General features: G+C 45.9%; 4 protein-coding genes, 1 long non-coding RNA gene and 2 pseudogenes across 6 annotated transcripts in view; 1 reads left to right on the top strand and 6 right to left on the bottom strand.

Moving 5' to 3' along the window:
• Positions 1 to 1,384, bottom strand: part of LOC125531271 (glutamate receptor 2.8) — a 5,535-nt gene extending 4,151 nt beyond the window's left edge. Inside the window, exon 1 of one of the 2 annotated variants that reach the window (XM_087526295.1) lies at positions 1,020 to 1,384. In XM_087526295.1, coding sequence (XP_087382421.1) covers positions 1,020 to 1,278 — 259 coding nt within the window. In that variant the 5' untranslated portion in view covers positions 1,279 to 1,384. The remainder of the gene's footprint in view (positions 1 to 1,019) is intronic. The other variant, XM_087526296.1, reaches the window with a different exon arrangement.
• Positions 1 to 3,380, top strand: part of LOC147971718 (uncharacterized) — a 3,584-nt gene extending 204 nt beyond the window's left edge. The window contains exons 1-3 of the long non-coding RNA XR_015604801.1: positions 1 to 1,293; positions 1,480 to 1,631; positions 1,746 to 3,380. The exon at positions 1 to 1,293 is cut by the window's left edge and continues 204 nt beyond it. This is a non-coding gene — a long non-coding RNA (uncharacterized LOC147971718). The remainder of the gene's footprint in view (positions 1,294 to 1,479; positions 1,632 to 1,745) is intronic.
• A 1,264-nt stretch (positions 3,381 to 4,644) lies between these two features.
• LOC147971717 (low molecular mass early light-inducible protein HV90, chloroplastic pseudogene) lies at positions 4,645 to 5,368 on the bottom strand (annotated as a pseudogene).
• Positions 5,369 to 49,772: 44,404 nt separating this feature from the next.
• On the bottom strand, positions 49,773 to 50,555 carry LOC125556113 (low molecular mass early light-inducible protein HV90, chloroplastic pseudogene; annotated as a pseudogene).
• Positions 50,556 to 62,454: 11,899 nt separating this feature from the next.
• On the bottom strand, positions 62,455 to 63,455 carry LOC125556112 (low molecular mass early light-inducible protein HV90, chloroplastic-like). The gene is made up of 2 exons (XM_048718902.2): positions 63,173 to 63,455; positions 62,455 to 62,929 (listed from the first exon to the last, which is right to left on the bottom strand). Exons 1-2 carry the CDS (start codon positions 63,335 to 63,337, stop codon positions 62,576 to 62,578), a joined length of 519 nt encoding a protein of 172 aa, XP_048574859.1. The 5' UTR covers positions 63,338 to 63,455; the 3' UTR covers positions 62,455 to 62,575.
• A 2,324-nt stretch (positions 63,456 to 65,779) lies between these two features.
• LOC125509408 (low molecular mass early light-inducible protein HV90, chloroplastic) lies at positions 65,780 to 66,654 on the bottom strand. The gene is made up of 2 exons (XM_048674373.2): positions 66,366 to 66,654; positions 65,780 to 66,278 (listed from the first exon to the last, which is right to left on the bottom strand). Exons 1-2 carry the CDS (start codon positions 66,528 to 66,530, stop codon positions 65,925 to 65,927), a joined length of 519 nt encoding a protein of 172 aa, XP_048530330.2. The 5' UTR covers positions 66,531 to 66,654; the 3' UTR covers positions 65,780 to 65,924.
• Positions 66,655 to 69,221: 2,567 nt separating this feature from the next.
• On the bottom strand, positions 69,222 to 70,085 carry LOC125509407 (low molecular mass early light-inducible protein HV90, chloroplastic-like). The gene is made up of 2 exons (XM_048674372.2): positions 69,781 to 70,085; positions 69,222 to 69,699 (listed from the first exon to the last, which is right to left on the bottom strand). Exons 1-2 carry the CDS (start codon positions 69,949 to 69,951, stop codon positions 69,346 to 69,348), a joined length of 525 nt encoding a protein of 174 aa, XP_048530329.2. The 5' UTR covers positions 69,952 to 70,085; the 3' UTR covers positions 69,222 to 69,345.
• Positions 70,086 to 71,208: the final 1,123 nt, after the last annotated feature.

The raw sequence follows: 71,208 nt of genomic DNA, 5'->3' as shown, positions 1-71,208 counted from the left end.
TGCACATCGAGACAAACTTTAGTTGAACATCGCACATTGAATGAAATTCATAATATGCATAAATCCCAAATAATTACAGATAATCCATCTGCCGGAGCTGTGTGTTTTCAGAAATGTTGCCACTTACATGTATGAACAGTATCTAGAAGAGTGAAATAGGTGATTACCTACAAAAATAGTTGCCTGATTTCCAATTTGCATAATTTATCTCATATTATATTTGTGTTGCTTCCTCTTGATGGCTCTGAAATATTACTTCTTTGTGCACAGAGTGGAATGTAAATATATATTATGAAACATATGGTGCTTTATATTTCAGAATAGTACTGCAAGTGACAAGGATATATAGTTGTTTCGTCCAGACATTAGGATAGCTGCTATATCACTGCTTCCGTGGTTTGCGGGTATTCATAGTTTTCCTAGTTTCTGCATTTGTGTTACTGGCCCTCTTTTTCCTTGGTAGATATTACTGGAAGAACTGGCAACAGTGTGCTCATTAACACATCAAAAAAACTGGCACCTGTGGTCCTGATGCAATACCCCTGGTGAATAGAATGCAATAATTCCTGGACATTATCTTTGGAACAGTTTGATGTGATGTGGAAATCTAATTGGTCTTAATAGTAATGTTATGTGATGCTCAGTTGCTTCCTAATTGTACTTGTAGGTATGATTCAGTTGTCATTAAGTGGGTCATGTTTACTTGCTTCTCTCCACAACAAGTGAAACGACTAGGGGCCGGAATATGAATATTTTTAGTTTCTTGATTTCCATGGTTTTGTTGACCTTTCTTTTTTCTACTGTGTTTTAGTACATCAGGTTTCACGTCGCAATAATGCTTGTAGGCAGAGCTCTTCTTCATGTTGGTTCACCCATAATCTAAGATGCACAGTTGATGAACAGAGTGTGCAAATAGTCCATTATTTCAGCAGCATAGCAGAATGAGCTGATGCAGTGGCCTTTTTTTTTGGGTCCGAAACGGATGCAGTGGCCTATGACTAACAGTTGAGAACATGTACCTTGAGATGCAGCTTGGACATCATCACTCATGGAATCTCTGATGTGGAGGACAAGCTTGGTGCTATAGTTCCGATGAACATCATAGAAGTCCTCCATAGCCAGTGAAATGCTGGTCCGTGCCATTTTGCCAACAGTGGACCCCAAGTCAAGGATAACCCCAACATGGAGCTCCTGTGCTTCTTCGCTCGAAGTATTTTGGGCGACAGCAAGGTTGATGGGCAGCAAGAGGAGCAGGATGACTCTACATGCGAGCTCCATCTGCTGAGCCGTGAGGTTTGCAGACTCTCCTTACACTTGGTTATCAAGACATTTGAGGAGGCACTCAACATCTGTCTCAGTAGTTGACTACACTAACTAATGGTAGTTGATCTCATAAAAAAATGTAACTTAAGTTGAAATTTACTTGCCTCCTATTGAATGATGGAATGATCCCATTGACGCGTTGTTCCCTCATAGCAGGTCAGAGGCTTCCACTGGACGTCTTCTCTATTGGCTCTTGTGATGGTTGACTTGGATGTATTAGTGAAATGCTCTATGTGTGATGATTGACAGACTTTGAAATGGTCTTTGAAGTTATGATTGGCTCAGTGTGATATTCTTTACCCCAACAGGTATGTACTTTAGTTTGGTTCACTTCTCAGGAAAATGCACATGTCCAACTTGGGAGAAGAAGTCCTATGGACTGATGTCACTACTATGACTTTATTTCCTCTTACTGATACAAGAGGAAAGGAGCCAAGGAGTGCTGAAGTCAGATGGTTTCTCCCTTGCATACAGATAACTGGACCCTTGTCCATAACAAGGAAGTGAATTATTGCCCCTTCTAAAACAAGGTAACTCTTAAGTCAAATCTTCTCTTGGCGAAGGGTTTAGTTTTTTTTTCATTTGTGAACTACGTCTAGATGGCTTCAGACATATACAGTCCAAGGTTGAAAAAAAGAACCTTCCCTCCTCCCTCCCGTGTCGCGCCCGCATGACGACGGGGAGGGAACCCTAGATCGCGCTGCTGGTCTCCCCTCCCCTCCTCCCTCCTCCATCGCCGCCGCCAGGGGGCTCGGCCGGGCAAAGGCCGGCCGGCGCCGGCGGCGGCGGGGCATCCTCGTCCTCCCGCGTGGTGGGGTTGGCGCGGGTCAACACCCCGGGCCAGGCGCGGCGCTGACGCCGGGCACCACGGCGGTTCGTCTGCAGCGACCGCGCGACGGGCGACATGATGGCGGTGTGTGCCTGGGGCGGCGGCGGCGGTCGGCCGTCTTCTCCTCCGGTGGCAAGGGCTGTGGTCGGCACAGGTCGCGGGCGGCTGCCTCTCTTCTCCGGTGCGGGCTGGCGGAGGTGGCGGCACGGCAGCGGTATGCTCGACTCCTCCTCTACGGCCGTCGTGGCGCATGAATCGGTTGCTGGTGGCGGCTCCTCTTGTGCTTTGGTTTGGCTTGGCTGGCTGGTGGGTGGCAAGGGCGTCATGAGGGGGGAGGCAGGGGTGCCTCCCGGACTCCCCGTCGTCGGGATTTGGAGGTGCCAGATCGGGCGTCTCGGGTGGCTGTAGCACGGCTGGTCGTCGGCGTTTTCCCTGCCCAGATCTGACTGCCGGCCGCTCCTGCCAAAGGAGCTTGTTTCGGGCGAAAAGAGAGGTCTTTGCTGCCCCTTCACCGGTTGACGATGTCGGTGTGCGGCGGCGGCGGTCGAGGGGTGGTCTCGATGTCGGGGCAGCGGCCTCAGTGGTGGGAGGCACGATGCTCGTGTGCGGAGCTCGCGGCTTGGATGTTGGCCGGTTACCATGGTCGTGCTGGCGGCGTGGTAGCTTGGGTACGACGGTTGGTGGCGGTGGTTTTGCAGCGTGCTTGGGGCACTCCGGCTTGGAGGAGAAGAGGGCTTGCCGGGTGAAAACTCTTTCTGGCTTTGCTAGGTCGGCGGGGGCAGCGCCTACGGGCGTCCTATCCTTCTTGAAGGCGTCGCCGTGGCTCCTCTTCCTCCTCCGTGTTGCTCCGGGGGAAACCTTGATCGGGCGGTGGTGGTACTTAGGTGCCATGACCTTGTTGAAGGCTCCGCCTTGGAGCAATCGGTTCGTCGTGCACAGCTCCGACTCTTCGCTATGGTTCGTTCATGGTTGAGGCCTCCGGCGACTTCAAGCGGCGCTCTCTCTTCCTTCCTGTAGATGGCTTGGAGTTGTGTTGGGTGGTGTAGCTGTTCCCAACATTCTTGTATCTTGCCCTGTGTGTGTTGGTGTGGGGTTGTATGAGGTTGGATGTAACTGGATCAGTGCTTTATATATAAAGCAGGGCGAAAACCTTTTTCGGCAACTACCTCTAGACACATCTGTTTGAGGGACAAGTACTTCCGGACAGAGAGAGTAGATAATTGCTCATGCGTTGCAACATGATATAAATATTCTAGCATGTTAACCTGTGATTTACATGTTCATATTAATATGATTGTGTAAATAAATGTTTACTAAATCCTGTCCATGATTTATGTACCTAAATAAAATTTAAGATGTTATCTGGTAATCATTTATTTGGTGAAAACTTATTGGTTTACAAATAATAATTTGGCAAGTCAAAAAAAGGCCAAGACATTTAAGGCTGTTTTCAAGGAAAACTAATGAAAAAAACCAAAGGTGGGAGAAAAGAATCAAAGCAGAGAGAGGGAGGGAGGAATGTACTTAAAATTAAACGAAGGATGAAGTGGAAGACAGAACCTTACAATTCTTTTTGTGTGTAGGAGAGATTGGGATGGACACAATGTTTCGTAGCTCGTGTCAACAGTAAAAAAAAAGAAAACAATAATAAATAATAAAATTCTGATTTTTTTTGGCAAACATTGACAAATGTCTTGAGTGCTTGTAAAGTTTTATTATGGAATGACTCGTGGAAATCGTGACCGAAAAGTCTATGCTCCAAAAATGATCTTGTATCATGGAGTGCAAGAAAACAACATATAATATTAAGATTCAACACAGAAGCAAAATATAGGTCTCTTGCAAATGCAACAAAAGTAATTTTTGGAGCATTGTTACACTCCATTCCCCGCAAAAAAAAAGTGATTTGGGTTCAATCATTGTTACATTTTTTTTTGAAACTTCAATCATTGTTACAAGAGCTTGGTGTTTATCACCCACAAGTAGGTGTGATAATATTGATGCCAATTATCTGTCGACAAATCCTATGGTTCATACTAGAACCAAGTCTATTGTAGTAGACTATCACTTTGTCAAAGAAAGAGCAGAAAACAAGTTACTCAACATTCATTCTATACCCAAGGCGATCAAGTTGCAGATGGGCTTACAAAGCCCTTGATAGTCAAACAACGAGAAGTTTTTCGACGCAATCTCAACTTAGATATTTTTTTTAGGAGCAACGGCCGTCCACTGATAAATCAGCAGGCAACATCATACAAGGGGGATGTTTTATGTATTCCGTGCGTGTATAGTTTGTTAAGAGTTATTGTATATTCTGGTTCGGTTAGTGTAGGATTCGATCTATGTCTTGTATAGTTTTTGTATGGATCAAGTCTACCACAACCAAACTAACCATAATGTAAATCCTGACCATGCACCCCGTATGTACACGAACGAGTCCCTGCTAGCCGATACAGCAAACTCTTCCACCAATGTCTTGTACTATCACCATATTTATGAACAGTCTTTAGTCAGTAGTACTGCAAAGAATACAAGGGTGATCAGCTCTCATCATTTACATGCCCTACTAGTACTAGCTACATGTTGTGTTATCCGGTCGAGACAACAAAGCTAGTTTACACGTTTATAAAGGGCGCGCCGGTGATGATCTCGGTGGCGGCGAGCGCGACGAGACCGAGCGCATGGCGAAGCGACCGTTCCAAAGCTCCGCGTTGGCGTTCATGATGGCGCCGGCTCTGCCCTCGGCGCTCTCGCCCTGGAGCAGTGGCACCAGCGACGCCACGGTTAGCACCGCCACAGAGTAGGCGAACCACGCCTGCCCGGTGCCACTGCCGAGCTGCGAGAGGAGCCCGTCGCCGCGCCCTGCCTCCACCGCAAGCGCCGTCACGAAGCCTACCATGGCGAGGCGCCCGTTGATGCGCTCCGGGGCAGGGCCGCTGAACGCCAACGCGTCCCAGATCGAGGTGCTCGCCTTGGGTTTGTTTGGCGGTGATGCGCTTGGGCCCTCGGTCTGTGCTCTGACAACGAGGGCGTGTCGGCCCAGCGCTGGCAAAGACCGGGCGCCGAAGCGGCCAGCCGAGCCGCGTGGCAGGACGGCCGCACCGGCGAAGGAGCTCATGGTCACCATGGTTGCCATTAATCAGGTGGAAGGTGGACGAAGGAGAGAAGGGAAGAATCGGCAGACGATTGCTACTTGCTGTTTGTGTGTGTCGCCGAGTGTTTGCTGGTGTAATGTTTTGAGTGCGTGGGCACAATTTATAGGCCACGCTCCCCGCGAGCCAACCCCTGACGAGGTGGCCGCGGTGGCCGCGACGGTGCCCACGTCGCGAGCAGCTCCCGGCCGTGAAATGCATCTAGGACAAGCTTCTGTCGGCGCACAGCACTTTGATAGACACGTACGAGATGTAAATTTGGGAACCTCGCAGGCAGGAAAGCAGCATGTAAAGTTTCTCCTCGACGGTAATTGCTGTACTCACTTGAGTATCATGCCGCATGCATACATTGATCTGACGTAAGTGGTACTTGGTATTCATGAAACTATGAAGATTATTATTTTTCTTTACAATGGCTCAATAGTGGTACTAGGGCCATCAGGCCTGCACCACGCCTGACGGTATGTCGAGCAGGGCGAATTCACTGTCCGTAGCGAAGTCGCATGGGCCCAGAGTTCAACGGCGTGGTTGTGGCGCTCTGCCGTGAGGAACCTCCTTGGCAACAGTTTGCCTTGGTCGATGCCGAGGAGGAGGAGGCCGCCCGCTGCGGTGGGTTGCAGCTCACAACATGTCGCATTCCTACCATAATTATTGTTAAATACTTTAGTAGTAAAGTAATAGTTGGTGTTCAAGAAACATCTATCAACAAGGTATACCCACGACTCTTCACTAGTCCGAAGCCTTACTAGCTAGGTCTCTCGTACTCTCATTCTCAACCTCCAATCAAGCCTTCCTCTAGAGAGGGGAGAGTGACCCCTCCTGTTGAGTTTATTAAAGTGGGAGTGAATGAGTTCCTTGTCATGAGGTGCCTTATATAGCCTAAAGTAGGATCGAAGCCATTATCACAACAAGAGTCCCTTAGAGTCCGAGTCATCAAAGTCTTCTTTGTGCTGATCAATAAACTTAGTCTGAGGTACTTGTTTTTATGTCTTTGTCTTGTCGACGTTCTTGAAGCCTTGATAGGCATTTGATGAGCATTGGTGATGCTTATTGGTGATGTCCGGGGTAAGGTACTCATCGAGGAAAGGAGGGCAACAGCTTGCCACTTGCTAGTCCCCATGACATTCTTGGCGATCTTCCCTATCATCATAGACTCTTTGTGGGCGTCTTCATGGCTTTTGTGAACTCCATTTTAACTCCAAGAAATATTTCGCGGGAAATTTGGGCCCCTTCTGCAATTTATATAGCCATGTTCGATTATGGAAATACTTTGCATGAATCTGTGCCCCTCTGCACATTATATAGCCATATGTGCATGACTTCGGAAATATTTTATGCACCAAGAAATCGATGTGCTCCTCCGACATACAACATCTACATGAGACTTGATGTGAAGAACGTAATATATATGCAAACTTGTTCAACGTGTAACACAATTCTCTTGTATTCATAGCAGTTATACATTCTTCAAGGGCGCATCATAAAGATCATATTAATTTTTTAGAAATGAAGGAGGACCCCCGGCCTCTGCATCTGGACGATGCATGCAGCCATTTTATTAATTATTCACACAAAATCTTACAAAGTCATACAACAGTAAGACTGAAGCCACCGTCTAGGCAACAAAAGTGTCGCTACTCCTATCCAAGTGATGAAGGGATGATGATAGTCCTAGTACCAAACAGACCTCGCAGCCAAACCTAACATCTAAGACCTGAGGTCCCAACCAGGACGTCTGCCGGGTATGGGTTGAAGGAAATATGCCCTAGAGGCAATAATAAAGTTATTATTTATTTCCTTATATCATGATAAATGTTTATTATTCATGCTAGAATTGTATTAACCGAAAACTTAGTACATGTGTGAATACATAAACAAACAGGGTGTCACTAGTATGCCTCTACTTGACTAGCTCGTTGAATCAAAGATGGTTAAGTTTCCTAGCCATAGACATGAGTTGTCATTTGATTAATGGGATCACATCATTAGAGAATGATGTGATTGACTTGACCCATTCCGTTAGCTTAGCACGATGATCGTTTAGTTTGTTGCTACCGCTTTCTTCATGACTTATACACATTCCTCTGACTATGAGATTATGCAACTCTCGAATACCGGAGGAACACTTTGTGTGCTACCAAACGTCACAACGTAACTGTGTGATTATAAAAATGCTCTACAGGTGTCTCCGATGGTACTTGTTGAGTTGGAATAGATCGAGATTAGGATTTTTCACTCCGATTGTCGGAGAGGTATCTCTGAGCCCTCTCGGTAGTGCACATCACTATAAGCCTTGCAAGCAATGCAACTAATGAGTTAGTTGCGGGATGATGTATTACTGAACGAGTAAAGAGACTTGCCTGTAACGAGATTGAACTAGGTATTGAGATACCGATGATTGAATCTCGGGCAAGTAACATACCGATGACAAAGGGAACAACATATGTTGTTATGATGTTTGACCGATAAAGATCTTCGTAGAATATGTAGGAGCCAATATGAGCATCCAGGTTCCGCTATTGTTTATTGACCGGAGACGAGTCTCGGTCATGTCTACATAGTTCTCGAACCCGTAGGGTCCGCACGCTTAAAGTTCGGTGACAATCGATATTATGAGTTTACGTGTTTTGATGTACCGAAGGTTGTTCGGAGTCCCGGATGAGATCAGGGACATGACGAGGAGTCACGAAATGATCAAGCCGTAAAGATTGATATATTGGAAGGCTATATTCGGACATCGAAAAGGTTCCGAGTGATCCGGGTATTTTCCGGAGTACCAGGGGAGTTACGGGAATACGGGAATACATATGGGCCTTAGTGGGTTTTAAGGGAAAAAGAGAAGAAGCCACGAGGGCTAGCCGCGCGCCCTCCATGGGCCTACTCCGAATTGGCCTAGGGGAGGGGCTGCGCCCCCTCTTTCCTTCTCCTCCCCCTCTCCTTCCTTCCCCCTCCTAGTAGGACTAGGAAAGGAGGAATCCTACTCCTACTAGGAGGAGGATTCCTCCTCCCCTTTGGCACGCCTAGAGAGGCCGGCCGGCCTCCCCTCCCTCCTTTATATACGTGGGGAGGGGGCACCCTAGAGGACACACAAGTTGATCAGTTGATTTTTTAGCCGTGTGCGGTGCCCCCCTCCACCATAATCCACCTCGGTCATATCGTAGCGGTGCTTAGACGAAGCCCTGCGTCGGTAGCATCATCATCACCGTCATCACGCCGTCGTGCTGACGGAACTCTCCCTCAAAGCTCTGCTGGATCGGAGTTCGTGGGACGTCACCGAGCTGAATGTGTGCTGAACTCGGATGTGCCGTACGTTCGGTACTTGGATCGGTCGGATCATGAAGACGTACGACTACATCAACCACGTTCTCATAATGCTTCCGCTTACGGTCTATGAGGGTACGTGGACGGCACTCTCCCCTCTCGTTGCTATGCATCACCATGATCTTGCGTGTGCGTAGGAAGGGCCTGTTGTCCCGGTTCGTAAGGGCCTTTTGTCCCGGTTCTGGAACCGGGACCAAAGGGTCGGTACTAATGCCCTGTCCCTTTAGTCCCGGTTCAATCCAGAACCGGGACAGATGGGCCTCCACGTGGCCTGTGCGCGGAGCCCAGGCAGGAGACCCTTTGGTCCCAGTTGGTGGCACCAACCGGGACCAATAGGCATCCACGCGACAGCATTTCTGTGGCTGGGGTTTTTGTTTTTTTTTGAAAGGGGGGGTAGGGGGTTTTGGGGGGTTAATTTAGGTGTTTCATATATTGTGTTAGCTAGCTATAATTAATAGAGAGAAGTGTCCTCTCTTATGTCCGTGCTTGGTCGACGCTACGTACTATACATACGTATAGAGAGGACTAGACACGCTAGCTAGCTAGTAAGCAAACGAAGGAAACAGAAGATCGTCATGAACATATATGCATACAGAGAGAAGTGATATCGACCACCTCTCCTTCTCCGAGAGATTGGTCGAACAACAAGTTCTCGTATATCTATCCGACACTATCGGCTACATATATACAATAATTATCTCTTACAAATATAATCATACGGACTCAGGGTCCACATAGTATTCTCCGTCTTCAGCGATCACGTGGTCAAGAAAGAATGCCGCCAATTCCTCTTGAATTGCTCGCATGCGAGCTGGTGCTAGGAGTTCATCCCGCTTCCGAAACACCTAATTTAAAGAAGGGGGTCAATACATATATATATATATGAATGAATGAAACTCAACACAAATGATGGTAATAAAATAAAATTATGAATGTTGTTATTTACGTACTTCATATTGTTCGTCAGTGTAGCCCTGCTCACAGGTCGTGTGGCGGATGGACTCGCAAACGTAGTATCCACAGAAATCATTCCCTTGTTCCTGCCACAACCACTTTACAAGAAATAGAGGTCAATCAAACTGATAAGCAAGAATACCAAATGGTATTGATGAAGCTAGCGCTTGAATCACTAGTAGATGCGCGGAACATGCTACTATAGTACTTACTTTCGGGTGTCTAAATTGCAGCTCCTTCGGCAGTCCCGGAGCTTTTCTGGTGAATTTTCTCCAAACCCTGCCGGACAAAGAAAACAATTACTTGATATATCAGGAAATGAACAAAGTTGCTGATATGGTGGATAATGATCGATTTAACTTACTTCTCGAGTATTTGAGTCATGTCTGCATAGTCCTGGGGATCTTTTCGTCTTGAGTCTAAGACGGTTACTAGTCCCTGCTCAAGCTTAATCTCTAGGAGAATATAGTGGAAACTGCACACGCATGCATAACTCATCAATTACATTACTATAACCTTGACTAATATATAAGGGAAACCGAATACGCACAAGACAGTAACACTCACTTGAAGTTGTAAGGAAAGAGTATTATATCTTTGTTTTCATTTATTGCCAACGATTGTAGCAAGTTGGCCTCGGTAGCTGCGGCATGAAATTTAACCTGAGTTGCATCTATGAGATATGTGTTAATGAACCTAATATCACCGACTTGTCTTTTCTTCAATTCGGCGATCTTCAATCTGCATAATATAGTGAGGATGATTATAAATACATGCAATGAAAGAGCTGAGCTATATAGAGAGACTTAATGATAGAAGTAGTACTACTTACAGACAGTAGCAGGTGACCGTTGTTTTATCGAGGGCCAATTGATTGAAAAACTGAAAGAACTCCTCAAATGTAACAGGCAACATTTCAATTCCAATGAGGTCATGCTCCTTTTTAACTTTCACATACAAAGTACTCCTCCCCCAGAGTCTCTGCAGATTTTCAAGTACCAATTATGCAATCTTCGCATCATCGTTGATAGAGATCTTTCATCTTTGACGAGAGGCTTCCCGTACTCGTATCTTTGTATCTGCACCTCCATGAAATCATAATGTACATCGTCGGGCAGGTAATCGCCAAGATTGCTATAACCGGGCACCATCCTCGGATCATTAGCGACGTTGTCGCTAGGCACCTTGAGCGGGGGGCACGATTGCTTCGCTTGTTCACCGAGCTGGGCAATTTGTTTCCCAGCTCGTCGTTCTTTCAGCCTTTGATCACTGACAGTACTTCCCGACCGCCCCGCTTCGGCAAATTCCTTTCCAATAATGCGCTCATAGTTTCCTTTCGGCGGAGACTTGGGTGGTTTTGTCAGGGCAGCCAGAGTGCGCTTCGCTTTCACCGGATCTACCTTCTCCTCCGGAGGTGGATGTTTCTTTGCTTTCACCCCTTCAAAGTAGTTCCTCACTTCTTCTCGTGCGATCTCGGCATTCTCCTCCGGGGTCCTCTCGTATGGTAACTTCTATGGAGTCTTCAGAGAAGGACCAAATCTATATTTCCTCCCGCCTCTGGCTGTACTGCTAGACGCCGGCCGAGCAGACGGAGCGGTTGTCTTCTTTACTTGCTTACGAGGCGGAGGAGAATGACTACGACGCGCCGGAGTAGCCGGAGCGGCGGCAGGTCTCTTCCGTCCTTGCTGACGAGGCGGAGAAGGAGGAGGCTGGCTGCTCGGGCGCGTCGGCGCAGGCGGAGAAGGAGGCGGAGTGCCGCCACGCGCTGGAGAAGGAGCCGATCGAGTGCCCTGATCATCACTCGCCGGAGGAGAAGGCGGTGGAGGAGGTGGAGTGCCCTGACTCGCCGGAGGAGGAGGCGGTGGAGGAGGCGGAGTGCCCTGACTTGCCGGAGGAGGAGGAGGAGGAGGCGGAGGCGTCCAGTTCGGAAGGTTGATGAGCTCCTTCCACCATAGGCATGGAGTCTTCAGAGCAGACCCCAACCTAGTCTCCCCTTCACCGATAGGGTGGTCAAGCTGGAGGTCCTCAAATCCCTCCGTTATTTCATCCACCATCACCCTAGCATATCCTTCTGGATTCGGCCGGCAGTGAAAAGTTGCGCCGGGTTCAGTAGGATAAACAGAGCCAACAACCGCCTTGACCTTCAAATTCATCCATTGCGTCATAAGGTGGCAATTTTGAGACTCCGTGATAGCATCCATGGGATAGCTGGCAGGAGCCGTCAAGGCATGCTCCGGCTGAAGCAGCTCGGTGGAAGCCACACTGCTTCTCCGCTGAGATGGCGGGGTAGCTTCGGGGGAAGCTTCAGCAGTACGTTTGCTGCGATTTGCTTCTCGTTCCTCTATCGCTTGTACCCTTGCTTGCAGCGCCTGCATTTGGGTCTGCTGCACTTTTTTCCTCCTCTCATGGGATTTGTAACCGCTTGCGTCCGGAAACCCAACCTTTCACGGAATGGAGCCTGGCGTGCCTCGTGTCCGTCCAGGGTGCTCAGGATTCCCGAGGGCCATTGTGAGCTCGTCGTTCTCTCTGTCTAGAAAGAACGTCCCTTGCTGCGCTGCTTCGATATACTGCTGAAGCTTCCTGACTGGTATGTCCATTTGATCGTTCGTCCAAATGCACTTCCCTGTTACAGGGTCCAAGGTTCCGCCAGCCCCGAAGAACCAAGTACGGCAACGGTCTAGCCAGTTAATTGTCTCTGGTTCGATCCCTTTATCAACCAGATCATTCTCAGTCTTGGCCCACTTAGGCCGGGCTACAAGGTAGCCACCTGACCCCGTGCGATGGTGATGCTTCTTCTTCACAGCATTTTGCTTGTTTATCGCCGACATCTTCTTACTCTTTTCCGATGTCTTGTGGGCCACAAATGCGGGCCATTGATCTCTGATCTTCTCATATCTGCCCTTGAATTCTGGTGTCTCATTATTTTCGACAAACTTATTCAGCTCTTTCTTCCACCTCCTGAATAGTTCTGCCATCCTCTTAAGAGCAAAAGACTTGATTAATTGCTCTTTAAGTGGCTTCTCTGGATTATCCTCTGGCGATAGGGTGAAATTTGACTTCAGCTCAGTCCAAAGATCATTTTTCTGCATATCATTGACATAAGACACCTCAGGGTCTTCTGTAGCCGGCTTAAACCATTGCTGGATGCTGATCGGGATCTTGTCCCTAACCAAAACCCCGCACTGAGCAATAAATGCGCTCTTTGTCTGGAGGGGTTCAATCGGTTGGCCGTCAGGCGTGATTGCTATGATCTCAAACTTTTCATCCGAGCTCAACTTTTTCTTCGGGCCTCGTCTCTTTACCGAAGTTGTGCTCGATCCAGAGGGCTAGAAAAAAGAACAAATACTTAATTAATATGTGTACATACCAAAACAATGAATGCATCAATTAGCTAGTCAGCAGAAGCTTAACTAATATATATACCTGGCCGGACTCGGTTCGGTCACCGGAGACGTCATCATGGTCTCCTTCTTGCACCGGCATTGGGTCACCGGAGCCGTCCTCACGGTCTCCTTCTTGCACCGGCATTAGGTCACCGGAGCCATCATAATCATAGCCAGCTGCTTCCAGACCATCGGTGTCGTTGAGAAACAACGAGCAGATGGCATCACTTCCTCGTGCGATTATGTCCCCCAACAACTCTTCTTGTACTTCGTCTCAGGCGGTGTCCATAGTTTCTACAAATATTGACAACATGGCAATTATTATTCAAACATGACAGATGGATATATTAGTGGCAAAAATGTTGAACTAATATTAATTAGTGGCCTCGACGCTGCTTCTCTAGGGTTTGGAGTGGCCTCGACACTGCTTCTCTAGGGTTTGGGGTGGCCTCGACAACGCTTCAAGGATAAAAAAAGAAGAGGAAGAAGAAGAAAAAAAAGAGGAGAAGAAAGAATAGAGGAGTTCTTACTCCTCTATTCTTTCTTCTCCTCTTTTTTTCTTCTTCTTCCTCTTTTTTTATCGGGAACGAGCGTCGTCGAGGGTCACCGAGCGATAGAGGAAACCCTAAATAGCAAGTATCGTGGGTGTGAGATACATGTGGCCGTCGGTGTCGGACACTACATCCACGTCCCACAAGTGACGTGGGCGTCGAAGCTCGCGCCACTTGTGGGACGTGGATGTAGTGTCCGACACCGACGGCCACATGTATCTCACACCCACGATACTTGCTATTTAGGGTTTCCTCTACCGTTCGGCGACCCTGACCCTCGACGACCCTCGTTTCCAATAAAATAAAGAGGAAGAAGAAGAAAAAAAAGAGAAGAAGAGAAGAAGAAGAAAAAAAAGAGGAGAAGATATGGGCGTGAGATACATGTGACGTGGGCGTCGAAGCCCTAGAACCCTCGACCCTCGATCCCTCGACCCTATAGAACCCTCGAAGAAAAGAATAGCTAGAGGAGAAAATCGAAGAAAAAAAAGAAGAAAAAAAGAGGAGAAGAAGAAAGGAATAGTGGAGAAGAAGAGAAAATAGAGAAGAAGAAGAAAAAAAGAGGAGAAGATATGGGCGTGAGATACATGTGACGTGGGCGTCGAAGCCCTAGAACCCTCGACCCTCGATCCCTCGACCCTATAGAACCCTCGAAGAAAAGAATAGCTAGAGGAGAAAATCGAAGAAAAAAAAGAAGAAAAAAAGAGGAGAAGAAGAAAGGAATAGTGGAGAAGAAGAGAAAATAGAATATTCTATTTTCTCTTCTTCTCCACTATTCCTTTATTCTTCTCCTCTTCTTTTTCTTCTTTTTTCTTCTTCTTATTTATTTCTCCTTTTCTTCCTCTCCTCTTGTTCTTTCTTTCCTCTTCTTATTTTCTTCTTTCCTATCCTTCTTTTCCTTCCTTTCTTAATATCACTTAGCAAATGCACTAACCTAAAATGCAACAAACATAAAATGCAACAAACATAAAATGCACTAAATCGATCAACTAACCTAAAATCAGTGATAAAATGCACTAACCTAAAATCGATATCTACTAACAACTTAAAAAAATTAATACATATATGAAAAAATGCATATATGAAAAAAACATCATCATATCATCAACAGAAAAATAGTATTTTTTTTTCTAAAAATCTATCTTTTCAGCACATACATATACTCATACATCATCATATACTCATACATATACTCATACATATACATATAATCTGCAGGAAAAAAACATATATGTGTTTGCAAAAAAAGGGGGAAGAGGGGGGCGGTGCCGGCCCAGACCACAACGAGGCAGAGGCGACGGCGGCGTGGGGCAGCTGGGGCGCGACGAGGCAGAGGCGACGGCGAGGCAGAGGCGGGGCGGCGACGGCGTCGGGGCGCGACGCGGGAAGGCGACGGCGTCGGGGCGGCATGGAGAGACCGCGACGGGTCGGGGTGGCGCGCGGCGACGGCGTCGGGGCGACGCGGGGTGGCGACGGCGTCGGGACGGCGCGGGACGGCGTCGGAGGCAGGGCGACGACGGCGGCGGCGAGGCGCAGCTTGGCTGCGTCGTCGGGGCACGATCGAAGAACTGAACGAAATTTTTCACAAGTCTTGCTTATATAGACGGCGCATTGGTCACGGTTCGTGGCACCAACCGTGACCAATGCCCCCCTTTAGTCCCGGTTGGTGCCACCAACCGGGACCAAAGGCCTCTTTTCAGCAGCCCAAAGGGCGGGAAGCGGCGGCCTTTGGTCCTGGTTGGTGGCACCAACCGGGACTAAAGGGGGGCATTGGTCACAGTTGGTGCCACGAACCGTGACCAATGCCCACCCTTTAGTCCCGGTTGGTGGCACCAACCGGGACCAAAGGCCTTGTGCTGCCCCGCGCCCAAATGTTTAGTCCTACCTCGCTAGTTGAGAGGGAGCCGCACCTGTTTATAAGGTGCGGTGCGCCTTCCCTCTCGAGCTCCTCTCTAAAGCAGGCTTTCGGGCCTAACCGTGCAATGTGTGCCTGTGGGCCTACTGGGCCTCCTGTGGGCCTGAATGCTGGCCCATGGTAGGGTTTCTAGTCGTATTCAGGCCGTGGGTGCCCAGTAGGTGGCACTTTTTTTGTTTTTTTGTTTTTTCTACTTACAACAAAATACTTATTGTTGTTATATTTAATTTTTTCCCAGTTTTTTTGTTTTGTTTTCTGCATTATTTATTTTCTTTTGTTTTTTGCTTTATTTTTAAATTCTTTTTGCTTTTAGTTTTAGAAAAATTATAAACTTTCTGTTAGTGCCATTAGTTTTCAAATTTGAAAACACTTTTTTTGTTTTTTTGTTTTCTTTGTTGCTTTATTTATTTTATTTTGTTTCTACTTACAACAAAATACTTATTGTTGCTATTTTCATTTTTTTTCCAGTTTTTTTGTTTTGTTTTCTGTATTATTTATTTTCTTCTGTTTTTTGCTTTATTTTTTAATTCTTTTTGCTTTTAGGTCAGCAAAATTATAAACTTTCTATTGCTTTATTTATTTTATTTTGTTTCTACTTACAACAAAATACTTATTGTTGCTATTTTTTTCCAGTTGTTTTGTTTTGTTTTTTGCATTATTTATTTTCTTTTGTTTTTTGCTTTAATTTTTAATTCTGTTTGCTTTTAGGTTAGCAAAATTATAAACTTTCTGTTAGTGCCATTAGTTTTAGAAAAATTATAAACTTTCTGTTAGTGCCATTAGTTTTAGAAAAATTATAAACTTTCTGTTAGTGCCATTAGTTTTCAAATTTGAATAGTTAAAATTTGAATTCTTTGAAAATTGTTTGAGTCACAAGTTTGTGATTAACTTACTAAAAAAATGAGAATAGATGCGCTTATAGAGAAAATTCAACCTAAATTCCTAGTAAATTTCTATGAATTTCAGAGAAATTCACTATGAATTTAGGTTAAACTTTTCTCTATTAGGGCATCTATTTTCACTTTGAGAGGAGCTCAACAAGGCCGAGAGGGAAGGGCTTATAAACCGGTGTGATCCCCCTTCGGTTGGCGAGGTGGGACTAAACTCTGCCCGCAACGAGGACCAACCCTTTAGTCCCGGTTTGTGGCACAAACCGGGACTAATGGTCATGGGCCAGGGGCGAGGAGCAAAATTATAAACTTTCTGTTAGTGCCATTAGTTTTAGAAAGTTGAAAGTTGAAAGTTGGCATGGGCCAGGGACTAATGGTCATGGTATTACGAGGGCCGAACCATAAGACATGAAAGCATTTCAAATGAACTCTGAAAAAGTTGAAAGTTGGCATGGTATCATAATTTCACCCACATAGCATGTGCATGTACAAAACGGACAATGGTAGCATGTTCGTGTGTTACAAAGTTGGCATGGTATCATCATAATAGTTGCGGGAGAAAGTCTTCACTTTTTCTTCGCTTGTGTCATTTGCTTATTGCGCCGTAACCATGGATAATCTTCATTGTTTATAAGGATGCTTGGGTCAGCCTTAACATTGAAGGGAGGAATTTCATGAAACTTTTCATAATCTTCAGACATGTCTGTCTTGCCGTCCACTCCCAGGATGTCCCTTTTTCCTGAAAGAACTATGTGGCGCTTTGCTCATCGTATGATGTATTCGCTTCCTTATCTTTTCTTTTTCTCGGTTTGGTAGACATGTCCTTCACATAGATAACCTGTGCCACATCATTGGCTAGGACAAACGGTTCGTCAGTGTACCCAAGATTTTTCTGATCCACTGTTGTCATTCCGTACTGTGGGTCTACCTGTACCCCGCCGCCTAACAGATTGACCCATTTGCACTTAAACAAAGGGACCTTAAAATCAGGTCCGTAGTCAAGTTCCCATATGTCCACTATGTAACCATAATATTTGTCCTTTCCGCTCTCGGTTGCTGCATCAAAGCGGACACCGCTGTTTTGGTTGGTGCTCTTTTGATCTTGGGCGATCGTGTAAAATGTATTCCCATTTATCTCGTATCCTTTGTAAGTCAATACAGTCAAAGATGGTCCCCTGGACAACAAGTACAACTCATCACAAACAGTGTTGTCACCTTTGAGATGTGTTTCCAACCAACTGCTGAAAGTCCTGATGTGTTCACATGTAATCCAGTCGTCGCACTGCTCCGGGTGTTTGGAGCGCAGACTGTTCTTGTGTTCATCGACATACGGGGTCACCAAGGTAGAGTTCTGTAGAACTGTGTAGTTTGCTTGAGACCAAGAATATCCGTCCTTGCGTATTGTTGAGTCTCTTCCAAGAGTGCCTTTTCCAGTCAGTCTCCCCTCATACCGCGATTTAGGGAGACCTATCTTCTTAAGGCCAGGAATGAAGTCAACACAAAACCTGATAACATCCTCTGTTTGATGGCCCATGGAGATGCTTCCTTCTGGCCTAGCGCGGTTACGGACATATTTATTTAGGACTCCCATGAACCTCTCAAAGGGGAACATATATAGAAATACGGGCCCCAGGATGACAATCTCGTCGACTAGATGAACTAGGACGTGCATCATGATATTGAAGAAGGATGGTGGGAACACCAGCTCGAAACTGACAAGACATTGCGCCACATCACTCCTTAGCCTTGGTACGATTTCTGGATCGATCACCTTCTGAGAGATTGCATTGAGGAATGCACATAGCTTCACAATGGCTAATCGGACGTTTTCCGGTAGAAGCCCCCTCAATGCAACCGGAAGCAGTTGCGTCATAATCACGTGGCAGTCATGAGACTTTAGGTTCTGAAACTTTTTCTCTGGCATATTTATTATTCCCTTTATATTCGACGAGAAGCCAGTCGTGACCTTCATACTGAGCAGGCATTCAAAGAAGATTTCTTTCTCTTCTTTCGTAAGAGCGTAGCTGGCAGGACCTTTATACCGCTTCGGAGGCATGCCGTCTTTTTCGTGCAAATGTTGCAGGTCCTCCCGTGCCTCAAGTGTATCTTTTGTCTTCCCATACACGCCCAAGAAGCCTAGCAGGTTCACGCAAAGGTTCTTCGTCACGTGCATCACGTCGATTGAGGAGCGGACCTCTAGGTCTTTCCAGTAGGGTAGGTCCCAAAATATAGATTTCTTCTTCCACATGGGTGCGTGTCCCTCAGCGTCATTCGGAGCAGCTAGTCCACCGGGACCCTTTCCAAAGATTAAGTAGTGTAAATCATTGACCATAGCAAGCACGTGATCACCGGTGCGCATAGCGGGCTTCTTCCGGTGATCTGCCTCGCCTTTGAAATGCTTGCCTTTCTTTCGACATTGATGGTTGGTCGGAAGAAATCGACGATGGCCCAGGTACACATTCTTCCTGCATTTGTCCAAGTATATACTTTCAGTGTCATCTAAACAGTGCGTGCATGCGTGGTATCCTTTGTTTGTCTGTCCTGAAAGGTTACTGAGAGCGGGCCAATCATTGATGGTCACGAACAGCAACGCCTTAAGGTTAAATTCCTCCTGTCTGTGCTCATCCCACGTACGTACACCGTTTCCATTCCACAGCTGTAAAAGTTCTTCAACTAATGGCCTTAGGTACACATCAATTTCGTTGCCGGGTTGCTTAGGGCCTTGGATGAGAACTGGCATCATAATGAACTTCCGCTTCATGCACATCCAAGGAGGAAGGTTATACATACATAGAGTCACGGGCCAGGTGCTGTGATTGCTGCTCTGCTCCTCGAAAGGATTAATGCCATCCGCGCTTAAAGCAAACCATACATTCCTTGGGTCCTTTGCAAACTCATCCCAGTACTTCCTCTCAATTTTTCTCCACTGCGACCCGTCTGCGGGTGCTCTCAACTTCCCATCTTTCTTTCGGTTCTCACTGTGCCATCGCATCAACTTGGCATGCTCTTCGTTTCTGAACAGACGTTTCAAACGTGGTATTATAGGAGCATACCACATCACCTTCGCAGGAACCCTCTTCCTGGGGGGCTCGCCGTCAACATCACCAGGGTCATCTCGTCTGATCTTATACCGCAATGCACCGCATACCGGGCATGCGTTCAGATCCTTGTATGCACCGCGGTAGAGGATGCAGTCATTAGGGCATGCATGTATCTTCTCCACCTCCAATCCTAGAGGGCATACGACCTTCTTTGCTGCGTATGTACTATCGGGCAATTCGTTATCCTTTGGAAGCTTCTTCTTCAATATTTTCAGTAGCTTCTCAAATCCTTTGTCAGCCACAACATTCTCTGCCTTCCACTGCAGCAATTCCAGTATGGTACCGAGCTTTGTGTTGCCATCTTCACAATTGGGGTATAACCCTTTTTTGTGATCCTCTAACATGCGATCGAACTTCAACTTCTCCTTTTGACTTTCGCATTGCGTCCTTGCATCGACAATGACCCGGCGGAGATCATCATCATCGGGCACATCATCTGGTTCCTCTTGATCTTCAGCAGCTTCACCCGTTGCAGCATCATTGGGCAGATCGTCTGGTTCCTCTTGATCTTCACCAGCTCCCCCCGTTGCAGCATCACCGTATTCAGGGGGCACATAGTTGTCATCGTACTCTTCTTCTTCGCCATCTTCCATCATAACCCCTATTTCTCCGTGCCTCGTCCAAACATTATAGTGTGGCATGAAACCCTTGTAAAGCAGGTGGGAGTGAAGGATTTTCCGGTTAGAGTAAGACCTCGTATTCCCACATTCAGTGCATGGACAACACATAAAACCATTCTGCTTGTTTGCCTCAGCCGCATCGAGAAACTCATGCACGCCCTTAATGTACTCGCGGGTGTGTCTGTCACCGTACATCCATTGCCGGTTCATCTGCGTGCATTATATATAATTAAGTGTCCAAATTAATAGAAGTTCATCGTCACATTAAAACCAAAGTGCATACATAGTTCTCATCTAACAACATATAGCTCTCCAGAGCATCTAATTAATTAAACCATACATTGAAACTATGTAAAACATTTCAATGCGAAAACAAATGCAATCATAATCGCAACCAAGGTAACAATTGATCCAACGGCATAATGATACCAAGCCTCGGTATGAATGACATATTTTCTAATCTTTCTAATCTTCAAGCGCATTGCATCCATCTTGATCTTGTGATCATCGACGACATCCGCAACATGCAACTCCAATATCATCTTCTCCTCCTCAATTTTTTTATTTTTTCCTTCAACAAATTGTTTTCTTCTTCAACTAAATTTAACCTCTCGACAATAGGGTCGGTTGGCATTTCCGATTCACATACATCCTACATAAATAAAATCTATGTCACGTTGGTCGGCATAATTTTCATAAACAATAAATGAACCAATAGTTATAAAGATAATATATATACCACATCCAATCATAGACAGGACGAGGGCCGACGGGGGCGGATACCAAAAACATCGCACTATATAATATGCAATAATAAAAGTAAGAAAATAATACAAGTATCTATGTAAACATACAAGTAAGAATATTTTTCCTTTCAGAAAGAAGATAAGAACAAGAGGCTCACCGCGGTGGTGCCGGCGATGAGCTCGGCGCGGGTGATCGACGGCGGTGAAGACGGGGACGGGGCGTGACGGACCGCTAAACCTAGACAAATATTATGGAAAATGGAGCTTGGAGGTCGAGCTTGGAGAGGAGAAAGCTTAAGTAGTGTGGCTCGGGCATTCCATCGAACACCTTGTGTGCATAGGAGGTGAGCTAGAGCACCACCAAGCCCTCTCCCCCTCGGCCAGAGAAAAACAGAGCACTGGGGTGCTCTGCTCGCGAGCGAGGGGTATATATAGGCACCTCATTGGTCCCGGTTGGTGACTTGAGCCGGGACTAAAGGGGAGCCTTTGGTCCCGGTTCAAGCCACCAACCGGGACCAATGGTGGTGGGCCAGGAGCGAGGCCCATTCGTCCCGGTTCATCCCACCAACCGGGACCAAAAGGTCCAGATGAACCGGGACCAATGGCCCACGTGGCCCGGCCGGCCCTTGGGCTCATGAACCGGGACCAATGCCCACGTTGGTCCCGGTTCTGGACTGAACCGGGACTAATGGGCTGACCCGGCCTGGACCAAAGCCCTATTTTCTACTAGTGTATGCACGGGTAGAACACAAAGGAGTTGTGGGCGTGGGTATATACATATTGCTTGCTGTCACTAGTTGATTCTTGATTCGGCGGTATTGTTGGATGAAGCGGCCCAGACCGACATTACACGTACGCTCATGTGAGACTGGTTCTACCGACGTGCTTCGCACACACGTGGCTAGTGGGTGTCTGTTTCTCTAACTTTTGTTGAATCGGATTCAATGAACATGGTTATTTCTGAAGATCAAAAAGCAATCACTATACTGCGTTGTTGTTTTTGATGTGTAAGTAAGAATGGTTCTTGCTCAGCCCGTAGCAGCCACGTAAAACTTGCAACAACAAAGTAGAGGACGTCTAACTTGTTTTTGCAGGGCATGTTGTGATGTGATATGGTCAAGACGTGATGAGATATAAATTGTTGTATGAGATGATCATGTTTTGTTAAAGTTATCGGCAACTGGCAGGAGCCTTATGGTTGTCTCTTTATTGCATAAGATGCAAGCGCCGTACAATTGCTTTACTTTATCGCTATGCGATAGCAATAGTTGCAAAAGCAATAGTTGGTGAGACGACCATGTGACGACACGTTGATAGAGATCAAGATGATGGAGATCATGGTGTCATGCCGGTGATGATAGAGATCATGACGGTGTTTTGGAGATGGAGATCAAAGGCACAAGATGATCATGGCCATATAATGTCACATATTTTGATTGCATGTGATGTTTATCCTTTATGCATCTTATTTTGCTTAGTTCAGCGATAGCATTATAAGACGATCTCTCACTAAATTTCAAGGTATAAGTGCTCTCCCTGAGTATGCACCATTGCGACAGTTCGTCGTGCCGAGACACCACGTGATGATCGGGTGTGATAAGCTCTACGTTCACATACAACGGGTGCAAGCCAGTTTTGCACACGCGGAATACTCGGGTTAAACTTGACGAGCCTAGCATATGCAGATATGGCCTCGGAACACTGAGACTGAAAGGTCGAGCGTGAATCATATAGTAGATATGATCAACATAGTGATGTTCACCATTGAAAACTACTCCATCTCACGTGATGATCGGACATGGTTTAGTTGATATGGATCACGTGATCACTTAGATGATTAGAGGGATGTCTATCTAAGTGGGAGTTCTTAAGTAATATGATTAATTAAACTTTAATTTATCATGAACTTAGTCTTGATAGTATTCGCACAACTATGTTGTAGATCAATAGCTCGCGATGTAGCTCCCCATTTATTTTTTGATATGTTCCTAGAGAAAAAATAAGTTGAAAGATGATAGTAGCAATGATGCGGACTAGGTCCGTGATCTGAGGTTTATCCTCATTGCTGCACAGAAGAATTATGTCCTTGATGCACCGCTAGGTGACGAACCTATTCCAGGAGCAGATGCAGACGTTATGAACGTTTGTCAAAGCTCGGTATGATGACTACTTGATACTTTAGTGCACCATGCTTTATGGCTTAGAACCAGGACTTCAAAAATGTTTTGAAATGTCATGGAGCATATGAGATGTTCTAAGAGCTGAAATTGGTATTTCAGACTCATGCCCGAGTCGAGAGGTACGAGACCTCTGACAGTACTTTGCCTACAAGATGGAGGAGAATAGCTCAACTAGTGAGCATGTGCTCAGATTGTCTGGGTACTACAATTGCTTGAATCAAGTGGGAGTTAATCTTTCAGATAAGATAGTAATTGACAAAGTTCTCTAGTCATTATCACCAAGTTACTAGAACTTAGTGATGAACTATAATATGCAAGGGATAACGAAAGTAATTCCCAAGCTCTTCGTGATGCTGAAATCGGTGAAGGTAGAAATCAAGAAATAACATCAAGTGTTGATGATTAACAAGACCACTAGTTTTAAGAAAAAGGGCAAAGGGAAAGAAAGAGGGACTTCAAAGAAGAATAGCAAGAAAGTTGCTGCTCCCATGAAGAAGCTCACAGCTAGACCCAAGCCTGAAACTGAATGCTTCTACTGCAAAGGAAATGGTCACTGGAAGTGGAACTGCCCTAGATACTTGGCGGATAAGAAGGATCGCATAGTGAACAAAGGCATATTTGATATACATGTTATTGATGTGTACTTTACTAGTGTTTATAGCAAACCCCTTGGTATTTGATACTAGTTCAGTTTCTAAGAGTAGTAACTCGAAACGGGAGTTGCAAAATAAACAGAGACTAGTTAAGTGCGAGGTGATGATGTGTGTTGGAAGTGATTCCAAGGTTGATAAGATCACCATCGCACACTCCCTTTACCTTCGGGATTAGTGTTGAACCTAAAATAAATGTTATTTGGTGTTTGTGTAGAGCATAATATGATTGGATCATGTTTATTGCAATATGGTTATTCATTTAAGTCAAGGATAATTGTTATTCTGTTTACATGAATAAAACCTTCTGAGGTCATACACCCAAGGTGAATGGTTTATTGAATCTCGATCGTAGTAATACACATATTCATAATATTGAAGCCAAAAGATGCAAAGTTAATAATGATAGTGCAACTTATATGTGGCACTGCCATTTAGGTCATATTGGTGTAAAGCGCATGAAGAAACTCCATACTGATGGGCTTTTGGAATCACTTGATTATGAATCATATGATGCTTGCGAACCATGCCTCGTGGGCAAGATGACTAAAACTCCGTTCTCCGGAACAATGGAGCAAGCAACTGACTTATTAGGAATAATACATATTGATGTATGCAATCCGATGAGTGTTGAGGCTCGCGGCGGGTATCGTTATTTTCTGATCTTCACAGATGATTTGAGCAGATATGGGCATATCTACTTGATGAAACATAAGTCTGAAACATTTGAAAAGTTCAAAGAATTTTAGAGTGAAGTGGGAAATCATCGTAACAAGAAAATAAAGTTTCTGCGATCTGATCGTGGAGGAGAATATTTGAGTTACGAGTTTGGTCTTCATTTGAAACAATGCAGAATAGTTTCGCAACTCACGCCACCAGAAACACCACAACATAATGGTGTGTCCGAACGTCATAACCGTACTTTATTAGATATGGTGCGATCTATGATGTCTCTTACCGATTTACCACTATCATTTTGGGGTCATGCATTAGAGACAACTGCATTCATGTTAAATAGGGCACCATCTAAATCCTTTTAGACGACACCATATAAACTATGGTTTAACAAGAAACCAGAGCTGTCGTTTCTTAAAGTTTGGGGTTGCGATGCTTATGCGAAAAAGTTTCAAACTGATAAGCTCAAACCTAAATCGGAGAAGTGCGTCTTCATAGGATACCCAAAAAGAAAATGTTGGATACACCTTCTATCACATATCCAAAGAAAAGATCTTTGTTGCTAGGAATGGATCCTTTCTAGAGAAGGAGTTTCTCTCGAAAGAAGTGAGTGGGAGGAAAGTAGAACTTGATGAGGTAACTGTACCTGCTTCCTTATTGGAAAGTAGTTCATCACAGAAATCTGTTCCTGTGACTCCTACACCAATTAGTGAGGAAGCTAATGATGATGATCATGTAACTTCAGATCAAGTTACTACCGAACCTCGTAGGTCAACTAGAGTGAGATCCGCACCAGAGTGGTACGGTAATCCTGTTCTGGAGGTCATGTTACTTGACCATGATGAACCTACGAACTATGAGGAAGCGATGATGAGCCCAGATTCCGCGAAATGGCTTAAGGCCATGAAATCTGAGATGGGATCCATGTATGAGAATAAAGTATGGACTTTGATTGACTTGCTGGATGATCGATGAGTCATTAATAATAAATGGATCTTCAAGAGGAAGACGGGCGCCGATAGTAGTGTTACTATCTACAAAGCTCGAATTGTTGCAAAATGTTTTCGACAAGTTCAAGGTGTTGACTACGATGAGATTTTCTCAGTCATATCGATGCTTAAAAGTCTGTCCGAATCATGTTAGAAGTTGCAGCATTTGATGAAATCTGGCAAATGGATGTCAAAACTGTATTCCTTAATGGATTTCTTAAATAAGAGTTGTATATGATGCAACCAGAAGATTTTGTCGATCCTAAAGGTGCTGACAAAGTGAGCAAGCTCCAATGATCCATCTATGGACCGGTGCAAGCATCTTGGAGTTGGAATATATGCTTTGATAAAGTGATCAAAGCATATGGTTTTATACAGACTTCCAGTGAAGCCTGTATTTAGAAGAAAGTGAGTGGGAGCACTACAACATTTCTGATAAGTATATGTGAATGACATATTGTTGATCGAAAATAATGTAGAATTTTCTGGAAAGCATAAAGGAGTGTTTGAAAAGAGTTTTTCAAATAAAGACCTCGATGAAGCTGCTTACACATTGAGCATCAAGATCTATAGAGATAGATCAAGAGCTTGATAAGTTTTTTCAATGAGTACATACCTTGACAAGATTTTGAAGTAGTTCAAAATGGAACAGTCAAAGAAGGAGTTCTTGCCTATGTTGCAAGGTGTGAAGTTGAGTAAAGACTCAAAACCCGACCACAACAGAAAATAGAAAGAGAATGAAAAGTCATTCCCTATGCCTCAGTCATAGGTTCTATAAAGTATGCTATGCTATTTACCAGTCCTATTGTATACCTTAGCATGTTTCTGGCAAGGGAGTACAATAGTGATCTAGGAGTAGATCACTAGACAGCGGTCAAAATTATCCTTAGAGGGCTAAGGAAATATTTCTCAGTTATGGAGGTGATAAAAGAGTTTGCTGTAAAGAGTTACATCGATGCAAGCTTTTTACATCGATCTAGATGACTCTAAAGTCTCGATCTGGATACATATTGAAAGTGGGAGCAATTAGCTAGAGTAGCTCCGTGCAGAGCATTGTAGACATACAAATTTGCGAAATACATACAGATCTGAATGTTGCAGACCCGTAGACTAAACTTCTCTCACAAGCAAAACATGATCACTCTTTGGGTGTTAATCACATAGCGATGTGAACTAGATTATTGACTCTGGTAAACCCTTTGGGTATTAGTCACATGGAGATGTGAACTAATCACAGAAAGATGTGAACTAGATTATTGACTATAGTGCAAGTGGGAGACTGAAGGAAATATGCCCTAGAGACAATAATAAAGTTATTATTTATTTCCTTATATCATGATAAATGTTTATTATTCATGCTAGAATTGTATTAACTGGAAACTTAGTACATGTGTGAATACACAGACAAACAGAGTGTCACTAGTATGCCTCTACTTGACTAGCTCGTTGAATCAAAGATGGTTAAGTTTCCTAGACATAGACATGAGTTGTCATTTGATTAACGGGATCACATCAATAGCGAATAATGTGATTGACTTGACCCATTCCGTTAGCTTAGCACGATGATCGTTTAGTTTGTTGCTACTGCTTTCTTCATGACTTATACATGTTCCTCTGACTATGAGATTATTCAACTCCCGAATACCGGAGGAACACTTTGTGTGCTACCAAACGTCACAACGTAACTGGGTGATTATAAAGGTGCTCTACAGGTGTCTCCGATGGTACTTGTTGAGTTGGCATAGATCGAGATTAGGATTTGTCACTACGATTGTCGGAGAGGTATCTCTCGGCCCTCTTGGTAATGCACATCACTATAAGCCTTGCAAGAAATGCAACTAATGAGTTAGTTGCGGGATGATGTATTACAGAACGAGTAAATAGACTTGCCGGTAACGAGATTGAACTAGGTATTGAGATACCGACGATCGAATCTCAGGAAAGTAACAAACCGATGACAAAGGGAACAACGTATGTTGTTATGCGGGTTGACCGATAAAGATCTTCGTAGAATATGTAGGAGCCAATATGAGCATCCAGGTTCCGCGAATGTTTATTGACCGGAGACGAGTCTCGGTCATGTCTATATAGTTCTCGAACCCGTTGGGTCCGCATGCTTAATGTTCGGTGACGATCAGTATTATGAGTTTATGTGTTTTGATGTACCGAAGGTTGTTCAGAGTCCCGGATGATATCAGGGACATCACGAGGAGTCTCGAAATGATCGAGCCGTAAAGATCGATATATTGGAAGGCTATATTCGGACATTGGGAAGGTTGCGAGTGATCCGACTATTTTTCGGAGTACCGGGGGAGTTACGGGAATATGGGAGTACATATGGGTCTTAGTGGGCTTTAAGGAAAAAGAGGAGAAGCCACGAGGGCTAGCCGCCCGCCCCCTCTTTCCTTCTCCTCCCCCTCTCCTTCCTTCCCCCTCCTAGTAGGACTAGGAAAGGAGGAATCCTACTCCTACTAGGAGGAGGATCCCTCCTCCCCTTTGGCGCGCCTAGAGAGGCCGGCCGGCCTCCTCTCCCTCCTTTATATACATGGGGAGGGGGGCACCCTAGAGGACACACAAGTTGATTAGTTGATCTTTTAGCCGTGTGCGGTGCCCCCCTCCATCATAATCCACCTCGGTTATATCATAGCGGTGCTTAGGCGAAGCCCTGCGTCGGTAGCATCATCATCATCGTCATCACGCCTTCGTGCTGACGGAACTCTCCCTTGAAGCTCTGCTAGATTGGAGTTCGTGGGACGTCACCGAGCTGAACGTGTGCTGAACTCGGAGGTGCCGTACTTTTGGTACTTGGATCGGTCGGATCATGAAGACGTACGACTATATCAACCGCGTTCTCATAACGCTTCCGCTTACGGTCTACGAGGGTACGTGGACGACACTCTCCCCTCTCGTTGCTATGCATCACCATGATCTTGCGTGTGCGTAGGAATTTTTTTGAAATTACTACGTTCCCCAACATGGGTCACCTACCAGTCCGGCGCACTCCTCAACCAGGACGCCTGCCGGGTTTGAGGCCGCCGCAGCCACCTGCCACCAATCCATCTTTAGAGCTGTACCGCTGCATCTACCTTGCCCGGTCTAGCTGCCATCGACACCACCACGACGCCAGACCGCTTCACCCTCTTGCACGAGTCCATCTCCGCGCATCGGACGTAGAGACCCGCCGCCATCAATGAGTGAGATGCTGCACCGCTCCACCAAAGAATTCGTCCTCTGGTCCTGCATCCAACCGCTGCTCAAAAAATGATGCCCCCATGAGGGAAAACAACGCCAAAAGCACCGCCATCATCCAATCCGGAAACTCCGGGTCTAGGTTTTCATCCAGAGCAGCGCAAGCAAGTCAATAGAAGCTGCAGAGGCGATGTCTTCAACAAGATAACGACGTGAAAATGCCGCCATCGCCCGCCATGACTCGAGTCATAGAACAGTTTTCACTGGCAGCCTCGTCTCCCCACTCGATGCCGGGACTGGATGCGAGAATCCACAACCATCTAGCCGACCACCTCCGGCGAAGAATATGGCCACCACCTCCACGCCCAGGCTAGGCCGGAGCCCTCGACATCCTCGTGTCACAGGCCTAGTCTAGAGGCCGCTCGCCGCGCCTGAACAAAGGATGCACACGACGGCTCGAGGAACCACCATCCAGATCTGAATGGGATCCAGATCGGGCACCCTAGCCGCCGACGTGATCTCTTCATCGCTGCCGCCAGCACGACCACCCTGGCCGCCACCGGCCTGCGCCACCGCCCTTAAATCGGTCGGAGTGGGTTGCCGCCACCCAGATCCGATCGCCGGCCAAGGAAGATTGTCGCCGCCACCGCTGCAGCCCACAAGCTTAGCCTGCGATGCCCTCGGCGGCGGCAGCGAGAGGGTCGTTCGCTAGGGGGGGGGAAGGAGGCCCGGCGGGGAGGCCCCGGTGCAGCGCGGCGTCGCCCGCACGGGGGGAGGAGGTCACGGGGGGGGAGGGGTCACGGAGCAGAGAACTAATCTAAAGATCATACTAATGGTGTGCAGAAGATAACTATCAAAAGTGAAGGTGTGAGCATGAGATCAATCTGTTCCTCCTCCCCTTCTTCTCGCTACATTCTTCTTTTTTTGCATGCACATTTGATTGTGTATTCTTCTTTTTCCAAACACACTTGATTGTGTTGAGTGTGCTTGTAACGCCCTGAGACCGTTGCACCAGGTGTCTTCTAGTTCTTCGCTGTTGTTGCCTTGCCATTCGCTTGCATGTTGCCTCTTGCCATGTCATCATCCACATTGCATCTGCATGTTTTTGAAACTTGCATCCGTCCCGGTCTCCCCGTTCCTTCCGTTGTCCGTTCTGAGCCAAGACACACTTGCACGCGCCCAGGGCACGTCTGAAATATTATTTTATAAGTGGCCAAAAAATGTTCTCAGAATGGGTTGAAAGTTGACTTGCGGTGTTGTTATGTTGTCAGTAGACCGTCTGTCAAGTTTTATCGCATTCGGTGCTCATTTGATAGCCCAACCGTTAAACATATAGCGGCACTATAGCCGGTCACATGTCGGACGTTTTCAATCTCCGGAAATCTTGCCGGGCTGCATTTCCGTCTGTCTCTTCTCAACCTGAGACCTCTCCTACACAGCCCACAAACCCCACCTAGTTCCCCCCTCTGTCTGGAACCGCACGATCTTGATCGGAGGCTCCGAAACGCTATAGAAACCCCCCTAGACCCAAACCCTAGAAAAACATGTTTTATATAGACCCCCTAGTCCATTTTCAGACTAATCCTAGTCTAAAACCTACCCCTAGCCTCCCCTAACCCTCAGCCGCCGCCACCTCCGCCCTCTGCCTCGTTTTTCGCGCCCGACCGCATCGCCTCCGCCACTTGGCGCCGCCTGTGCGGCTAGCGCCGCCGCAGCCGCCGCCCTCCACCAACAGGAGGCCGCCACGCGTCCCAGCCCCGCTCCCTCCACTGTCGCGGCCCGCCGGGCCCAGGCGCGGCCCGCTCAGGCCCACGCGGCCGCCGGAACGCCACCGTCCGTTCCTCGCGCAAGCCCGCGCCTCCTCCCGCTTGACCCCGAGCTGGATCGGGGGAGAGCCGCCATCGCCCCTCCCGCCGGCGACCTCGGGCCCTCCCGTCGTTGCGCACCGTGCCGGAGCGCCGCCTCCTGTTGACCTCGACCCGCCACCTTTGCGCCGCCGCCCGCCGGACCCTGCCTACCCCATCATCGCCCCCCGTGCTCGTCGCACCGCCCGCCGCAGGAGCTCGCCGGTGTCGGCCGCCGTGAGGGCCACGCCTCCCGTGCTCGTCGTCTCCACCTCGATCTGGCCTGGAACCAGCCCCGACGAACCCCCTCATCCCGGATCCGGGCTGTCCCCACCGCATCGGCCTACCTCCAACGCCCTTTGCTCGGCCCCGCCGCCACCTGCTCGCCGGAGCGCCGGAGTCGCCGGCGCCTTGCTCGATCAGGAGGTCCCCGATCCGCACCTGCCCGTTGACCGTGCGTGGGCCCCGCGTCCGGCCCATCTACAGCAAGGCCCAGTTCGCCCCGGCCCAGTGGCCACGCTGGTGAGCGCTGTAAGTGCATCTAGTGCCACCCCTAGTTGGTTTTGGAGTATTGACGACAAACCTAGTTGAGGGACTAATGTGTTTGTGAGAATTGCAGGAAAACACAGGTAGAAGTCCCTCATTGATTCGGTTTTACTACCAGAGATGACCCCTAAAAATGTACGAAGACATTGAAGACAATGGTGGTTTATGAAGATATTCATATTGAAGACAATGACATGAGAAGACTCCCTATGAAGCTTTTGGAACTCGAAGACCTAGATCCTTCGTAGTTTTATTTCATTCATGTTGTGTCATAGGAACCACCGTACTGTTAAGTGGGGTCGAAGAGAACCAGTCAGAATGACTGAAGTGATGCCTAATTCAAATCCTATGTCTTCGAGCGAAGCCTATGAGAGAGAATCTTGTCCAGAGTCAGACAAGTCAGCTTTACTTGTAGCCCAAGTAAAGTTGCCGTGTGAGTTCGAAATCCGACCGTTGGTACACGTGTCAATTCCTTAGTGACCCAGGGTCATTTCGGACAGATCAGGTCGGGTTGCCAAGTGGCTATAAATAGTCCACCCCCCCACAACCTTAAATGGTTGGCTGCTCAGATTTCAGCGCACGGCTTTTGTCGTTTGAGAGCAACCCACCTCGAAGCCTTTGAAAGAAAAATTCCCAGTGAGGAGAAAAGCCCTAACCACCCAGAGCTAGAGTAAATTGGGCATCACTTAAGTCTTCGTGTCTGTGTGATTTGAAGACTTATTACACTTGAGGACTGTGCATCCTCCAGACGGTTAGGCGTCGCGTTCTGAGCATCCAAGAGAAATTGTGGATTGCCAGTGAACGAAGTCTGTGAAGGTTTGGGAGTCTACCTTGAAGACTTACCAGAGTGATTGAGCGAGGTCTGTGTGACCTTAGCTCAAGGAGAAAACGGTGAGGACTGGGTGTCTTGGACTAAGTGTCCTTGACTGGGTGTCCGGGACTGTGTGTCCTTCGGTTTAAATACCTAGCCGCTCCAACCAGACGTACAGTTGTCACAGCAACTGGAACTGGTCCAACAAATCATTGTCTTCAACGTGTCACTGGTTTCATCTTCACTTCCCTTCATTTACAGTTATTCATTGTGAAGCCATTGCATGCTTGCTTTATCTTTTGTCTTCACAACATGAATGTATGATCTGTTCGGCTTCATAACTTCTTCCTACCTGATCCTTATTACACTGAAGCTGTTTGTCATTGCGCTTTCACTCTATTGAATACATGACCATGGCTGCCCTAGTGTAATCTAACTTCCGCTGCATAGTAATAGGCATAATCTTCACTGTTTGTCTTCATAACTCTCACGTATTGAAGACTTTCATAAAAATCGCCTATTCACCCCCCCTCTAGTCGATATAACGCACTTTCAATTGGTATCAGAGCAAGGTGCTCCCTTGTTCTGTGTGATTCGGTTTAACCACCTGGAGTTTTAGCTATGTCGACTGCAGGGATAATCAAAGTCTCCGCTTCTTGTCCCGTCTTCGATGGAACTGAATATCCCTACTGGAAGAATAAGATGCGCATGCATCTTGAAGCCATTGACGTCGACCTATGGTATGTCGTCGAAAACGGCGTTCCCAAGGCTGGAGAAGGTGTCACTGCTGCTGATGTCAAGAAGTTCGTTCAACTGGACTCTACTGCCAAGAATATCATCTGTGGTCATCTGACCAAAGGACAATATGGCCATGTGAGTGCCTTGAAGACATCCAAATTGGTCTGGGATTGGCTCTCCAAAGTGAATGAAGGCATATCAACCCAGAGAGATCAAAGAATCAGTGTCCTTCGCAATCTCTTCAACCGCTTCAAACGAAATGACAATGAGAATGTCCAGCACACCTTTGATCGACTCACTGACATCACAAATGAGCTTCAAGCCCTCGGCGCTACTGAGATCACCAAACATGAAATCGTCAAGACGCTGCTGAGATCACTTGATAGTTCGTTTGACATTCTGGCCCTGATGATTCAAGAACGTCCTGATTTCAAGACACTTGATCCGTCTGACATACTTGAGAGGCTCAACACACATGAGTTTCAGCTTTCTGAGAAAAGAGATATCTACGGTCCAAACTATGGGCGAACTCGTGCCTTGAAGGCAAAAGCTGTCTCCTCATCTGAAGAAGAATCTGACTGCAGTTCTGATGATCCTGAAGACATTGGAAGAGAACTTGCAATGCTAGTGAAGAAGTTCCAAAAATTCACTAAGAAGAAAGGCTTCAGGAAATCCTCACGATCAAGCTCAAGGAATGATGAAGCTTCTGCTCATGACTACAAGAAGAAAACATGTCACAAGTGCAAGAAAACTGGACACTTCATCTCTGAGTGTCCACAGTGGGAAAATGAGAACAGAAGGAAGAAGAAGAGCAAGGAATATGATTCTGACGACAAGAAGAAGAAGAAATACTCAAAGTCTTCTTCCAAAACTTCATCAAAGTCTTCATCACACAAGAAGAGCTCATCTGGCAAGGCACGTGCGTTTGTTGGAAAGGAGATGGATTCAGAGGAGGAGTCCGCATCTGAGGAGGCAGAGGTGGAGTCTGAGGAGGAGTCTGATTCTGGCATTGCGAGTCTGGCTACAGCATACGTCGCCAAGTCCATCTTCAATACTGAAGACAATGACTGCATCACCGACACCGACGCAAATGACAAGAATGACTCCACTCCTACCTACTGCTTCATGGCACGCGGTGCCAAGGTAAACACACGCACCACTCGCTATGAAACATCCAGTGACGATGACTCTGAATGTGATTCAAAACCTAGCTACAAAACACTTGCTAAAATTGCAACTGAACAACAGAAAGCTATGGAACATATTCAAAAACTGTTAGACAGAAGCGATGATCTGTTGGGTGCTGAAATGACTCGATCTGAATCCTTAATTGAAGACATAAAAAACCTTCACGTTAAGTATCAGGAACTTGAAGATCGTCATGATACTCTCTCAACAACTCATGAAAAGCTTTCCTATGATTATCTTCAAAGGAAGCAAGAACTTGAGAAATTGAGGGTGGCTCATGAAGATCTTCAAAAGGAAAACGAGTCACTTCGCGCTGAACAGATCAGTCCCGCTCAGGAAGGATTTGAACCACCATGTCTTAAATGCATTGAGCGTGATAATGCTGCTTCTGTTGCTGAATGTTCCACTGCTACTACTGTTTCAATATCTTCAACTGTTGACGTGGTAACTAACCCCTCTGCTGAGGATACCACTGCTATTGCTGATGAGAATGCTAGGTTGAAGACATTGCTTGAAACAGGGATGTACAAAAGTCTGAAAGGGCATCAGACATTATGTGATGTCCTTAAGAAGCAGATTCTGAACCGAAACCCTAGGAAAGAGGGTGTTGGGTTCATGAGGAAAATTAATGCAGATGGGTCTTACTGGAAAACTGAGCAGTACCCCAAAACCACATGGGTTGCTGCAAAGGAATCCTCAACAGATCCATCCAATCTGTCTGGCTTCACTTGTGCTAACCCAATTATCATTGATGAATCCTTTGATGCAAACTATAAACTGTTTAAGAATCAGAATGATAAAGTGTTTGCCAGGTACATTGGTACTAACTGCAGGAATGGACCGCCTATGAAGAAGATCTGGGTTCCGAAAACATGTCTGGAAAATCTTCCTGTGAATGTCTTCATGACACCTCACTTGAAGAAGACAAATCTCAGACCAAAGGCTTCATATGGTCCGAATGCTTCATACAAACAGGGGACTCACCTGAGTCGCACTAACGCAAATGTTTTGCAGGGGAACCATACTCAGGCATATGAATATGAGAGTGGTTCATCGAACCGTCATGTTCATATGACCAAAAATTATTCTGCTTATTCCTATGAGTATTATTGTCCACCTGCTAGACTGTTTGCTAAGGTTTCAAAGCCAAAATTCTCAGATGCTGCACTTAGACTTATAGCTTCTAAGCCACCCTTGAAGATGTGGGTGGTTAAGAAAGCTTAACTCTCCTTTGCAGGGAAAGGTCTCCAGCACAAAAACAAAATCTTCTGATGCTATTGCTGGGGACCATAAAAATCTTGTGGGGCGCAAGATAAAATGCCCAAATGGCATCATTATGTACTTCGTTCCTGAATCGCATGCTACTCTCCCCATTAGTCCTAATCTGGATCTAAGTTTTCATAACCCATTGGTTCGTCAAATGTTTATGCTTCACAACACTCTTCGTGAAGCCTATCCCCCTAACTGCACTGTAGGGTACGATACCAGCGACTTCAAAGTCTTCAGAATGGATTATTGACAGCGGGTGTACAAATCACATGACTGGCAGAAGAAGCCTTCTTATGGACTCAACTTTACGTCCATCCAACAAGAGCCACATTACATTCGCTGACACTGGTAAAAGTAAGGTATTGGGTCTAGGTAGAGTTGCAATCTCAAAGGATCAACACATGGATAAGGTCATGCTTGTTGAATCCCTTGGCTTCAACTTAATGTCTGTCTCAATGCTTTGCGATTTGAATATGATTGTAATGTTTGGCAAATATCGCTGCTTGGTGCTAATGGAATCTGACAAATCTCTAGTGTTTGAAGGGTATAGGAAAGGTGATTTGTATGTGGTAGATTTCTCAGCAGGACCACAACTTGCAGTATGTCTTCTTGCAAAAGCTTCAGAATGCTGGCTTTGGCATCGAAGGCTTGGGCATGCTGGCATGAGGAACCTCCACACCCTTGCGAAGAAAAAGCACGTCATAGGCATCGAGGGCGTCAAGTTTAAGAAAGATCACTTATGCGGTGCTTGTGAAGCAGGGAAGATGACAAGGGCAAAACACCCTTCGAAGACAATCATGACTACTACACAACCCTTCGAACTGCTTCACATGGATCTTTTCGGTCCCACTCACTACTCAACTTTTACTACTTCTGGATGCCTCTATGGCTTCGTAATTGTTGATGATTATTCTAGATATACTTGGGTGCACATAATCCTTTACAAGACTGAAGTGCAGGATGTCTTCAGACGCTTCGCAAATCGAGCTATGAACAATTTTGGCGCCAAGATAAAGCACATCAGAAGTGACAATGGCACCGAATTCAAGAATACTGGCCTTGATACATATCTGGACACCTTGGGCATCACACATGAATTCTCAGCTCCATACACGCCACAGCAGAATGGCGTCGTCGAACGCAAGAACAGAACACTCATTGAGATGGCCAGAACAATGCTAGATGAATACAAGACTCCAAGAAAATTCTGGACTAAAGCCATTGATACTGCATGCCATACAATCAATCGTGTTTATCTTCACAAGCTCCTGAACAAGACATCCTATGAACTCCTAACTGGCAAGAAGCCAAATGTCAGTTATTTCAGAGTATTTGGCGCAAAATGCTGGATCAAGGACCCACACCACACCTCAAAGTTTGCTCCAAAGGCACATGAAGGCTTCATGCTTGGATATGGAAAGGATTCGCACTCCTACAGAGTCTTCAATCTCTTCCACTACAAAGTGGTTGAAACAGTGGATGTGCGATTTGATGAAACCAATGGATCACAAAGAGAGCAATTGCCAAATGTGCTAGATGAAGTTCCATCAAATGAATCAATCAAGCTTATGGGAACTGGAGAAATTGTACCTTCTGAAGCTCAACCTAAAGAAGAACTTATCATCTCAGCACCTGATCCACATGAAGACAATGCTCAGCCTGAAGATATACCTTCAAATGACCACATAGATCAGCAAGAGCAAAGTCTTCGCCCCACACACCCTCGTGTTGCAAATGAAGTACAAATTGACAAAATACTGGATAGCATCAATGCACCTGGTCCACTCACTCGTTCAAGGGCAACTCAGGTAACGAACTTCTGTGGGCATTTCGCATTTGTCTCAATATCAGAACCCAAGAAAGTTGAAGAAGCCTTCATGGAACCTGAATGGATTCAAGCTATGCAAGAAGAGCTTCAACAGTTTGAGCTGAATAATGTATGGGAACTGGTTAAGCGTCCTGATCCACGGAAGCACAACATAATAGGCACCAAATGGATATACCGCAACAAGCAAGATGAGCATGGTCAAGTTGTCAGAAACAAAGCTCGTCTAGTTGCTCAAGGATATACTCAAGTGGAGGGCATTGACTTCGATGAAACATTTGCTCCTGTGGCTAGGCTTGAAGCCATACGCATACTACTGGCCTATGCAAATCATCATAACATACTTCTCTATCAGATGGATGTGAAAAGTGCCTTTCTCAATGGCAAGATTGAAGAAGAAGTGTATGTTGCACAACCACCTGGCTTTGAAAATCCAAAACATCCTTATATGGTATACAAGCTCAACAAGGCACTGTATGGCCTCAAACAAGCCCCTAGGGCCTGGTATGATACACTCAAGTACTTTCTGAAAAGCAAAGGCTTCATACCTGGTTCCCTGGATCCCACTCTTTTCACGAAGACATATGATGGTGAACTGTTTGTGTGCCAAATATATGTGGATGACATTATCTTCGGCTGCACCAATCAGAAGTATAGTGAAGAGTTTGGATACATGATGCAAGAGCAATATCAGATGTCCATGATGGGGGAGCTGAAGTTCTTTCTCGGTCTTCAAATACGGCAACAACGCAACGGCATCTTCATATCTCAAGAGAAATATCTTAAAGAGTGCCTGAAGAAGTTCGGTATGCAAGACTGCAAAGGCTTCACAACACCAATGCCAGCCAAGCATCATCTGGGTCCCGACGACAATGGTAAAGAGTTCGATCAAAAGGTATACCGCTCCATGATTGGGTCTTTGCTTTATTTATGTGCATCTAGGCCAGATATCATGCTTAGTGTTTGCATGTGTGCTCGATTTCAAGCGACACCAAAGGAGTCGCATCACTTAGCTGTGAAGTGAATTCTTCGATATTTGGCTCACACCCCAACTCTAGGATTATGGTATCCAAAGGGCTCAGAGTTTGATCTGGTTGGATTTTCAGATGCTAATTATGCTGGTGACAAAGTTGATCGCAAATCTACATCAGGCACATGTCATTTTCTGGGACGATCACTTGTATGTTGGTCTTCAAAGAAGCAGAACTGTGTATCTCTCTCCACTGCTGAATCTGAATACATTGCTGCTGGATCTTGCTGCGCTCAGCTTCTGTGGATGAAGCAAACACTCAAGGATTATGGCATTCATCTGAAGCAAGTGCCACTTTACTGCGACAACGAAAGCGCCATCAAGATTGCCAACAACCCAGTTCAGCACTCGAAGACAAAGCACATTGAAATTCGTCATCACTTTCTCAGAGATCATGCTGTGAAGGAAGACATTGATATCATACACGTCAACACTGAAGAGCAATTGGCAGATATCTTCACAAAGCCCTTGGATGAGAAGAGATTTTGCAAGTTACGGTGTGAGCTAAATATCTTGGAATCCTCAAATGTCCTGTGATCAGGCACACATCCTAACACTTATGCATATTGATGACTTAGATGTGCAACACACGAAGTAGCGTATATCTTCAATCAATGAAGACATACATTCTAAGTGTGAATACATTAATGTGGAATTTGACTTCGGAGCGCCACGATAATTGTGCACCTTGTCTGGGTCTAATACTTCCTATACGGTGGGTAACGCCACCACCAAACGTTCCATTTTGAAGTGTTTCTCTCATGGCGTCACCTCTCAATGTCTTCACAATTGGTTTGGCTTCATTCTCTGTATGTCTTCATGATTATCTTCACTGCGTTGTTTATATGGATATATATGTACTGATGTTCTGTCCTCTACAGCATTCACTTATAGCTATGTCTTCTTGGTTGAATCTTTTGAACTAAGTGAATGTGATTGGACCCTAACCTCTCTATGCTTTCTATCTCAAACTCTATCTCTCCAAGTCATATGCATTCTGTTGAAACTGTCGAATGTCTTCACTGTGTCCTTGTCAGCCGAAGACATTGAGACAACCATAAAAGTCAGTTTTAATGCTCATTCCTCCACATAAGATCCGGAGAAGCAGAAACGACCGCCCGATAATTTAGGCGTGCGTGGGACGTGGAACAAATCCCGATAATCTAACTGGCCACGCGTGCCTCAAATGCGAACCGCCAGGGGTACCTGCGTAATAGCGCAGTGCCGCCTCTATCCCTATAAATATACGATTCACTGCGGTCAGTATCTCCTTCTTCCACCCTCGCACGAACCCTAGCGCCACCGCTAGCACTCGACGACACCGGCGACGAAGCGCTTCACTGCCGCAACCTCTCCGACGCCGTTTTCACGCCGACAGCGGACATCACTTTCTCCGCCGTCGCCGTAGGTGTCTTCCGTCGCCAAGTTAGGGCACGGAGGATCGAACTGCTCGGCCTCAACTCTCACTTCGTCTAGCAGTTCCAAGTGTGGTAAATAAAACCTCTTTTTACAGCTTCTTTTGATCCTACAGTTCAGTCACTTTCTGCCATAAGAAGTTTCTCTTCACACCAGTCATCTCATAACATGCCTAGTATATTCACTTGTGCTTCATAAAGTAGTTAGATTCCTCACTTGTACTGATCTATTGGTTCGTACAAATCTGGAACCAACTTCTTATCTATAAGTGAATGTCTTCGCATAATAAGGTCAATGTCTTCTAAACCAATTTATCTTCAAAATCTTCTGAGAATGCATATGACCTCTTCCCCTTCCCTCGCACCTTAATGCTGTCACAGGTACATGTCCGTGGGAGAATCCTTTGGTTCTCATAGTCTGCATTCATTTGCAGAGTACTTGCAGCATCACATCAACTCGCCTGAAGCCAGTTCTTGCAAAAGGAATCCTTTGAAGCCTTTGAACATCTTGAAGCCTTCCAAGTTATTCATGGCTTCAGAAACAGTAACAAGGAAGGGAGGCAGACAGCGACGTGGTGAAACGTCCAAAGATCTGCCTGATGAATTGGCAGAAATGTACAAAACTGATCCTGAAGAAAGCTATGGTCAACGCAAGACACGAATCCAATGGATTCGAAGATATTGGGCAGAGCAATGGTTCCACTACCGCTTCGTCACTCAGGAATATGCGGAGAAGTGCGCCATCAAGAGACCTTGGGGAGATGTATTATACAAAAATCTCGTACCTAGGTCCAGAGACGAAGCCATTGCTCAAGGCTTCTATCCATGCATGGTGAGAGGACCACAGCCAGCTGATGCACATCCGTCATCACTTCTCTGGTGCCGCGATGATAATCTCTTCAAGCGCAACTTTCAGTTTGCACAACAGTCAGCGAAGATAAACAAGAAGAAATTTGGGCTTGACTTCAACCCTGGTCCCTCCTCACCAAGGGCAGATGGCACACGCAACGCCGATCCCAATATCATCGGGCCGTATGCCAATCTTGTAGGCCTCATCACTCACATCCTAGTCCAAGGGACTGCTGTGAATGACCCTCCAGCAGATACTGAGTCAGATGACGCCCCTGCTGCTCCGAAGCCAAAGCAGAAGAAGCCAAAAGCTCCAAAAGCTTCAAAGCCAGCCGCTTCTCCCAAGATCGCAAGAGTGAAGCCTTTAGCAACTGCACCTCCTGAAGCCAGTGTGCAGTCAGAAGGCTTATCACGAGTGTCCAAGCCCCAAAAGGCCAAGAAGCCTCAACCACACACAGGCAAAGAGCTCACAGCTGTTGACATTCTGCGTTGCGAAGCCATTGATCTCTCAAGCGATGAAGATCTTGGAGATGATGCTCTTGAGCAGCTCATCAAGAGCAAGGAGGAGGCTGAAATCTTCAACAATCTGCCTCTGTTTGATGTCGCCATCATCCACAACTTCATCGATGAATGGTTTGACACACCAGACATAAGCTTCAATGATCTGCAGCTACCCATAGGCCTCAGCGTTGCCTTTCAAGGTGCAATCGCTTCAGAACTTGCAATAGCCCAGCGAATTGTAGAACTGAAGCAGAAAATTGATCATGAAAAGGCTCAGTTCAAGAAGCACGTGGCCAAGCTCAGTGTGCAAGAAGTGAAAAACTTCAAGATCATGTTGCACGAGCTGAAAGAAAACTTCCTGAAGACGCGTGCCGAAGCTCAAGGCTCACGAGAACGCATGAAGACTTTGGCTGAACGTTGCGTGCAAGCCTACAATGAGGCAGAAAAGCGCAAGGCACTTGGACGTCCCGGCATTGACCCCAGGATGGCCGCGAAGAAGAAAAAGGAGGCGGCTGTGCCCGAACCTGAAGCGCCAAGGTCAGAACCTGATGCTCCGATTGTCTTCCCCGCTGCAACCTTCTGAACCTCGAAGCCAAAGAGTCAATCAACCGCCTCACAGCACAAGAAGACACGGACTGCAGAGGCTAAAGCTAAGAAGAGAAAACATTCTGAAGCCTCTCCTTCTGAACCCATCATCAAGAAGCGCAAGACAAAGAAATCTCGGGCTGCTCCCACAGAGCCCCTGATAGTTGAACCACTCTGCGTCCGCTATCCTGAAGCAGATCGTCAGTTGACAATGCATGAGCCTGCTTACATAGAGGCTCCGCACGCTGAAGACATTCCAGCAGCCAACCCCAATGCTGCTGAAGACATTGATCCCCAAGACAATGTGCAAGGTGATGCAGCCCTTCCTCAGCTTGAGACAAGCGAACAGATCAGTATTGGTCGTCCATTGACGCCAATCACACAAAATGCGTCATGGGCAGATAGCCCACATGAGGAAGATGAGCCCCATCCCACTGCAACTCCACCGGCGCCTTCCCTCCATAGGCTTCGCAGAGGGCCAAGGGCTCAGGCTGTTGAAGACATTCCGGCTGCATCAGCCGAAGAGCAAGCAGAAATACCACAAGCTCCAACTCCCCCGCACCAACAAGAAGCAGTTCTCAAGGAGAACGTGCCTGAAGCTGAAAATGTTGAGGCTGCCACAAACAACGCCGAAGCAAATGTGGAGCCCTCTCCAACAACAGCTTCAGAAGACACCGAAGCTACTGCTCCTGAACATTCTGTGCCTGAGTCTGCTGCCGGACCACAATTCCACTATCATATTGCGCACAGGCCCCAGGTCCAGAAGCCGATCCCACGACTACCAAGGTTCCCAGGTCCTGCATCAGCTCCTGGTTCCTTCAACATCAACGGCTTCAGGGCAGATAACACGTTTTTCGACCGCTCCAAGAACCCTTATTCAAGGGAACGGATTGTATCAGATAGGTTCTGGAGCCATCAACAACGCAGCTATTATTCATGCATCCTCTACAACCAAGGCCGCATCTTTCCTCACAAGCGCCTTGAGGTTGAAGCTGTTGAAGGTCTGCCTGGTCTAGAAGAAGCATTGGATTGCTTCAAGCAAGTGGGTTTGCTGCCATTCATCACTGACGAAGAGCACTGGAACGAAGAGCTTCTGCTCCAGTTCTATGCCACTTTGCATATCAAAGGCTATAACAGAGATCCGAAGACATGGATCCTGGAGTGGATGACAGGCAATATCCATCATGAAGCCAATGCTTTCGACCTAATTGAGCTTACCGGCCTTCCCACTCCTGGAGAATTCTTTGAAGAAGGGTGCCAACTCCATGCTGAAGCCATTGAGAGCATATTTCAGCGTCCTGAGCCAGATATGAGTCAGATGCTCTCAATGATGAAGCCATTTCCTCCAAATGCACCCTATCCAACTAGGTTCTTCGTTGAAGACTTAGAGTACCTGCCCAGAACAATATATCACATCATAAGGCGGACTCTCTGGCCAGTCAAGGGACACTCTCGATATGCAACGATTGATGGTGCAATGAAGACTCTCATCTTCTGCATTCTTCATGGCAAATGCTTCAATGCACAGGATCTCTTCATCCGTTAATTTGCAGCATCTGCTTCAGAACTGTTTGGATTAAAGTTTTATGCTCCTTGGGTTATGAGGCTGATCAAGCTTCACTCTGCAATCTCCTATCAACCCTCAGCCCGCAATCATAGGATATTTTTGCCAGATGTGGACACATTTTCTGAAGCAATATATCCCGAGCCGGCCAAGCAACCACTAAGTCTTCAGAATGCAGAACACCAGAGCTTCACTCAAAATATTGAAGGTGTTGAAGCTCTCTCTCGCGTGTATCCAATGGCTGGCACCACACGTGCCCCTGCCTCAACTGAAGCCACCAACAGCACAGCTGCAAAGAGACCCAAGAAGCGCACTCGTGCACTCAATGACAGAGAGCTTCTTGTGGCTCTTCACCAAAAACAAGATAGGCATCACGACTGGCTCAAGAGGCAGATGAGAAGCATCATGCAAGACGTCAATCGCGTCAGAAATATGGCAACAAAGAATGCATTTGTCACACACGAGACCTGTCGCCGCACTTGGAAGGGCCTCACCATGATGTGCCCCGAAGCTGAACTGCATGAGGATGGCTTCACAGAGCACTTCAAATTTGACTCCACGCCTCCGAGAAGAGCGGTGATGCGCAGCACACCATCACTTGAAGAGTCAGAGTTCTCTTCTTCTGCTGCCACCGTGTCTGCCCGGATTATTGAAGAAGAAGACGACGCGACATCATCTCCACCTGCTTCAACGCGCGTCGAATCTGCACCAAGCTCGTCTGCACCACCGCCAAACAACTCCACCGACCCTGCTGCGCCTGGGAACGCGTAGAAACCTCTATGTCTTCAAACCTTTTTGGTCATCACTGACAAAAGGGGGAGAAGCATATGATGGTTATAGTCTTCAAGCGGGTCACTTTGGGCGGGTGCCTTCATATCTTGCTATATTTTGCTTCGTGCTTACAACTCCCGTTTTTGCTACATTTGCTTCCTTGAGTTGTAACACTTAGCCTTGATGGCCGTCTGCTACCTGCTTGTCACTCCGTTATGCGAAGATAAATTCTGCATGTGCGACAATAAATTCCGCACTCATCTCATTCTGCAGACGTCCATTTTCCATTATGCATGTCATTATCTTCATATACTTTCACATGCATAGTGGATTGTCATAAGTTGAAGTGGATCTCCACAAGTACAACCTGCCATGTGCATTTGCATTCAAGAAGCAAATTACTTATATGCACATCTTCAGGGGGAGCCCTTGCAACTTATGAAGACAATTCTTTTACAATTTCGCAAATTATGTTTCCCGTTGAAAACTTCAACTAGTTTATCATCAATCACCAAAAAGGGGGAGATTGTAAGTGCATCTAGTGCCACCCCTAGTTGGTTTTGGAGTATTGACGACAAACCTAGTTGAGGGACTAATGTGTTTGTGAGAATTGCAGGAAAACACAGGTAGAAGTCCCTCATTGATTCGGTTTTACTACCAGAGATGACCCCTAAAAATGTACGAAGACATTGAAGACAATGGTGGTTTATGAAGATATTCATATTGAAGACAATGACATGAGAAGACTCCCTATGAAGCTTTTGGAACTCGAAGACCTAGATCCTTCGTAGTTTTATTTCATTCATGTTGTGTCATAGGAACCACCGTACTGTTAAGTGGGGTCGAAGAGAACCAGTCAGAATGACTGAAGTGATGCCTAATTCAAATCCTATGTCTTCGAGCGAAGCCTATGAGAGAGAATCTTGTCCAGAGTCAGACAAGTCAGCTTTACTTGTAGCCCAAGTAAAGTTGCCGTGTGAGTTCGAAATCCGACCGTTGGTACACGTGTCAATTCCTTAGTGACCCAGGGTCATTTCGGATAGATCAGGTTGGGTTGCCAAGTGGCTATAAATAGTCCACCCCCCCACAACCTTAAATGGTTGGCTGCTCAGATTTCAGCGCACGGCTTTTGTCGTTTGAGAGCAACCTACCTCGAAGCCTTTGAAAGAAAAATTCCCAGTGAGGAGAAAAGCCCTAACCACCCAGAGCCAGAGTAAATTGGGCATCACTTAAGTCTTCGTGTCTGTGTGATTTGAAGACTTATTACACTTGAGGACTGTGCATCCTCCAGACGGTTAGGCGTCGCGTTCTGAGCATCCAAGAGAAATTGTGGATTGCCAGTGAACGAAGTCTGTGAAGGTTTGGGAGTCTACCTTGAAGACTTACCAGAGTGATTGAGCGAGGTCTGTGTGACCTTAGCTCAAGGAGAAAACGATGAGGACTGGGTGTCTTGGACTAAGTGTCCTTGACTGGGTGTCCGGGACTGTGTGTCCTTCGGTTTAAATACCTAGCCGCTCCAACCAGACGTACAGTTGTCACAGCAACTGGAACTGGTCCAACAAATCATTGTCTTCAACGTGTCACTGGTTTCATCTTCACTTACCTTCATTTACAGTTATTCATTGTGAAGCCATTGCATGCTTGCTTTATCTTTTGTCTTCACAACATGAATGTATGATCTGTTCGGCTTCATAACTTCTTCCTACCTGATCCTTATTACACTGAAGCTGTTTGTCATTGCGCTTTCACTCTATTGAATACATGACCATGGCTGCCCTAGTGTAATCTAACTTCCGCTGCATAGTAATAGGCATAATCTTCACTGTTTGTCTTCATAACTCTCACGTATTGAAGACTTTCATAAAAATCGCCTATTCACCCCCCCTCTAGTCGATATAACGCACTTTCAAGCGCCCGCTTGCAAACCCTCGCCCCTGGGCGCTGTGTAATATGCTGCGCCCATTGTTCCGGCCCATGTTGTTTTTTCCCTGAACGAAATTGTCTAATTATCCAGTGCACTGCAGTTTTGCAGAAAAGCCCTCCAACATCATGCATGCATTTAATAACTCACCAACCATGCATCATATTAAAATAAGTTATATATGTAAAATGCTTAGAATTTTGTGTAGATTAATAATTTCCAACTTTCATCCATGTTCAAATTGCTGTTTGTGTTTATTTTGCTTAATTGCCATGCTAAAATGCTTTATTTCATAACTAAATAACCATAGCTCGGATTTAAATAAACTTCATATGTAAATGGAGTAGAAAAATGCCTAGTTTAACATGGTGGCATCACTTTGCATGTTTAATAATTCTAAAATATGGTTTAGGTCAGAACAGTACCGAATTCATAATATGCATATGAGGTTTTTCCGGACTTGTTGCTTGTTGTTCCGACCTCATTTAAACTTGCCTAGTTAGGTAGTTTTATTGTGCTTCATCTCTTGCCATGTTTAATAACATTTTACCTTGTTGGGTACATAAACGGGAGAGAACTAAATAAGTCATGTGGCGTTTCGTCGATATGCAACTCGTTGCATATTGAGCTCCACTTAACTTGTAGTTTTGCTTGTGCACTTTGCCATGCCATGCCTCATTAAACCGGACATGCATCATACTTGGTTGTGCATCATGCCATGTTGATGGTTGTTTATTATGTTGCTTGCTTCTTTCCGGGTTGCTTATGTCGTTAGCTTCGGTTTCGTTCTGGAGTTGTGAGGGTTCGTTCGACTACGTCCGTTTGTCTTCTTCATGGACTCGTTCTCCTTCCTTGCGGGATCTCAGGCAAGATGACCATACCCTCGAAATCACTTCTATCTTTGCTTGCTAGTTGTTCGTTCTATCACTATGTCACGCTACCTACCACTTGTTATATCATGCCTCCCATATTGCCATGACAAGCCTCTAACCCACCTTCCTAGCAAACCGTTGTTTGGCTATGTTACCGCTTTTGCTCAGCCCCTCTTATAGCGTTGCTAGTTGCAGGTGAAGTTGAAGTTTTGTTCCATGTTGGAACATAGATATGTTGGGATATCACAATATCTCTTATATTTTAATTAATGCATCTATATACTTGGTAAAGGGTGGAAGGCTCGGCCTTATGCCTGGTGTTTTGTTCCACTCTTGCCGCCCTAGTTTCTGTCATACCGGTGTTATGTTCCTTGATTTTGCGTTCCTTACGCGGTTGGGTGTTATGGGAACCCCTTGACAGTTCGCTTTGAATAAAACTCCTCCAGGAAGGCCCAACCTTGGTTTTACATTTGCCTAACAACCTATTACCCTTCCCTTGGGTTCGCCAACCCGAGGGTCATCTTTATTTTAACCCCCCGGGACAGTGCTTCTCTAAGTGTTGGTCCGAACAAGAGCCCCTTGCAGCGCCACCTTGGGGAAACTTGAGGTTTGGTTTTAGTTGTACGGATTGCTCATCCGGTGTTGCCTTGGGAACGAGATATGTGCAGCTCCTATCGGGATTGTCGGCACATCGGGCGGCTTTGCTGGTCTTGTTTTACCATTGTCGAAATGTTTTGTAACTGGGATTCTGAGACTGATCGGGTCTTTCCGGGAGAAGGAATATCCTTCGTTGACCGTGAGAGCTTGTGATGGGCTAAGTTGGGACACCCCTGCAGGGTATAAACTTTCGAGAGCCGTGCCCGCGGTTATTTGGCAGATGGGAATTTGTTAATGTCCGGTTGTAGATAACTTGACACTTGACTTATTTAAAACGCATCAACCGCGTGTGTAGCCGTGATGGTCTCTTTTCGGCGGAGTCCGGCAAGTGAACACGGTTTTGTGTTATGCTTGAAAGTAAGTAGTTTCAGGATCATTTCTTGATCACTTCTAGCTTCTCGACCCTTGCGTTGATTCTCTTCTCGCTCTTATTTGCGTATGTTAGCCACCATATATGCTTAGTGCTTGCTGCAGATCTACCTCACTACCCTTTCCTACCCTTAAGCTTAAATAGTCTTGATCTCGCGGGTGTGAGATTGCTGAGTCCTCGTGACTCACAAATACTTCCAAATAGTTGCAGGTGCCGATGATACCAGTGCAGGTGACGCAACCGAGCTCAAGTGGGAGATCGATGAAGATCTTGATCGTTGTTATGTGTTTTTTCCGGATGATCAGTAGTGGTGCCCAGTTGGGACGATCGGGAATCTAGCATTTGGGGTTGTCTTCTTTTAATTTGGTTCCGTAGTCGGACCTTGATTGTATTCTGAATGATGTATGTTTAACTTGTTATTTGTGTGAAGTGGTGATTGTAAGCCAACTCTTTATCCCATTCTTATTCAGTACATGGGATTGTGTGGAGATTACCCCACTTGCGACTAAAACACCATGCGGTTATACCTCTAAGTCGTGCCTCGACACGTCGGAGATATAGCCGCATCGTGGGCGTTACAGTGCTGCTCTTTGTCAACCTCATTATTTCCCCGCAAGTAAATTTGGTAAGTGTAGATTTCATCATTTTATTTTCCCAATTATTGCATCAGAGGTTTTCTTCATGGTGTACATTTTTTTCTTCATTTTTTTGTGAGGGCTGCAAAAGATTTGTTTTTCCCAAGGCGTTTGCAATTCACTCTCGGTCACTGATCACTTATGCATTATCATATAAATTAACTAGGCAGGACCAATGAATAGGGTGCACATCATTATAGATCATACTAAGTAAAATGCATTCTAACCTCATATTTGTTATTTGATGTAGAGTCTCACCAGCACATGCACGAATCACTAATTCTATGACCTTAATGTTATCATTGCATTTATCACCATTATTGTAAGTTTTTATGTTAGATCAATACTATACTAACCTTAATCATTGAGATGCTCTTCGGATTCACAATTTTCGCATTGCAATGGGTATGAACTATGAAGCATATATCATGGATGAATCATTGTTCACAACCATTCTTTTCTCTTCTCATCACTAATAACCAATCTTGGTAGACTCATGTCTCTCTTGTCGTCTGTTAGAAATTTTGTCTGCTTAAGAATAGTCATCTCGAAAGACATGGTTAGAAGAATTTTTATTTTTATTTCAAATAAAAGCAATAAGATAAGTAGAAACCATGTGCCTGTATCGCACACGATGAACCGAGCTGAAATGTGTGTGAAGCCCCCATTATCACACCCGATTAGATATGCAGAACAGTGTGCTTGACGTCGCCCATGATTTGCACAAGGACGCTCGCACAGAGACGCTCGGCTGATGGCGGATCTGACCGCGGTTGTTGCTCCTGGCCTTGGAGGCACGCATTGTTCCCCTCCTGGGTGGCGTGCGGCAACGAGCAACGTTGGGTAGAGCTGGCTCGCGCGTCTAGGTTGGTGCTGGGGTGGCGGTTCCTTGCTACATAGGCGGGGCTCCTCTGGTAGCGGAGGATGTCTGTCGGCGAGCAGGTTCAGAAGGCCGACTTGTCCGCGCTGGTTTATGCTTCCGCGTTGTGCTCTCCCGACTCGTGGTTCGGTCGTGGTGTCGGTCTGGGTTGAGCTCGCTTGCACGGCTGTGCCATTGGCGGATCGGCATTGATCGCCATGGGCATGGCGGCGTGCAAACTCACCTAGGCCATGGCCAGAGGTCTAGGGTCGAGACTTGCTTGATGGTGGCCGTCGACAGCCATCGGGTTGTGTGCCCCCGTCCAGCGGGACCGGTTGCTTCATTGTTTTATCTTGGAACTTTTTCTATGCTCAACAAACATTATCACATGTTCCAACCCACAATTTGGCAATTTTCAGGATTGCTATACTTATATCATTTAGTGCATTTCTAGACATTTAGTGAATATAATTCGAATTTGAATTGTGACTGCATGAAAAAAATGGCAAAATTGGATTGAAAAATACTATCGGTATTCTTTAGTATGTGCGTAGGCTTTATTTAAGGTAAGAAAATGAATTCAAACATCTGGGTGCCAAGACTCAACCCCGGACATGAAGCTTATCGATTTTTAATTTATAGAAAAAGCGAAACAGAATCTAAAAAACATGAAACCTGACAGGGTATCATCATATGGCATAAATATTCAAGGTAAAACTTTGATAAGGTTTTGCGAAAGTTATGACATATACTGCATGGAAATCGGACCAGCTTGGAGAAAGAATTTATGTTTCGAGAGGGAATGGCCAAATTTGAAGGTGAAGTGTCGGTTGATTCATCATTTGACCTTAAAATAAATCTAAGTGCACGCCATCACAATTTGACCTTCTTCGAGGTTTGTTTGCTATACTTAAGTCATAGAGTGAATTTCCAGGCATTTAGTAAATATGTTTTAAATTAAACTGCTTGTACATGAAGCTTGTTGATCTATAGTCTATTGGTGGTCTTTAGTCTATGTGCCAATTTTTTCATACAAAGAAGTTTCGAAAGAGAAACAAAGCAGCTCCGATAGTATGAACTCTCTTTAATTAGTATAAGCACTACAAAGAATTTGAAAGATGATCGGCTCTCATCATTTACATGTCCTACTAGTACTAGCTACATATGTTGTGTTATCGGGTCGAGACAACAAAGCTAGTTTACACGTTGATAAAAGGCGCGCCGGTGATGATCTCGGTGGCCGCGAGCGCGACGAGTCCGAGCATGGCGAAGCGGCCGTTCCAGAGCTCCGCGTTGGCGTTCATGATGGCGCCGGCTCTGCCCTCGGCGCTCTCGCCCTGGAGTAGTGGCACCAGCGACGCCACGGTTAGCACTGCCACGGAGTAGGCGAACCACGCCTGCCCGGTGCCACTGCCGAGCTGCGAGAGGAGCCCATCGCCACGTCCTGCCTCCACCGCAAGCGCCGTCACGAAGCCTACCATGGCAAGGCGCCCGTTGATACGCTCTGGCGCAGGGCCGCTGAACGCCAGCGCGTCCCAGATCGAGGTGCTCGTCTTGGGTTTGTTTGGCGGTGGTGTGCTCGGGCCCTCGGTTTGTGCCCTGACGACGAGGGCGCGTCGGCCCAGCGCTGGCAGAGACCGGGCGCCGAAGCGACCAGCCGAGCCCCGCGGCAGGACGGCGGCACCGGCGAAGGAACTCATGGTCACCATGGTTGCCATTAATTAGCCGTGGATGGAAGGCGCAGAAGGAAGCTACAGATGCTGCAACAGGCAAAGATGGTTGCTAGTACAGTTCTGATTGTTGTTGTGTCGCTGAGTGTTTGATGATGTATTGTTCCGAGAGAGTGGGCACAATTTATAGGCCGTGCTCCGCGACGGCCAACCCGCGACGAGCTGCGCGCGGTGGCCACGGCGATGCCCACGTCGCGAACTGCTCCCGGCCATGAATTACCTTCTCTACGTGGAGCGAGGCAGCGACTACGCGGACGTGGAGGCCACCGTGCGGAGGGCTCCAGGAAACGCCAAACAGACAGACAAGTTGCGAAGGAGGACTCCAGAATGGACAAGAAGCTTGTATCGACGCTCAGCACTATGTGATGTGATTCGGGTTTTGTTTCTAGCTCAAGCTAACAAAAGCACTAGAGAGATCTCCGTGGCGGCCGCAGGAAGGCAGCATGTACACTTTATTCTTTTTTAGTGTGGGTATGTAAACTTTATTCTTGCCGGTAAAGTGGTAACTATTTTTTCTTTTTATGAAAGGGATCTCCCGACTTGTTAACAAGACGACCACATAGTGATAGTGCTTTCAAAAAAAAACAAGACGACCACATAGGACACGTTTGGTTGGTCGCATTAGCCTCAGCCAGGTCCGTGCAGGAAGAAAAAGACCCGTTTGGTTACCCACATTCACTATTGGGCCTGCATAGCACGAAGAATAATGCACCTTTGGGCCTGCATTCCTGGGAACGCTCAAATCGGCCGTTTTTCTTTAGCCAGGCCCGAGCGATGCAACCCTAGGCACGCGGGCGTGAGCAGTTGCACGCATGGGTACGGTCCCGAGACGTCGCGTTGTTTCGAGATGCGTCGTCATAAATTACCCTCACCTCCCCCTCCTCACCACTCTCTCCCCTCTTCCCCACTCACACCAGCGGCGGCAACGGCGGCGACCACCTGAGCTCTACTGCGAATCGATCGAAGACGGCGGCAGCAACCACCGGAACGACTTTAGACCTCCACCGGAGCGTATCAGCCATGGCGGTAAGACCTCGTCGTCTCTGTATATTCACTGCTTTCAACTCGGGCTAGATTTGATTAGAGCACGCCATTGAAGAGGTAGGGGGGATTGAACACATCGGGGGAGGGGGGAGGATTCGATTAGAGCACATCAATCGATTCTGCATCTACGACTCATAGGTTATTTTTCGATTACATCGGGGGTGGGGATTGGATTATCTAGCCGCGGTGACCCTGGAGTCGCGTCGAGCGGCGGGGGAGCGTAATCATCTTCTTTTCTTCCTCATCGTCTTCGTCAAGAACGATGGGTCTTGCACGGTCGCCTGTCGCCGGCGCCCTGGCCACCATCTGCACATCGTCGTTATCGGACTTCAGCGAACCGAACGTACTACTCCAGTACGCTGCGGCACGCTAGTCTTGAGGCGCCTTGTACTGACTGTACTTGGCCCATCTTGCCCGCTGTCGACCGTCGCCGGAGTTTGCCTGATTCATGGCCCAACACAGGTTGTCCGCTAACATCCGCCCTCGGCTGGGTCGGGAACCAGTGTCTTCAGCTCGTCCGGCGTAGCCTTCTTGAGCACAACATCGGCCTCCTTGTGCATGTCATCGCAGCTGCTGAAGTTCGAGCACACTTCCATGGTTTGCTCGAACTTCTTGCGGTCACCGAGCGAGCACCAAAGGAAGAAGGCCCTCCATCCAATGCCCCAGGGGAAAGGGTTGGGGTTGGAGTTGGAGTTCATGGCGAGGGAGAGGCTATGAAACAGAGAGGTGGAAGAGGAGAGGTGGTGAAACAGAGAGGGTTTGAGTGCGATGCTGGGTTAGTGGGGTGGGTTAATATAGGAGAGCTAGGCCGATATGAATGAATGCTAATAGTTGAACTGCGTGTTGTAGGCAACCAATCAAACAACAAGCCTTTCGATTTAGCACATTCAGGCTAGAGGCGATGTAGGCACCCAATCAACATGTAGATGTTGGTTTTTAGCCTGTATATGATCAGCCAGGCCCAACTGGGACAAGTATGCAAAGTAGCAAAAAACGGTACAGGTAACCAAACACGCCCTAAGTGTATGTGGTAAGCAAGCACAAAACAAACAATGTCAAGACTTGTTAACAAGACAATTAGAGGTTTATCTGGCTGAAGGAAATCATTAGGCATTGTGCCAAATATGATATCAGAGTGTTGATCACTCAAGTGTTTTTTGGTCTCAAGGTGTTGAATAAGATGCAATGTCTGTAAACTCGCAATCCGCCGCTCCACCGATGGCTATCTTTTGCCACAATCAAACACCTCAGTCATCACCACCACGAGTCTTTTGGATTTTCATCAAAGAATCACCGTCGCTTTTCCCTTTTGGACACTGGTTCTATCATCATTGTAACGACATATAAAGTGAATGATGTCAAATAGCTCCTGCGGAAATTCCCTCATAGAAGCACACTTTGTTGTTTGTCTTCCAAATGTCCCATATCACCGAAACCACTCCAACCGTTGTGATTCTCCGAGAGAAGTACACATGAATGCATAGAATGAATCTCACCCATTCCAATCTCGTCCCCATGTCGCTCCAACGAGCGACTCGGGCGCCAACCCTAGCGTGTCGCTCCTCCGCTTCCCTCTCCTCCCCCCCCCTTGCGCTGCCGGGTGAAGCCTGTGTGGCTGCGGTGGTGGCGGGGCGTCTCCTCCCGCATGCATGTCTTTTCGGGTAGCGGGGGCCTCAAGCACGTGGGGGCGCGGTCCTGGCCTGGTGGCCAACGACGGCGTGGTGGCTAAGCGCATGTGTGTGGACACGACGACAATGCGATGGCATCATGGAGGTGTGGGTGGAGTGGCTCACACACAAGGACGCTAGGGTGGCGGCGGATCTGGTTGCGGCCATTGCTCCCGGCCTTGGAGGCACGCATTGTTCCCCTCGTGGGCGGCGTGCGGCGTACGGCAGCGGGCAGTGTTGGGTAGGACTGGCTCGCGTGGCTTGGAGTGCGTCTAGCGTGGTGCTGGGGCGACGGTTCTTTGGTGCACAGGCGGGGCTTTGGTGGTGGATGACGTCCGTCGATGAGCATGTTCAGAATGCCGAGTTGTCCACGCTGGTTCGTGCCTCCGCATTGTGCTCTCCTGACCTGTGTTTCGGTCGTGGTGTCGGTCTGAGTTGAGCTCCCTTGCGCGGCTGTGCTGTTGGTGGATTGGAGTCGATGGCCATGGGCATGGCGGCGTGCAAGCTTGCCTAGGCCAAGGCTAGAGGGCTAGGGCCGGGGCTTGCTCGACGGTGGCCGTCGACAACCGTTGGGTTGTGTCCTCCCGTCCACCGGGATCGGTTGCTCCATTGTTTTATCTTGACATTTTTTTTCTATGCTTAACGTACATCATCACATGTTCCAAGCCACAATTTGGCATTTTTTTTCCAGGGTTCCATTGCTATATTTATATCATTTAGTGCATTTCGGGCATTTAGTGAATATAATTCAAACTTAAATTGTAAGTGCGTGAAAAAGTTGGCAAATTTGGATTGAAAAATACTATTTGTATTCTTTAGTCCGTGGTGGGCTTTACTCAAGAAAATAAAATGAATTCAAACATCTGGGTGCCAAGACCCAACCCCGCACATGGAGCTTATCAATTTTTAATTTATAGAAAAAAGTCAAACAAGATCTAAAAAACATCAACATGCGAGGTAAAAATTTGAGAAGGTTTTGCAAAAGTTATGACTTATACTGCTTGGAAATCGCTTGGAGAAAGAATTTAAGTTTCGAGAGGGAATGGACCATGTTTGAAGGTGAAGTGCCGGTTGATTCATCGTTTGACCTTAAAAGAAATCTAAACATACACCATCACAATTTGACCTTGTTCGAGGTTTGTTTACTATGTTTAAGAGTGAATATCTAGGCATTTAGTTAATATAATTTAAATTTAAACTACAAGTATATGAAGCTTATTGATGTTTATATATTGGTGGTCTTTAGTCTGTTCTGGCCAACATGGAGCTTGTTGATATTTTGAGAACCAGATTATTTTTAATAATTCTATCGAATGCAAACCAAGTGTGAAAAGAATGCATTTTGATTCTTTTAAAAAAAGTGGAGGTTGGGGCTCGAACGTCTCCTCACATGTTAAACAAACAAAAAAATAAAAAAATCCAACACTTCTAAAAAAAGTGGCCCAACTAGGACTCAAACCTAACACCTCTACTTCCTCTAATTCCCTTGCTACAACTACTGAACTACACTATGCCATTTCTTGTGTCTATATTGCAACGCTACACATATTGTAGTTAATACAAATACACATAGGAAACAAGCAGACGATCTGTGTGCTGAATGACCATTGGTGGAGGTAAAGAAAAACTCAGCAAAGCACCTGAGACACGTGGCAATTACAATTTCTATCGTCTAGCCGCCAAATACTTTATTTTGCCGAATATCCTCGTTTGATACTCGGCAAAGCTTTCGTGAAGGGTGTATGTTAAACATCCTTTACCGAAGGCAACACTAGGTTACGATTTTTTCTGAAGGGTGTATGCGGAACATGTAAAGACTTTGTCAAGTTGAAAATGAATTCAAACAAAGAAGCAAATTTCAGTACATAAAAAGAAGAGCTCGAACGAGAAACAAAGCAGCTCCGGTAGTATGAACCGTCTTTAATTAGTACTATAAGCACTACAAAGAATATGAGGATGATCAATTCTCATCATTTACATGTCCTAGGTACAGGTTGTGTTATCTGGTCCACGACAAAGCTAGTTTTAGACGCCGATGAAGGGCGTCCCTGTGTGTGGCTGGAGTGCCTCACACAGGGACGCTCGACTGGCGGCGGTTCTAACTGCGGTCGTTGATCCTGGCCTTTGAGGCACGCATTGTTCCCCTCCTGGGCGGCGTACGGCAGCAGCGCACATTGTTCCCCTATTGGGTGGCGTGCGGCAGCGGGCAGCGTTCGGTAGGACTGGCTCGTGTGGCTTGGAGCGCGTCCGGCGTGGTGCTGGGGCGAGGATTCCTTGTTGCACATGCGAGGCTCCTCTGTTGGTGGATGACGTCTGCCGACGAGCATGTTTAGAAGGCCGATTTGTCCGCGCTAGTTTGTGCCTCCGTGTTGTGCTCTGCTGACCTGCGGTTCGGTCGTGGTGTCGGTCTGAGTTGAGCTCCCTTGCACGGCTATGCCGTTGGCGGATCGGTGTCAATGGCCATGAGCAGTGGCAGAGCTTGAAGCAAAAGGTTGGGTGGGCCAGGCTAACCAAGCTACAGAAGATTACCCATGGTTTGACGTTTCATGGCCTAAAACTGAATGTACAGTAAAGAGAATCATGCTGAGCTGGGCGGGCTAGGGCACGTGTTGGCCCTCACGTAGCTCCGCCACTGGCCATGAGTATGGCGGTGTCCAAGGTAGCCTAGGCCGTGGCTAGAGGTCTAGGGCCGGGGCTTGCTCGGCGTGGCCGTCGACATCCATTGGGTTGTGTCCCTTCCCGTCCATCGGGACCGGTTGTTTCATTGTTTCATGTTGAAACTTTTCCTATGCTTAACATACATCATCACATGTTCCAAGCCACAATTTAGCATTTTTCAGGATTCAATTGCTATATTTATATCATTTAGTGCATATTTCAGGCATTTAGTGAACATATTTCAAATTTGAATTGTATAAGTGCAAGAAAAAGTTGGCAAAATTAGATTGATTTTTTTACTAATTTTATTCTTTAGTATGTGCATAGGCTTTACTCAAGAAACGAAAATGAATTCAAACATCTAGGTGCCACAACTCAAACCCAGACATGGAGCTTTAATTTATAGAAAAAAGCCAAGCAAAATCTAAAAAACATGAAACCTGACATGGTATCAATATGCAAGGTAAACATTTGAGAAGGTTTTGCAAAAGTTATGACATGTACTGCTTGGAAATCGTACCAGCTTAGAGAAAGAATTTAAATTTCGAGAGGGAATGGGCCAGGTTTAAAGGTGAAGTGCCGGTTGATTCAACATTTGACCTTAAAAAAAATCTAAACATACACCATCACAATTTGACCTTCTCCGAGGTTCGTTTGCTATATTTAAATTTAAGTCATAGAGTGAATTTCTAGGCATTTAGTTGATATAATTTAAATTTAAACCGAGGGTACATGAAGCTTATTGATGTTTGTATATTGGTGGTCTTTAGTTTGTTCAGGCCAACATGGAGCTCGTTGATATTTTGAGAAAGGGATTATTTTTTAATAATTCTATCAAATGCAAGCCAAGTGTGAAAAACTGCATTCTGATTCTAAAAAAAAGTGGAGGTTGGGGCTCGAACCTCTACTTCCTCGCATGTTAAACAAACAAAATAAATTGAAAAATAAAATTGAAAAAATAACCCAACAAAAAAAGTGGCACAACCAGGACTCAAACCTAACGCCTTCACTTCCTCTAATCCCCTGCTACAACTACTGAACTACACTATGCCATTTCTTGTGTCCATATTGCAACACTATACGTATTGTACTTAATAAAAGTACACATAGGAAACAAGCACACGATCTGTGTGCTGAATGACCATTGGTGAAGGCAAAGAAAAACTCAGCAAAGCAGCTGAGACGCGACATGTTGCTAGTACCATTTTCATCGTCAAACACTTCATTTTGCCGAATACCCTCGTTTGATACTACCTCTGTCCCGGTTTATTGGTACCCTCGTATTTTGTGTCAAATTTTGACCGTAGATTTAATAAAAAAATATCCTTAAAAACAATTTAGTAGGAGTAGTTTAGTTTAGTCGTAGTTGTTGATCAAGAAATAACTTTCGACGAGGAATATCCTTAAAAATATGGCTAGTGATGAGTTGGCGGGGGTATGCACAACAATCTTATAGCAAAGGTTTGTCGTACACACGACAATGTGATTTTTTTTTTTTTTGAAAATAGAGGTAAACCCCCGGCCTCTGCATCATGATGATGCATGCGGCCCTTTTATTAAAAATTCAGAAAGTATCCTCAAAAGGTCTTACAACTCGCAAACGGAGCAAAATCAAAGCACATAAATCTGACAAAATAAAAAGGGCCTAAAAACAATCGATATGGTGATAATAAGGACAAGCACTCTAGCCCTGTATCTTGTTATGCGAACGCCATCCGAACCGGTTGAATATAGCCCGAGCCATCATTTCCCATTGGTTGCACCCAGTAACCAAAGGCTCCCTGGAGTTCATAGGAGTGAGTAAGGACCACGTACGGATCTAAGCTGTAGCTCTGAAGATAACCTGCAAAAAAGTTAAGTTGTGTTGTCTGTTAAAAATCATATCATTTCTGCAGTTCCATATAGCCCATAGTAACGCACATATTCAAATCCGAATACGAGCTGCCGTAATCTGTGCAATCCCAGCTAACCACGTCCCAAACAAAGACGCAATATCTACTGGGGGATTAATATTAAAAGATATATGAATCGTTCTCCAAAGTAACTTGGCAAGTGGGCAATCAATGAATAAATGTTGTATTGTCTCATCCTGAGCACAAAAACAACACCGCGAGTTGCCTACCCATCGCCTCTTAAGTAAGTTGTCCTTTGTGAATAGTACTTGCTTGTGGACAAACCACATAAAAATTTTAATCCGCAAAGGAACCTTAACCTTCCATATATTAAGTGACCTTGAGAGGGGGCCAGAATTAATCAAATCCGTATAAAAGGATTTCACCGTAAATATCCCATTTTTAGTTAACTTCCATTGTGTAGAGTTCGGCACGTCGGAGAGTCAAACTTCAATCAATCTCCGAACCAAGTGCATCTAGGCTGTCCATCTCGCACCCACTAACGTACGTCTGAACTGGATATTCAAGGGAATAGTTTGAAGGACGATACCTACGTAATCTTCCTTACGTTGCACAATATTGTAAAGGGTAGGATATTGTAAGGCCAAAGGTGTCTCTCCTAACCATGTATCCTCCCAAAATCTTGTTGACATTCCGTTGCCAACCAAGAATTTGACCCTACGAAAGAACATATCCTTCGTTCTCATAAGTCCCTTCCAGAACGGTGAATCAGTTGGTCTGATGGTAGTCTGGGCTAGCGTTTTCGAGTGCAAATACTTATTGCGCAGGATTTGAGACCACATGCCCTCCGGCTCTGTCCCTAACCTGTACAAGTGATACAACAATGTTTTTCAAATAGATTCATCTGGCTTGTGGAGTGCTACCTACGTCCTATGAGAAGGTCATAAGACAGTCGTCCAGAGTGGTGCTCGGTGCACGGAATACTAGTGTTGCCACCTCCGTGGTCCTATGATTTATGACTAGTCTGAGACTACGATTCTCAAGCTCCTGTCGAGACTTGCTCCATCAAGGGGGGGGGGGCTCCTCTTGAGTTTATTCAGGTGGGGGTGAATGAGTTACATGCCCATGAGTGTCCCATATAGTCTAGGGATCCTTGACATTATGCTACCCTTGAGAAGAGATTTTTAGGGGTCCTTGAGAAGAGGAGGTGGGAGGGTAGAATTTGGTAAATTTTTGTCCTTTGGCCCATATGCCCCTAGTTTGGCCTAAATGTGGGTTGTAGCCCATTAAGAGATAATCCTTAAACTATCTGAAGTTTTCTTTGCTCCTTTGACTTTTTTATGTGTTCTTTGTCCTTTGACTCCTTGACCATGAAGATTTGCTTAGGCCTTCGTTGACCGAGGTGGCTTGCTTTGACCCATGGGACTTGCTTGGACTATTGTTGACCTCCTTGACTTGTATTGATCAGCGTTGGCCTTTGTTGACCGCCCATGTGGTACGCCATGTAGAACAGGGGTGGGACATTGAATACAGTTGAAGCAATTACCACAACAAGAGGAGTGGACACACACACACGCGCGCGCGCACTTGCGCACACACGCACGCACGCACGCACGCACCCACACACACGCACACGTATACGCACTTGCAATGGCAATCCCAGTGCCCGCCTCCCTCGTGCCGGCCTTGTCATGCTGGAGCTCGCCCGCCCGCCATCGTTGCCTTGGAGCATGCGCCCAACCCCTTAATCTTAGACTTTGATTTTGAATGGTAGGAGGAGGAAGACGTGAAGGAAATATGCCCTAGAGGCAATAATAAAGTTGTTATTTATATTTCCTTATATCATGATAAATGTTTATTATTCATGCTAGAATTGTATTAACCGGAAACTTAGTACATGTGTGAATACATAGACAAACAAAGTGTCCCTAGTATACCTCTACTTGACTAACTCGTTAATCAAAGATGGTTAAGTTTCCTAACCATAGACATGTGTTGTCATTTGATGAACGGGATCACATCATTAGAGAATGATGTGATGGACAAGACCCATCCGTTAGCTTAGCACTATGATCGTTTAGTTTATTGCTATTGCTTTCTTCATGACTTATACATGTTCCTCAGACTATGAGATTATGCAACTCCGGAATACCAGAGGAACACTTAGTGTGCTATCAAACGTCACAACGTAACTTGGTGATTATAAAGATGCTCTACAGGTGTCTTCGATGGTGTTTGTTGAGCTAGCATAGATCGAGATTAGGATTTTTCACTCCGTGTATCGGAGAGGTATCTCTGGGCCCTCTCGGTAATGCACATCACTATAAGCCTTACAAGCATTGTAATTAATGAGTTAGTTGCAAGATGATGCATTACGGAACGAGTAAAGAGACTTGCCGATAACGAGATTGAACTAGGTATAAGGAACCGACGATCGAATCTCGGGCAAGTAACATACCGATGACAAAGGTAACAACGTATGTTGTTATGCGGTTTGACCGATAAAGATCTTCGTAGAATATGTAGGAGCCAATATGAGCATCCAGGTTCCGCTATTGGTTATTGACCGGAGATGTGTCTCGGTCATGTCTACATGGTTCTCGAACCCGTAGGGTCCGCACGCTTAACGTTTGATGATGATTTGTATTATGAGTTATGTGATTTGATGTACCGAAGGTTGTTTGGAGTCCCGAATGAGATCACGGACATGACGAGAAGTCTCGAAATGGTTGAAACGTAAAGATCGATATATTGGAGGGCTATATTCGGACATCGGAAAGGTTCCGAGTGATTCAGGTATTTTTCGGAGTATCGGAGAGTTACGGGAATTCACCGGGAAAGTAGTGGGCCTTAATGGGCCATACCGGAAAGGAGAGAAGGGCCTCAAGGGGTGGCCGCGCGCCCCCCATGGCAAGTCCGAATTGCACTAGGGAGGGGGCGGCGCCCCCCCCCCCCTCTCTTTCCTTCTCCCTCTCCTACTCCTTCCCTCTCTCCTCTCTTGAAAAAGGAAGGGGACTCCAACTAGGATTGGGAACCCTAGTTGGACTCCCCCTATAGGCGCGCCCCTCCTAGGCCGGTCTCCTCTTCCTACCCCCTTTATATACGTGGGCAGGGGGCACCCATAGACACACAAGTTGATTCCTTAGCAGTGTGCGGTGCCCCTCTTCACAGATTTCCACCTCGGTCATATTGTCGTAGTGCTTAGGCGAAGCCCTGCGTCGGTAACTTCATCATCACCGTCAACACGCCATTGTGCTGACGAAACTCTCCCTCAGCCTTAGTTGGATCTAGAGTTCGAGGAACGTCACTGAGCTGAATGTGTGCAGATCGCGGAGGTGCCATGCGTTCGGTGCTTGATCGGTTGGATCGCGAAGACGTTCAACTACATCAACCGCGTTACTAAACGCTTCCGCTTTCGGTCTACGAGGGTACGTGAACACACTCTCCCCGCTCGTTGCTATGCTTTTCCTAGATAGATCTTGCGTGATCGTAGGAATTTTTTTGAAATACTACGTTCCCCAACAAGACGACCATGTGCTCTCGTCGACGGCAACCTCGACGGATTCTAGGCGCTACGTGATGCATGCTATGACGATTTCGCGAAGCAGCAGTGTGCCCACGAGTGTGCCGAGTTGGTCAATGCCACCCCCCGTAGCATCGAATGCGTAGAGTGTGAGGCCCATGCAGTTGCGGAAGCAGCTGTTTGGCCTGATCGCATCCTCACTCCCACCATTTTGTCACCGTAGTCGGAGGGATTGGATGATTTGCGCCACTTTATAAGGGGTTGGATGATTTGCCTCAGGGTTGTTTTGATGACCAGTAGCTCCGGCCCCACCCGGCAGCCTCTCAACGGGCAAATTATCAAATGGAGAAGTAAAGTGGGGTAAAAGATCCAATTTCTCCCGTGGTCGAGGCTATCGCGGGACACGAAGCCGGCATGGTGCAGTCAATGGAAGTGGTGGACTTGGATGTTGGCCACATGGAAGCCGCACACGCGTTCTTAGTTAGTGATGAAACAAAAGACGATGCCTAGCTAGCTATATAATTCTGAGATTTTATCTTATAAATTAAGTAATTCCATTGTTGAAATACTATGTTTAGCAACATTAAAAAGGAAGTACTATTTTTGAATTAACCATGTGAACAACTTCACACACAATTATTATTGAAGAATTGCCTGTGATTGTACAAATCACAAGACACGGTGACGACAGATAAACGTGTGCCCGAATTGCACATGATGTTCCGAGATGAAATGTGTGTGAGGCGTCCCATCATCACACTTGATTAGATATGCAGAACTGTGTGCTCGATGTCGCCCATGATTTGCTTTTGACAACCGTATGGGATGATGCCAGTCGTCGCACACGCTTCGTGCAAGCAAAACATGTGTAACACAACGCACACGGTTTCATTATGCAAATTATGTGTGATGGGTCAAACATCGCACACTATCCTTTTCTTTGAAGCCCCAAGCTGCTTGTTCATCCGCTCAATTTCATCCCTATGTGTAACCTCGAGCCAGAAGCGTGCATTTGGAGTAGTTGATTTTTTTAATGTAATCTTATGTTGCTCAGTATAGGTGCAAGTACAAGTTAGAGATGTGCAACTTTGCTTTAATGTGTACTCCCTCTTATAAACTAGTAATATAAGATGTTTTAGAACGCTTAGGAAGTATTTTCCATGTCCGAATTGTAAAACTACATGTCTTAACATGTTATTTGTGATAAAATTTCAAATGTAATAAACGTGGTAGAAAGAGGAATTCATGTCAAACATACATGGAGTGAGAAAAAAGATAGATGAATCTTCTTTAATTAGCAAGTACTATATATACTTACAAAGAATACATGCCCTACTAGGTAAGTCCAGGTTGTGTTATCCGGTGGACAACAATGCTAGTTTATTCTACACGTTGATGAAGGGCGCGCCGGTGATGATCTCGGTGGCCGCCAGAGCGACGAGGCCAAGCATGGCGAAGCGTCCGTTCCAGAGCTCCGCGTTGGCGTTCATGATGGCGCCGGCTCTGCTCTCGGCGCTCTCACCCTGGAGCAACGGAACCAACGACGCCATGGACAGCACCGCCACGGTGTAGGCGAACCACGCCTGCCCAGTGCCACTGCCAAGCTGCGAGAGGAGCCCATCGCCTCGGCCTGCCTCCACCGCGAGCGCCGTCATGAAGCCCACCATGGCTAGCCGCCCGTTGATGCGCTCTGGCGCAGGGCCGCTGAAGGCCATCGCGTCCCAGATCGAGGTGCTCGCCTGTGTCAAGAACAAATATCAGAAACGTGCCACTGGACTGAGATTAGCTACGACGCCATGCTGCCTACTCCCTCTGTTTCTAAATATAAGTTTTTCTAAAAATTCCAACAAGTAACTACATACAAAGCAAAATGAGTAAATTACGCTCTAAAATATGTCTATATACATCCGTATGTTGTAGTTTATTTGAAATGTCTTAAAAAATTTATATTTAGAAACCAAGGGAGTATATGGCATGCATACCTTGGGTTTGTTTGGCGGTGGTGCACTCGGGCCCTCGGTTTGTGCCCTGACGACGAGGGCACGTCGGTCCTGCGCTGGCAGAGACCGGGCGCCTAAGCCACCAGCCGAGCCTCGCGGCAGGACGGCGGCACCGACGAAGGAACTCATGGTCATCATGGTTGCCATTAGACAGCCGTGTAAGGTGCACGAAGGAGATGCTGCAACAAGCGATGAACCGGCTAGATGATTGCTAGTTGCTGTTTGTTGTGTCGCTGAGTGTGTGTTGGTGTATTGTTCGGAGCGAGTGGGCGCAATTTATAGGCCGTGCTCCACGAGAGCCAACCCGTGACGAGCTGGGCGTGGTGGCCGCGACGGTGCCCACGTCGCGAGCGGCTCTCGGCCGTGAATTTACCCTCTACGTGGAGAGCACGCGGACGTGGAGGCCACCGTGCATTGGCCGGAGGGCTTCCTGTCAAACACGGGCCAGTAGCTTCTGTCATTATTTTCCCCCTGTATAAACTTTCTCACGTCAATCCTTTTTTTTTTCGGGGCGGGGACTTACCCACGTGAACTAATCAAAAAACACTTTGAAGACACGGTGAAACATGATTATGTTACTATTGAGATTCAGACAAATTGACAATTCAAAAGAAATGAATCCAACGTTACTTTACTACCGAAATAGAAATCCTTTCCTCGCAAAAAAATAAATTAGAAATCCTTTTATTTTCATCTATCAAAGTGCATACAAGTCGTTGAAGTACCTGGAAGGTTTGATTAAAATTGTCAAGGAACCATTTATTTCTACAGTATCTGATTAGGCAATAGTAAATAGTAAGGTGAACAAAAATCAGATATACTAGGTAAAGGCCCAAAATTTTCTCGAATAGGAATTCTAGGATTAGATTATTTTATCACATTTGGATGTTTTTTATTTTTGAATAAATCAATTCGAGCGCAGTTTAATGCCAAAAAAATCATCAAAGATTGGTATTCTTTATTTTGATTCAGTAAGGTGCTAATAGCTTCTTCATGTTGGCTAAGTGATTCACTCTCCGCCGTGGAATAAAGGGACTGATATTGGCAGAATTCTTAGAGTTAACTTGCTATTAGCATGAGAAGTAAAATTGACAAGTCAAACTTGGGAGTGAGGCGTTTTGGCTCCCAGGAGCATCTGCACCTGCGCTGAATAAAAAAAATCAAAAAATACTAGAAAAATTCATGATGTGCATGATGTCCGGTCCAATTTTTCAGAGTAGCTCTCGACAAAAAAGACAAATTTAGGGTCTGTTAAATAGTGTACTGTTTGTATACTGTTCTGACCCAATTTATCTTTTTTTGCTGAGAGCTACTCAAATGTCGAAATGCTCTGAAATTTGGAGCGCACCTCACGCACCAAATTATCTACCATGCACACAAAAATTGGATTTTTTTGAATTTTTTATGAATTATTTCTTAACCGGGTGCAAATGAGTCCGGGCTCAGAATTGGATATTCGCAAACTTGGGGCTTATGTTCTTCTTGCAAAAGATCATGCGGGAAAAGTGTTGCTAAATTTCTTCCTTCATCCATATCATATGCGGTTGTAGGGAAAACAGAAACAAAATAATTTTCCTTGCTCCTGATTTTTTTTCCTGTTGAATGTTGACCGATTTTTTTTCTCTTCTTTTGATTCCTTTGAATCTATTTTTTTGTCTTTCTAGAGGTATCAAACAACCACCTAATATTTTATCTATCTCCTCAAGAATATGAATATTTCCATAAAATACTATGAGTTTCGTATGGCTTTCTTTTCTCTTCACTCGGACCAGTCTACCTAGTAGACTTCTCGTATTTTTGCTCTAGGTTGTGTATCCACTCCAATTATACTATTGTCAATTGTCAAGAAACTTTGGGAATGAAGATCTTGCCCAGATATACAGTTCTTGAAGAACGAATAGAAAAAGGTCAAATTGTTTTTGCACCTTAGACTAAATTCTTTTGTTCCTCGGTGCTCAATCAAACATTGTTTTTATGATGGAATCTTTCGATGGGCTATCATATTCGTTCTCCAAGTTTTCCTCTGAATCCATTTTGTATTTACAATAACATTATGCAATAAGAAAAAAAAATAGTATTTCTACGCAAAACACCAACAAAAGGGGATTTCAATATTAATCCAGGATACAAGTTTTTTCTATTGTTCATGATGATATTGTACTGGAATGACGAAACGATTTCTTTGCTTTCGGCAACAAACCCGAATTATCCTGAAAAATAGAAGGATATATAAAATTCAAATGGTCGTATTAATTGCTAAATCATAGTGTGCATGAAATGTACTAGTTAATTGTAAGATCAAGTTTGTGCAAGTGCTACAATAGCAAAGTGAAGTTTAAGACTCGCCTCTGAATTTTTGGACGCGGGATGAGCCAAGCATCCTACAAGTGACTATCGAGCATTTTTATCGAATCCAACCGTATAATATCATTTCTGATATCGACAAGGTACCTTTGTACGCCTATTACATCCCAACCCAGCTCTCATTTTTAAGAAGATTTTGGATGACAAACAATTCAGCTCCTGGTAACATATGAACGAGCAATTTTAACATCTTAGGTGGTAAGCGTAAAAAGAGGAGGTAAGAGCGACGTTAAAACTACTCATGATCGAGTATCTTTAATTAGTAGTACTACAAAGAATACGAGGATGATCAGTTCTCATCATTTACATGTCCTACTAGCTAAGTACAGGTTGTGCTATCTGGTCGACAACAAAGTTGTTTACGTTTAGTCTACACGTTGATGAAGGGCGCGCCCGTGATGATCTCGGTGGCCGCAAGAGCGACGAGGCCGAGCATGGCGAAGCGGCCGTTCCAGAGCTCCGCGTTGGCGTTCATGATGGCGCCGGCTGTGCTCTCAGCACTCTCGCCCTGGAGCAACGGCACCAAGGACGCCATGGACAGCACCGCCACAGTGTAGGCGAACCACGCCTGCCCGGTGCCGCTGCCGAGTTGCGAGAGGAGCCCGTCGCCGCGGCCTGCCTCCACCGCGAGCGCCGTCACGAAGCCCACCATGGCAAGCCGTCCGTTGATGCGCTCCGGCGCAGGGCCGCTGAACGCCATCGCGTCCCAGATCGAGGTGCTCGCCTGTGCCAGGAACAAATATCAGAAACTTTGCCACTGGACTGAGTTTAGCTACGGCGCCGTGCTGCCGATATGGCATGGCATGCATACCTTGGGTTTGTTTGGCGGTGGTGCGCTCGGGCCCTCGGTTTGTGCCCTGACGACAAGGGCGCGTCGGCCCAGCGCTGGCAGAGAGCGGGCGCCGAAGCGGCCAGCTGAGCCACGAGGCAGGACGGCGGCACCGGCGAAGGAGCTCATGGCCATCATAGTCGCCATTAGGCAGCCGCGGAAGGTGCACGAAGGACGCAAGAAGATGCTGCGACAAGCGATGAACCGACAAGATGATTGCTAGCTGCTGTTTGATTTCTCGCCGAGTGTTTGTTGCTGTATTGTTCGGAGTAAGTGGCCACAATTTATAGGCCGTCCTACGGGTAAGCCAACCCGTGACGAGCTGGGCGCGGTGGCCGCGACGGTGCCCACGTCGTGAGCGGCTCTCGGCCGTGAATTTACCCTCTACGTGGAGCGACGCAGTGAGCACGCGGACGTGGAGACGGAGGGCTTCTTTCATAACCCGCCAAAATATCGAGGACTCCAGCACGGGCCAGAAGCTTGTGTCGACGCTCAGTGGTTCGGGCTTTGTCTCATTATTACTCCATTATTACTCTCACATGCAAACTAATCTTTTTTGTAAACTTTCTCACGTAAACTAACAAAAAAGCATTTTCGAGACACAGGCGGAACATGATTATGTTACTATCGAAAATTCGAAATTTGGGCAAAGTCGCAATTATATATTTAAAAGAGATGGATCCAACATTACGTTATTATCAAAATTAGAAATCCTTTTATTTTCAACATTTATTAAAGTGTATATAAGTCCTTGATGTACCTGGAAGATTTGTTTCAAATTGTCAAGGAACAATTTCTTTCTACAGGATCTGATTAGGTAATACTCCCTTCGATCCATATTAATTGCCGCTGACTTAGTACAACTTTAACCGAAGGGAGTAGTAAATGGTAAGATGAAGCAAAATAGAGGCATTCTAGGATTAGATTCTTTTTTATCACATTGGGATGTTTCCCGTTCTTGAATAAACTAATTCGAGGGCAGTTTTTTTCTTAGCATCAGTACAGACACAAGCACTCATATACACGCGCATATACTCACCCCTATGAACGCACACACGCACACCCTACCCCTATGAGCACCTTCGAGAGACTGAGCCGGCATATCATCTTGAGATTTACGAAGTCACCGTATGCGCCTCGTCGTCGACGGAAACGTCTCCTCCCACTGAAAGCGCATCGCCGGAAATTCTGAAATAAATCCAAGAATACTGCGAGCACCAGGATTTGAACCCTGGTGGGTTGGGGATACCACTGTCCACCTAACCAACTCAACCACAGGTTGATTCGCAATTCGAGGGCAGTTTGATGCCAACAAAATCATCAAAGAGTGATATTCTTTATTTTGATTCAACAAAGTGCTAAGAGCTTCTTCATATTGGCTAAGTGATTCGCTCTTCGCCTTGGATAAAGGAATTGATATTGGAGGAATTCTTAGAATTAACTTGCTATTAGCATCAAAATAAAATTGACAAGTCAAAGCTGGGGTTTTTTTTGCAAGAGATCATGCAGGAAAAGTATGCTATATTTTTTTCCTTTGGCAATTTCATATGTGACAGTAGGGCAAACAAAAATGAAGTACTTTTCTTTGCTCATGAGCTTTTTTTGTTGAATATTGACCCATTTTCCCCATCTTCTTTTGATTCCTTTGAATCTATTTTTTTTGTCTTTCTAGTGGTATCAAACAACCGCTCAATATTTTATCTACCCCTTCAGGAAATGAATAGTTGCACGAAATATTCGGACTTCCGTATGGCTTTCTTTTCACTTCACTCGGAGCAGACCACCTAGTAGACTTATTGTCAAGCAAATTTAGGGATGAAGATCTTGGCAATATGCAGTTCTTGAAGAACGAACAGAAAATGAACAACTTCTGTTTGGCATTTTGGAGTAAATTCTTTCGTTCCTCGATGCTCAATCAAAACTTTTTTTTTATTATGAAATCTTTCTCTAGGCTCTCGTATTCGTCCTCCGAGTCTTCCTCTAAAGTCATCTATTTGTCCTCTGAGCATTCCTCGGGGTTGCCATATTCGTCTTCCGGGACTTCCTCTAGAGTTCCATATTCGTCATCTTGGGTCATATATATCCTTTATGGGCTCTTATATTCATCTTCCGAGTCTTCCTCTAAAGTCCTATATTCATTCTTTGAAATCCCATATTTGTCTTCTAGGGTTTCATATTCACAGTCGTCTTTTAGGATTCCGTATATTTAGATTCTTCTAGGCTTTCTTATTCGTCCTGTTGAGTCTTGTATTCGTTTTTTAGGGTCTCATAGTCCTATTTTATATTCTTGAACCCATTTATATTGACTGTATCATGCAATACGCAAAAAAAAAGGTATTTTTACTTAAAACACCCATAAAAGGCGATTTCGTAATCCCGAACATGATAATAGTTTTTATTCTCCTGTTCTTGATGATATTGTAATAGAATACTGAAATAATTTCTACGCCATTTGGCGTAAAAATCTGAATTATCATGAAAAATAGAAGGATGGATAAAATTTAATTGCTCGTATTAACTGATACTAAATCACAATGTGCATGAAATGTACTGTACTAGTTAATTGTAAAATAAAGTTTGTGCGAATGCTACAAGAGCAAAGTATGAAATGTACTGTACTAGTTAATTGTAAAGTCAAGTTTGGGTGAATGCTACAAGAGCAAAGTTGAGTTTAAGATTCTCTCTCCGAAATTTAGGATGCGGGATTAGCCATGCATCCCCTATCTGACTATCGGCCATTTTTAAGGAATCCAACTGTATAATTTCATTTTTGATATCTGAGACAAGGTACCTTCATAAGCCTATTATATTCCAATCCATCTCTAATTCAGCTCCCGGTAGCATATGAACTATGTATCTTTAATTAGTACTATAAAGAATACGAGGATGATCAGTTCTCATCATTTACATGTCCTACTAGCTAAGTACAGTTTGTGTTGTCCGGTCGACAACAAAGCTGGTTTTACACGTTGATGAATGGCGCGCCGATGATGATCTCGGTGGCAGCGAGCGCGACGAGGCCGAGCATGGCGAAGCGGCCGTTCCATAGCTCCGCGTTGGCATTCATGATGGCGCCGGCTCTGCTCTCGGCGCTCTCACCCCGGAGCAACGGAACTAGCGACGCCATGGACAGCACCGCTACGGTGTAGGCGAACCACGCCTGCCCGGTGCCGCTGCCGAGCTGCGAGAGGAGCCCGTCGCCGCGGCCTGCCTCCACTGCAAGCGCCGTCACGAAGCCCACCATGGCCAGCCGTCCGTTGATGCGCTCTGGCGCAGGGCCGCTGAACGCCATCGCGTCCCAGATCGAGGTGCTCGGCTGTGCCAGGAACAAATATCAGAAACGTGCCACTGGACTGAGATTAGTTACGGCGCCGTGCTGCCTATATGGCATGCATACCTTGGGTTTGTTTGGCGGTGGTGCGCTCGGGCCCCCGGTCTGTGCCCTGACGACGAGGGCGCGTCTGCCCAGCGCTGGCAGAGACTGGGCGCCGAAGCGGCTAGCCGAGCCGCGCGGCAGGACGGCGGCGCCGGCGCCGGCGAAGGAGCTCATGGCCATCATGGTCGCCATTAATCAGCTGCGGACGGGAGGTGCACGAAGGACAGAAGAAGCTACAGATGCTGCAACAGGCAAAAAAAAACTGCTAGATGATTGCTAGTGGAGTGCTACTTGCTGCTGTGTCGCCTTGTGTTTACTGATGTATTGTTCCGTGTGAGAGGGCACAATTTATAGGCCGTGCTCCACGCAAGCCAACCCATGACGAGCTGAGCGCGGTGGCGGCGACCGTGCCCACGTCGCGAGCAGCTCTCGGCCGTGAATTATCCTCTACGTGGAGCGAACCAGTGAGTACGCGGACGTGGAGGCCACCATGCTGAGGGCAAACAGACAAGTTGGGAAGCATCCGAGGACTCTAGCATGTACGGACCAGAAGCATGTGTCGACGCAGTGGCGACCCAGTAGCTTTGTTGTCGACCCAGTAGGACATGTACATGATGAGAACTGATCATCCTCGTATTCTTTGTAGTTATTACTCCCTCCGTTTCAAAATAGTACAAAGTTAATATAAAATTGAATCATCTATTTTGGAATGGAGGAAGTACTAATTAAAGATACTCAATCATGAGGGGTTTTAACGCCACTCTTACCTCCTCTTTTCACTCTTACCATCTTACCTCATCTTAGAGGAGGTAAGGGTGACCATGTTAAAATTGCTCGTTCATATGTTACCGGAAGCTGAATTGGTTGTCATTCAAAATCTTCTTAAAAATGAGAGCCGGGTTGGGATATAATAGGGGTATGAAGGTACCTTGTCCACATTAGAAATGAAATTATATGGTTGAATTTGTTAAAAATGCCCGATAGTCACATGTAGGATGCTTGGCTCATCCCGCATCCTAAATTTCGGACAGAGAATCTTAAACTTCGCTTTGCTCTTGTAGCATACGCACAAACTTGATCTTGCAATTAACTAGTGCATTTTATGCACGCCATGATTTAGCAGTTAATACGACCATTTAAATTTTATACATCCTTCTATTTTTCATGATAATTCGGATTTATTGGCGAAAGCAAAGAAACCGTTTCGTCATTCCATTACAATATCATCATGAACAATAGAAAAAACTTGTTCTGGATTTTTATTGAAATCCCCTTTTATTGGCGTTTTGAGTGGAAATACTACTTTTTTTCTTGTTGCATGTTATTGTAAATATAAAATGGGTTCAGAAATTTTAAATTTAAAAAATAGGCCCCTGGAGGATGAATATATGACTAGAGAGGAAGACTCCAAGGAGGATTAGGAGACCCTAAAAGATTAATACAAGACCC

Source organism: Triticum urartu, chromosome 5A (genome assembly GCF_056163025.1).
Source record: "Triticum urartu cultivar PI428250 chromosome 5A, HENAU_Tu73, whole genome shotgun sequence".
NCBI classification, from domain to species: Eukaryota; Viridiplantae; Streptophyta; class Magnoliopsida; order Poales; family Poaceae; genus Triticum; species Triticum urartu.
This window is presented reverse-complemented; position numbering and strand designations above follow the sequence as displayed.

What these genes read in the sequence shown, in the direction of transcription:
- LOC125556112 (XM_048718902.2), bottom strand. Translation starts at nt 63,337, where the DNA reads ATGGCAACCATGATGACCATGAGTTCCTTCGTCGGTGCCGCCGTCCTG. An exon ending in CACCGCCAAACAAACCCAAG is followed by an intron (nt 62,930 to 63,172) that starts GTATGCATGCCA and finishes TTCTTGACACAG; the next exon opens with GCGAGCACCTCGATCTGGGA.
- LOC125509407 (XM_048674372.2), bottom strand. Translation starts at nt 69,951, where the DNA reads ATGGCGACCATGATGGCCATGAGCTCCTTCGCCGGCGCCGGCGCCGCC. An exon ending in CACCGCCAAACAAACCCAAG is followed by an intron (nt 69,700 to 69,780) that starts GTATGCATGCCA and finishes TTCCTGGCACAG; the next exon opens with CCGAGCACCTCGATCTGGGA.
- LOC125509408 (XM_048674373.2), bottom strand. Translation starts at nt 66,530, where the DNA reads ATGGCGACTATGATGGCCATGAGCTCCTTCGCCGGTGCCGCCGTCCTG. An exon ending in CACCGCCAAACAAACCCAAG is followed by an intron (nt 66,279 to 66,365) that starts GTATGCATGCCA and finishes TTCCTGGCACAG; the next exon opens with GCGAGCACCTCGATCTGGGA.